The sequence below is a fragment of the Primulina tabacum genome, chromosome 6, assembly GCF_025594145.1.
Source record: "Primulina tabacum isolate GXHZ01 chromosome 6, ASM2559414v2, whole genome shotgun sequence".
Classification (NCBI taxonomy): domain Eukaryota; kingdom Viridiplantae; phylum Streptophyta; class Magnoliopsida; order Lamiales; family Gesneriaceae; genus Primulina; species Primulina tabacum.
In genome coordinates this window covers 37,926,675-37,991,034 of record NC_134555.1, presented here as the reverse complement: position 1 = coordinate 37,991,034, position 64,360 = coordinate 37,926,675, and the positions used below count along the sequence as shown (strand labels likewise).

General features: G+C 36.6%; 2 protein-coding genes across 2 annotated transcripts; one reads left to right on the top strand and one right to left on the bottom strand.

Moving 5' to 3' along the window:
- The first annotated feature begins 4,303 nt into the window (after positions 1-4,303).
- On the top strand, positions 4,304-7,719 carry LOC142549369 (protection of telomeres protein 1b). The gene is made up of 10 exons (XM_075658287.1): positions 4,304-4,512; positions 4,629-4,762; positions 4,856-5,048; positions 5,356-5,420; positions 5,541-5,629; positions 6,145-6,423; positions 6,516-6,592; positions 6,685-6,743; positions 7,071-7,223; positions 7,315-7,719. The coding sequence occupies exons 1-10, from the start codon at positions 4,377-4,379 to the stop codon at positions 7,531-7,533; spliced, it is 1,404 nt and encodes a 467-aa protein (XP_075514402.1). The 5' UTR covers positions 4,304-4,376; the 3' UTR covers positions 7,534-7,719.
- Positions 7,720-7,872: 153 nt separating this feature from the next.
- LOC142549368 (uncharacterized) lies at positions 7,873-49,661 on the bottom strand. Its single transcript, XM_075658286.1, has 42 exons — positions 49,443-49,661; positions 48,511-48,586; positions 42,831-42,911; positions 42,674-42,754; positions 41,407-41,480; positions 41,259-41,313; positions 41,123-41,171; positions 40,753-40,890; positions 39,395-39,476; positions 38,532-38,610; positions 38,402-38,448; positions 38,113-38,307; positions 37,841-37,916; positions 37,320-37,400; positions 37,010-37,090; positions 26,071-26,147; positions 25,944-25,998; positions 25,804-25,852; positions 25,534-25,671; positions 24,857-24,938; positions 24,589-24,667; positions 21,442-21,488; positions 21,064-21,275; positions 20,046-20,133; positions 19,799-19,918; positions 19,589-19,707; positions 19,446-19,518; positions 19,240-19,359; positions 17,566-17,634; positions 17,295-17,465; positions 17,168-17,215; positions 16,888-17,029; positions 16,698-16,795; positions 11,607-11,751; positions 11,434-11,519; positions 11,251-11,361; positions 10,101-10,175; positions 9,406-9,471; positions 9,088-9,276; positions 8,846-8,956; positions 8,410-8,490; positions 7,873-8,293 (listed from the first exon to the last, which is right to left on the bottom strand). Exons 1-42 carry the CDS (start codon positions 49,539-49,541, stop codon positions 8,111-8,113), a joined length of 4,128 nt encoding a protein of 1,375 aa, XP_075514401.1. The 5' UTR covers positions 49,542-49,661; the 3' UTR covers positions 7,873-8,110.
- Between the last annotated feature and the right edge of the window lie 14,699 nt (positions 49,662-64,360).

Sequence of the window (64,360 nt, the reverse complement as noted above, 5' to 3'; positions counted from 1 at the left end):
AGTTCGAGCTTTTCGCGAGCTTAATAATTTCAAGACAAATTGAGCTCGAGCCTGATGATAAAAGCTCGAGCCGAGCTCGAGCCTCTATTAATCTTGAATGAGTCTAGCTCAATCCTGATATTTTTTGACTTGATTTAGATCGTTTACATCCATGTACTTACATAAATAGTGCCTTTATCCGTTTTGCACATGATATATGTGTCATGGTCACTCATTCAACCATGATATGTGAATGAGTTATCATTATTCATTACTCAACACAAATTTCATGTGTTGAATGAATGATAATATTATTCATGTGTATCATCTACCAAACTTATATTTGGGGGCAAGATTATCTTGAAAGACAAGATTTGTCCTAGAAGTGATCAAAATTTTACCCCATCCCATATAGTGAAAAGACAATTATGACAAGAGAGGAGGAAAATATTGGCGTGTCAGATTCTCAATCCTCTTGTATCTTAAAAAAAAATCAAACATGTTTGGATTTCACGAATTGCTAAAAATATTTTGGCACTATTAAGGATAATTATTTCTTTCATTCATGTCCACAATATGACATCCATGATACATATTATTATTACATCAAAATATGAATTAAAGCAATTTGTGACAATATATTTCTCCAATTCAAATTATATGTGTTACATTTCTTTTTCATTTGTCACAAATATATAGCCATGCATCCGATTTAGCTATATTTCTTCAATTTTTTTTTTAATATGCTCTTATTTGATTCAGAGTTTTGATATTGAAAATATAACAAATAATTTATATAAAATCATCAAAAATATAATTATTTGGTTACATTTTTTTTATAAATCTATACTATTATATAAAAAAAGTAAATTTGTGAAAAATACATATGTCAATGTTTAAATTAAAATTTAGTATATAACCACATTTTTTTAAGAATCAATATCTGACAAAACTATTATTTTAGTTTTAACTTTCTACAAACCTAAATTTACATTTTTATTGTCCTTTTATTATTTGAATATATATATTATTTTATCCACAAAAATGACAAGTGGCTTCTCTATCTATAATTTTAAAAAAATATTGTTTCTCAATTATCATGGAATAAGAGTAAATATTTATTTTGACATACAAAGTACCTATTATGGAGTTTCAGATACTTGATTTCGCTCTTTGAATACTTCAAATGTATAAGAAAATGCTATATTTTCGAGTAATCACATTAAATTCAATCATTGCTGATCTTTTCATGAAAAATGTATTATGATGACTTATTCATGTCATTTTATTTAAAAAAAACACATAGTTTATCATTCATCATGAAATAAGATAAGTATTTATTTTGACCTACAAAATACCTATTTTGGAGTTCCAGATACTTGATTTTGGCTCTTTGAATACTCCAAACATGCAAGAAAATATTGTATCTGCTAGGGATCATCATAAATTCAGTAATTGTTGGTCTTTTCATTAAAATGCGTTAAGATGACATATTCACGTCATCTAATTTTTGAAAAAACACAGTTTCTCACTCATCATGAAATTAGAAAAAGTATTTATTTTGACCGATAAAGTACTTATTTTAGGGTTACAAATATTTGATTTGGCTATTTGAATACTTTAAATGTGTAAGAAAATATTTGAGTTTCAAGTAATATTAAATGATTTTTGATGTGTCATTTATGTAGTTAAAATGTGATACCTAAATTGGTACAAAGAATATCTAATTAGAATCTACAAATACATGATTTTACTCCCTAAATACTCGTATCCAATTATTTGGGGATGTCATAGTTTGAAATTAATATTGAGTGATACTGATGATGACATTCGTGAATTAAAAATGTTATACCTAAGTTAAAAAAAAAAGATATAATCCGAGTTCACAAATGCTTAATTTTACCTTCTAAATACTCAAATTTGATTATTCGAGGATGTCAAAATATATAATTTGAAATTAATATTGCATGACATTTGATGATGAGATTTTTGAATAAAAAATGTGAAACCTATATTGGTACAAATTGTACCTAATTCGGTCCCACATATACTTGATTTTATCCATTTAAAACTCAATTTTGATTATTTAGGGATATAAAAAATATAGTTTCAAATAATATTGAGTGACTTTTGATGTGTCATTTTTGAAGTTAAAATGTAATGCTTAAATTGGTACAGATAATATCAAATTCGAGTATACCAATACTTGATTTTACGTTAAATACTAAAATTCAATTAATTTTTTTAATGTCAAAATATATAATTTGAAGGTAATATTGAGTGACATTTGATGATGATATTCATGAAGTAAAAATATGATACCTAAATGAATAAAAATAATATCTAATTCGAGTCCATAAATACTTGATTTTATCTTTTAAAAACTCAAATTTGATTATTTGATGATGTCAAAAAATATAATTCAAAATTAATATTTTCTATGTTGTCATTCGTGAAGTAAAAAAAGTGATACATGAACTGGTACAAAGAAAACATAATTCAAATTACAAATAGTTGATTTTACCTCCTAAATACTCATATCTGATTATTTAGGGATGTCAAAATATATAGTTTGAAGTTGATATTGAGTGACATTTGATAATGATATTTGTGAAGTAAAAATGTGATACCTAATTTAATAATAATAGTAACTAATTCGACTCCATGTACATTATCAAGTGGCTTTTGGTAATGACACCAACAAAAGCTATTAACTTCAAACTATATTCTTTTTACATTCGTGAAGTAAAAAATGTGATACCTAAAAATGTGACATATTACTTATTTGATAATGACATCTATGAATTATAAATTTGATACCTAAAAATATGGCATTAAAATGTTTAATCTGACATCCCCAAATAACCGGATATCAGTATTTATGGGGTAAAATCAACTATTTGTAACTCGAATTAGGTATTACATTTTTATTCACGAATGTCATCATCAGTGTCATTCAATATTAACTTCAAATTATATATATTGGCATCCCCACATAATTGGATGAGTAGGTCTCTTGTGAGATGATATTATGAATCTTTATCTGTGAGACGGGTCAACTCTACCGATATTCACAATAAAAAGTAATACTCTTAGCATGAAAAATAATACTTTTTTCATGGATGACCCAAATAAGAGATCCGTCTCACAAAATACGACCCGTGGGACTGTCTCACACAAGTTTTTGCCTAATTGGATATCAGTATTTAGGGAGTAAAATCATGTATTTGTAGATTCTAAATATATACTATTTGTACCAATTTAGATATTAAATTTTAACTTCACAAATGACATCATCAAAAGACACTTAATATTACTTGAAACTTAAATATTTTCTTATACATTTGAAATATTCATATAAAGTCAAATCAAAGATCTGAAACCTCAAAATAGATACTTTATCTGTCAAAATAAATACTTTTTCTAATTCCATGATGAGTGAGAAAATATATTTTTTCAAAAATTAGATAACGTGAATAAGTCATTTTAACGCATTTTCAACGAAAAGACCAACAATTACTGAATTTATGGTTATCGCTCGAAGATATAGAATTTTTTCACATTTGGAGTATTCAAAGAGCCAAATCAAACATATGTAACTCTAAAATAGGTACTTTGTAGGTGAAAATAAATATTTAATCTTATTTTATGATGAATGATGAACAATGTTTTTTTTGTAAAAAAATAAAATGACGTGAATAAGTCATTATAATGTATTTTTCGTGAAAAGACAAACAATGACTGAATTCAATGTGATTACTCGAAAATATAGTATTTTTTTATACATTTGAAGTATTCAAATAGCGAAATCAAATTCTGAAATCCCATAATAGATACTTTGTATGACAAACTAAATATTTACTCTTATTCCATGATAATTGAGAAACACTATTTGTTTTAAATTAAATTTTCGATGGAGAAGACACTTATCATTTTGTGAATAAAATAATATATTTATTTAAATAATAAAACAACAAAAACGTAAATTTGGGTTTGTAGGGAGTTTAAACTAAAATAATAGCTTTGTCAGGTACTGATTCTTAAAAAAATATAGTTAAGTACTGAATTTTAATTCAAAGATTTACATAAAGATTTTTCACAAAAATGTGGCCATCATACTAACTATATTAGAAAATACCTTCTTATTTCATTAAATATATCCTCAAATCACTCTATATTTTATATAAAAAATATAAACAATTTTTTTTTTTAAATCAACAACTATTTTTACTTGAAAATAATTTAGTATTAATTATTTAATATTATTTAATTCAAATTACAAATATAATGCGTTTGTCTTTTACTAATTTTAAAATAACAGTATCCGACACTGCCTCTCTCTCAGCTGATTCTCTCAGTCGCCACCACCACTGCTAGGGTTTCCATTTCCCTGGAAAATGCCGCCCCGTAGAAGAGATGATGATGATTACAAGTACATGCAAATTATTGATGCATCGTCTTCTATTAACCAGCGAGTCAATCTCATCGGCATTGTCATCGAGACTACTCTCCCCAAGCGTACTAAAGGCACTGGTAAATCGAAATTCTCCATGTTTTCCCCTTTTCGATGGTAAAATATGGCAACCCATTTGAAAATATGTTTAAAAGTTGTTTTTTTTTGTTTCTTTGTTTTGGTGGGCGTGTTCAAGATTTATGTTGCTCAGTGAGGATTGTTGACGAAACGCAGCCGAAAACTCTTTCCATTATGTTTTATGCTGAAACTGTCGATAAGATTCCCCGGGTGGCGTCGAATGGTGATATAATCCTGGTTTCTCAAGTTACGGTAAATGGATTTCGCATCATCTTTTGCAAGTTTGGATTTTGTTTTTTCAGTTGCATTTGGAAATTATTTTGTGATTGTTTTATTTTTGTCCAGATTAGTACTCGGGGTTCTGAGGTTTATGCTATGTATAACAAGAAATTTTCTGCCTTTGCTTTATATGAAGGGAGAGATTTTGGTGAGAGAGAATTTGCGCCTTATCAATCTTCACGAAAATTTTCATTCAGAGAACAAGACAGGAGGCTTATCAAGGGGATGAGGAAATGGTCGATGCATAATAAAATTGAAGGTACTGTTATCTCTATATGATGCTTTCTACTGTTTGAATTATTTACTATTCTTTTTCAATGTTTTGTAAGTATATGATACAGTTTTACTATTTTTATGTTATTTTTTTTCCTTCACCTCGTGAAACATACATGTCTTGCCGTCGCCCATGAGTTTGAGTTGCTTTCTGATTGAGTGATCAAAGTGACTTTGTGTGTCTTGTACTAATAACCCCCAAAAATTATACTTCGTGAAACATTTGGAATTGGAATTTAACTTAACCTTATAGCCTTAGTTGGGTTTTAATGTTATATAAATGTGATTGCTAGGCTTGAATGATTTGATGTTGTTGAGGGAGATCAAGATAGGTGAGCGTGTCAATCTGCTTTGCAAGGTATTTTGGTATCACAAGCTACTATCTTATGCATCACTAATAAGGCTAACTTTTAGTAAATCTTTGCTTCTCGTGGAAAAAGTATTGATACCATGTTTCGTTTTTTTGCTCCTCTGCTAGATTATGCATGTCCACAAAGTCAAGAAGGATAAGTGGATGCTTTTTCTTTGGGATGGAACAGATGCACCACCTGCTTGTATTGAAACCAAGTTAGTGTTATGTTCTTATTTATCACCAATACTAGTATATATAAATTCAGAACAAAAGATGAACCGTGGTTTCTCATTACCAATTATTTACTCTCTTTTATATATTTGGACATTTGTTATTCGGTATGTGGAACTAGCAAACAACATCGTACTATTTCTCTAATCTAGGAGTAGTTGACTTTGAAATTCATAACTAGGTCACAGTTTGCCACATTGAGGATAAGTTGTTTATACCGTGACGTACTCATGAGCAGCAGTCCAGTACTGGTAGCAAACAAATAGAATTAGTCGAGCTTAGTTGAAGTCATCTAACATGTTCCAAATTTGTTTATTCTCCACTGGTATCAAATGGAAATCCAGAGCTATTCTGTTTCTTCCATTTTTCTAGTTGTATTTGATCTGTTTCCAAAGCAACCTAGCTACTAATAAAACAGTATTGGATAAAAATTTAGAGCAATTGTCCCAACAGGAACCCTTTTTTCGCCCAAAATCTTTATGGTGATTTGCTACTGCAGGCTAGAAGATGAGATGGAAAATCCACTTCCTCTACACTTGGAACCCTCTTCTTTATCTAGAGATATTTTATGTACATTTCCAACTGTCGGAACTGTCATGAGGATGATTATCGATCAAAGCTACAAGATCAGTATCGATTTCATTCACAAACACAGATGGGTGAAATTTGTCAATATAAAATGTGAAGTAGTTGCAGGATTGTGGCAAGCTGTACTAATGCCTCTTTCTGCGCTTCGCATTTTGTCTGATGATGATGATCGTGTATTAGATTGCCAAAGGTGATTTTTCCTCAAAGTTTATTAATTTAAGTTATTAATGTGGTATATGCATCTGAATCTCTGATAACTTGTCAATGATAATCATGATTCAGGACATATAACGAGCGTGTTCAATTGAAATGGGCATGTCTACCTTTTACAAGCTTTCCTTGGCCTTCTCACATAACAGGTTTTGTTTGGTTAGAGAAGGGTCCTCTCCTTTTAGATTTTTCATGAAAATTACATGGTTTATTTTGTCCTCTTTATCTCCTGCATATGCAGAGACCGATCATCCCGATGTGCCTTTTGTGACTTTGATGAATGTCCTTACACATACAGAGGTTAGTGGTTCTTACTTCTTACTTTGATCATACCTTAGCAAAATTGTGTAAAGCAGACTAATTACTGACTGGTGTCACCTTGCATGCTTCCAAGTTCCAAAAGAGGAGAACACAGATACATTTCGATCCACTAAATGATAAGAACTCTAAAGTTTCTAGCGGATATCAACTTTGCTTTGAGAAGTTAGTTTCTTGAAAATATGTTTGAATCTATTATCAGTGAAACACCAACTAGAGAAGTGGTCACACTTCACACTTCCAGATGTGTTTAATAGCTTAGATATATTTGATCCCTGTAGGTTCCAATTACGAGCCCCTTCATTGCAGGTGACGTATAAATTTAAATGTGTAGTTCGGGTGGTTGCAATATTCCCATGGAGGGCTGATGACTTCCGCTCCCCTTGTGGTGTTTATCGGATTAGGTTGACACTAGAGGACCCTACTGCAAGAATCCATGCTTTTCTTTATGCAGAGGATGGGGTAAGAATGTCCATTAATAATGGCTTGATTCACACCTGATCAATTAAGTATTTTCCTTTGGAACTTCTCCCATGTCATCTCTTATGTGCAGATTAAATTCTTTGGAAATGACTTCTCTGCCGATATATTGGCAAGGAAACGAAACATGTTGCTTGGAATTGGTGAAGGTGATGACTGCGAGCGTTCTCCAAAAAATGTCTCCAGAAATCCACCATGGGTGGAGTGTTGCTTGAAATCTTATTATCTTGACAAAAATGATGCCTGGGGAAGCAGGAATTATCGTATCTTTGGCACAACATTAGTTGGCTAAGCATCCCACCTCTTTCTTGTTGTTTCCATTGGATTTATGCAATGTTAGTTCGTAAGTAGATGTATTGTGCCCGACTATTTGAAAACGTAGCCTTTTGACATTGATTGTACTTTGTAAAGTGACATAATTCTCGTGTTTATGGCTTTAGGTTGACTTGTGAATTTATGTGAAATACCGTTATTTCTCTCGATTTCAAATAAAAAGACAAATCAAGCAGCCAAACAGCTGAGTCGACAACTACTCTCTCAATGTATAGAACTCGAATACGCCTCAAGTTTTTTACTCGATAAAAGGAACACGCTTTTGGATGCAGTCAATGCGGAAGAAAGCCCAAACATCTAGTCTCAAAGGTTTCTTTTGTCGTGTTAATATAATAATATCATGAACCATAAGATGATGCAACCTTTTTTGTGCCTGAGGATATTACAAGAGTACAATAAAATACAACAGAGAATCGGTTGAAGTTTAATCAAAGGAAATATTGCCAACCTTCCCAAAGTAATAAATATTGCTAAAATTGCTGAGGAAGATGAAGAAACCAACTTGGGAAGAGACGGTTTGCTCCGTACAGCATCATTTAACATGCTTTTCCAGCTGAGCCGAAGAGTTGCATTTTCTCGGCAATCACAACTTTCATGGCTTCCTTCGCTGCCGCCATGACGTTGATGAGGTCCTTCTTTGGGTCAGTTAACGAGTCCATGTAAGCCTTACGAACCTCAGTATTCACGTTGAATTTCCTCACCCCCCGCTTTATACATTCCTATTTTCACAACAGTCGAGCATTTCTCAACACGTTGGCACAGTTCAGTGTTCACATACATAAAAATTGAAAAATAACTCGGTTCTCCAGTTATACACTATATCAAACTTTATTACCTCAATTATATCTTTTGGCAAGCCAGAGGCTCCATGAAGAACAATGTGAACACCTTTTTTTGAACACAAATCATATAGATCCTGGGAAATAGCAAAATCCTATTACATCCTTGGATAAAATAATGACGAAAATAACAAAAGGTAAAAGCACAAGTCAGAGATATTTTACTAAGGATTTCAATTATGTGTGGCCACTCCTCAAAAATCAAGTTGTGAAAAGAATTTCACAACAGTGAAAGGCAAACAATGGCTTATAAAAAATGCAACGGTTAGCTTACCCATTAGCTGGCAGACTACAGAGCAGATAATGAGCAATTGGTTTTTGAGAAAAAAATTCAACATACACAATAAGTTGTTGTATCATATATGTCAGCCAGAAAAGAAACATAACTATTGCAAGTGTACTAGAAAATAATAGTCCAAACGTATACTTAACCTTTAACAAATCAAGTCTAAGTTTTGGGCCACTTGTAGGGTATTTTCCATGAACATTTCCAATGCAAACAGCCAAAGCATCTATACCCGTCGTATCAATGAATTCCATAGCCTGATATTCATAACAAGAACAACAGTTTTGTAAACATGGTACCATTAAACGCAATTTCACAGTCTATAGTTAGAAGCTCGTCCGTCCTTATAATTGTTTTTAATGAGCACGGAATGAGGAAGAGACAGAACCTGGTCAACATCAGTAAGTCTAGCTTCATAATCTTTTATTGTCAAATCATCTTCAGTTCCTGACAATCTTCCCAACTCTGCTTCCACCGTCAAATTTTTTTTGTGCGCTAAATCTGAAATATACTTGGTGTATGCAGTATTTTCCTTGAAGGAAAGGTGAGAGCCATCGACCATAACTGAGTCAATTTCCTGGTGTTATTGGATTTTCAGAAAACAAAAAGGACATTAATGACCACATGGTATGGGGATATAAAAACATTTGGCAAACTGGGAGAGGAGGGGGGGAATGATGCTAGGGAAGTTGAGAGGAAGCTTTACCAGTTCAAGAACTCCCAGCAATTCTTGCTTGGAACTTCCATGGTCAAAGTGAACTGTTATAGGAATCTGTAAATTGAAAATCACCAATTTGCTAATGGAATTCAAACTTAACATCAATAAAACTCCAAGTGTTGTTCCACATATTCCAGATAAATAACCCACCCTCAAAACACTTATTCAACAAGAGATGGATATCAATAATCGATCTATAGAAACAGATATTTACAGCATATTATGGCACAACTGGAAATATAAGGCTGCAGAATCCACAGAAAAATAGCTATAGTTCCCAAAACACGAACAATTTATTGATTTAGGAAATGAATAGTTAATTCAGATGCTTTGGAAGAAGTAAAAATTGACTGCAGCTGCATAACTGGTGATATAGTGGGCTGAGCTTTAGAACAAAAGAAGAAAAGGAAATAATCTGCAATAGTATTTTGGATTAACTATTAGGTAGAAGGGCCTCCCCAATCAACTGATTCATGAGCCATTTCCTTGCAAAAAACCTTCATGATTTTCTTACATTTAAATTCATTTAGAGGCGTATGTGTTGCTGAAGACCCTGTTAAAAAAATTTACAAATTTTTCATGCACGGTGGAGAGTAATAATGCCTAAAACACAACGCATTTTTCATCTTCCATCCACTGTTTTTTGACAGAATTGTGTTTTAAATACTAAAAATGACACTTACACTTGCTTGTTCGGCAGCAGCTATACAACAAGCAACCAATGGAGCTCCACCATGCTTCAAGGCACTTGGATGGATCTGAAAAATAACATATGAATCTAAGATATTTCGATCATACAAGAATTTTAATTTGTTGTACTTCTTCTCAGATGACAGCTATCTGCAAATATTTGAGCAGCTACTAGCTGTTGTACCTGTGTTTGTTTAATACACAAATTTACAGGCCAAAAGTCGTATTAATCTTCCTCCCACATCCCATCTAATGTAATTCGCAATTATTAATAGCCGATGATCAGATGAATCGCATGAATGTCATGAATTATTTCTTGTGTTCGCTCTATATTTGCTATATTTCTACAATTTACATTGAAGCGTGGTTTCATAGTTGTAATCTAAAAAAGAAATCCGGTTCCGGTTACAAATTCAGCCCCATGATTTCAATATCTACTTATAGATTTCTATTTGTCTAGCTTCTGTGGACACAAAAATGAAGTCTGCATATTATGAGATCTCTGCCTTTATCTTTTGTAACTTGTTTTGAATCAAATACGGTGTAAGAGCAGATTCAACTTGAGAGAAAGTATTAATGTTACCAAATAATATGTTTTGGGACAAGGTTTGATATCATTAAGATTCTAATATATATTTGTATCTAGTTGGTCAAGATTTCCTCTCATATTTATTTGAAGATATTTTAAACCATATAAAGAGGTACTATTGAATTCCAAACCAATAAGATCAATAAGAGTTTGGGCATTTCAGTCAATTATCTGATGGATCATGCCTGAACCAATTAAAATATATCTCACACTATATTTCTACGTTTTTGAAATCAACGGAGGCAAGTGTCGTGCTGTAAAAGATGGTTGGTAACTTCAAAGCATGTCATGTGTAGCTAAAGGCACTTATACTCTTCTATGCTCATGGTAAATGGAAAATTAGGATTTAAAATCTGAGTCCATAATAGTTAAAAACACAAGAATCTTTCAAGATCATTAAAGAAAAAAACTTTGGGAATCTGTGTTCAGCAAATCAAACAAACTTTTGGGCACAATAGTGATTGTATGAACGGAGATATAGCAAAAGTAAATAGAAACCGCAAAATTTTAAAAATTTGAAATCTTGAATTATAAAGGTTGTCGCCAATTCAAACCTGTAAAATAGCAGGACTTCGTTGTTCCTCTGCTGCAGCAACAACTGCCTCAACTCCCTCCATATTGTAGACATTAAAGGCTCCAACAGCATATCCACCCATTTCTGCATTCTTTATTACACACCAGCTAGTCGGCATCTGAATGAGAGCCAATTAGAACTACAATAGCTAAATGAATCTTACAAGAAGAAGTTCCTTAGTTGAGAGTCTTCCCGGATGCGTCCAACGACTTACTACTTCAGCTACAGCTTTACTGTCGCCAACATTTCCTAGAAAATGCAATTATTATAGGATAACAATATAAAATTCAATGTCCAATATGAACTGATGATGAGATGTCTAATTTCCCACATTACCTGGGAAAACAATGTATGGAACGCCTGGATGTCTGCTTTCAGGACCTAGCTGCCATAAGGGTACACCTGCCAGAGCTTGACCAACTATTTTGGCTCGTTTTGCTCCTAGAGCTTTTGTCGCGAGGTCTGAAGAAGTAATTCCACCCTATGATATGAATGCTTTTAATTAACAACATTCATGGCTAACATTCTGGTGTTTCAATCTATCTATATATCTTAAAGAAGAACACTAAGAGTAGAGCGAAAACAAGGTTTGCACAAACTTGAGGGTATAGAAAATTAATGGCAATATACGAGTATATTCCCAAAAAGTTGAAAGTGGATCAGAACCGGTAAAGAGGACCACTAAAATGAGGGTATTGGTCTGTATAAAATAAATTTGCAAAAAACTAAATACCTGACATATGCTGTCAAAATTCAAATAATATGAGAAGGAATCAACATAGAACAACTAAAACTTGTTACAAACAAATATAAACAAGTACCCCGAATTATAATATGTTGAATCTCATGAAAAGCCGGATAAATGGGAGTTTGACCAATATTGAAGCCTTGACACTCAAACACGGTTTTAAGTATTCAGGCTCGGAGCTAGGAACATACATGCATGCCATACATGAAACATGCATAGCCTGTTTCAAAAAAGAAAAGAAAAACATGCAGAGCCACACTTTTCAGGTCCTTTATTACTTTGTTTACCCATTATAGAATGAAGAGGACAAAAAGAAATGGCAGAGGCAAAGCCCAAAGATTGGGTTGACCATGATAGGGATGCTTGAGGCAATGCTCCTCAGGAGAAGAATGAGTTTGTCTGGATCTAAAGCTATAATCAGTTGTTTATTCAGTTCCTGCCATTTGTCGTTTGTTTTTTCTGAGACTAGGTTCCCTATTAGCCTCTCTTAGAAGATTCTTCAAATCATCTGTTGTTTGCATGCTTCCTCACATACAAACAAGAAGTATGATTCTTCAGTATTACATATGGAACTCGTGTCAATGGGACCCATATTTAATGTGCTGAATATGTAACATGTTTCAACATGGTCTACAGACTACAGATGCGTCTGGAACACAATTTCATTGTCATGTATAGAAGATAACTTTTGAACAGAGGAGCATTAGATTATTAAATTGCAGATCGTATCTGCATAAATCATACGAAGGAAAATTAAGTCTATAAATATGAAAAGAAGAAAGTTTAACTATTTGATAGCATGATGTCAACTGTAGTTCTCGAGTAAAACATTTACATGAAAACCAAGGCCCAGGGGTGTAAAAAAAGTCATTACATGGCTAATAAATAGTGAAGCACGATAATTTGAAACCTTACAGCAAAAATGTTGTCGAGTAGCTAGGATTCGACAGGGTTTATTTTATACTAGGATCCTATATCATTGATATGATATGATATTTCTCAGATTGTTGGGATTTGATTTTATTTTTTGATTTATAGAAAGTGTACCAATCCATGACTTTAATGTATTCGAAATTAAGAGAATATTTTCTCCTTCAATGTATGCCATATTTTTCAGCATTGTATCAGAGCCGCTAGGGATCAACCATGAATTTTAAAGTAGCCATGGTCGGCACGGGTTCCGGTAGTGACAATGGTGGAACCCAGTCACATGTCACTCCCTCATATTCTTCCCTTCAAATAATGATTCACAAATTGAATGTGAAGAATTACAAGGAGTGGGCACAATCAGTCTGACTTGTTATTGATGGGAAAGGCAAACTAGGGTTTGTAAACAACGAAGTGAAAGCCCCGAGTTCGATTGACCAGAAATATAAGCAGCGGCGTTTCGAGAATTCGTTGGTCACTGCATGGTTAATCAATTATATGGAGCCGGCAATCGGAAAACCATACATCTTTTTACCCACGACCCGTGAGGTTTGGGAGGCGGTCCGAGAAAATTACTCCGATTCTGAAAATTACTCCCAACTGTATGAGCTAAATAGTCGTTTATGGCAGATGCAATAAGACAACAAAGATGTCGCAACTTATTACAACGAGTTCATAGTTCTATGGCAGGAATTGGACCTCCTCGATGTAGATGAGTGGGAGAGTATCAAGGACTGTACGCGATACAAGGCAAAATTGGACCTACACAAGATGTTTGTCTTCTTTGCAGGATTAAATAAGGATCTAGATGAGGTACGAGGCCGTGTACTTGGGCGAAAACCTGCCCAACCTTCGGGAAGTGTTTTCTGAGGTCCGCCGTAAGGAAAGAAACTGTCGTTATTTCCCCTTATTTGACTCTGACAAATGTGTTTCACGTTCCCCTATTATCCTAAAAATCTTTTGTCAATCAGAAAACTCACTTTTGATCTTAAGTGTCGAGTCATATTTATGTCTTCTCATCGTAAATTTCAGGATTCGTCCTCGGGACTGGCAATGCTAGACAAGATGACAGCCTTTACTCCCTTGCTGCCGAATCCTTGCTTGGAAGACGTGATCTGGACAAGTGTCTCAACTCAGTCTCCTACTCGAGTGTCAATGATATTTTATTATGGCAGACGGTTAGGTCATTCGGACATTATTTATTTGAAAAGATTGTTTCCCAATTTGTTTATCAATAAAAATATTTTTACTTTGCATTGCGAATATTGTGAGTTAACCAAACATCATCGGTCAAATTTTTCGTCTCAACTTTATAAAAGTTCACATCATTTACTTATTCACAGTGACGTTTGGGGACCATGCAAAATAAAAACAATTACTGATAAACGGTGGTTTGTGTTTTTCATTGATGATCATTCACGTCTGACTTGAGTTTTCCTTTTGAAAGATAAGTCCGATGCAGGAGTTACATTTAAAAAAAATAATCAAATGATTCAGACTCAATTTCACACTATGATAAAAAAATTTCGAAGTAATAATGGGAGGGAATACTTTAACAACATGCTAGAACAAAGGATCATTCACTAAAGCTCTTGTTCCCATACACCTCAACAAAATGGTGTGGCTGAACGGAAAAACATACATATCCTTGAAGTTGCTCGATTAGTTTTGAAACTAAAGTGACGGAGTATCTTTGGGGGGGTGTTTTGACAACCACTTATTTGATGATTGACTACCATCCAGAATATTGAATTTTCAATCCTCCGTGAATATTTTTCAAAAGAGCTTCCTCAATACGCGTCTTCTGACTAAAATCCCTCTGAAAATATTTGGTAGTCTAGCATTTGTTCATAACTTTGATCCTAGTATTTCGAAATAGGAGCCAAAGGCACAAGATTGTATCTTTGTTGGTTATCATGTAAACCAACAGGGGTACAAGTGCTTTGACCCTATTACACAATATTTTAATCTCCATGGATGTAACATTCGTTGAAGGCAAGTCTATTTACACCCCTCATCTTCAGGAGGAGTCCAGAGATAATGAAGATGAGCACCTAACCGAGTTTGATTTTAATATAGAATTGGGAAACTATGAAATGCCAAATTTTAGTCAATCCAACACAACAATGGAGACAGGTGAGAAACATTTCAAAAGGTTGGTTTTTACAAGGAAGAAGGATTCAAAAAAAAGGGGAGACCATATCATTCAACAATGCCATGAGTCAACTCGTGGGCTTGATCATGAAACTCAGAATGATGTCTCCGACTACTCTTGAAAACAACATTGATCTTCTCATTGCCTGGAGAAAAGATACTCAGTCATGCACAAAATACCCAATCTCAAACTTGGTATCTTATAAAAATTGTTATCCTTCTGTTGTTCTTTTGTCCTCAGTTAAATGCCATTAGTATTTCTAATAATGTACAAGAAGCTTAAGAGATCCCCGAATGGAGATAGGCGATTTATGAGGAGATGAGAGCTTTGGAAAAAAACTCTACATGGGATAAGGCTGATCTACCGAGTGGGAAATCTGTTGTAGGGTGTAAGTGGGTATTTTCCCCAAAATACAACTCTGATGGATTTCTGAAACGGTATAAAGCACGGTTGGTTGCCAAAAGCTTCACCCAAACATATGGAGTTGACTATACATAAACTCTCTCCAGTGACCAAACTCAATACACTTCGAGTTATTCTCTTTGCTGCTCCTAATCTACATTGGCCATTAAATCAATTAGATGTGAAGAACGTCTTTCTAAATGGTGATCTAGAAGAGGAAATGTACATGTAACCACCACCTGGATTACAGATTGGTTTAGACCAAAGGTGTGTAGGCTAAAGAAATCACTCTATGGACTGAAACGGTCTCCCAGAGCATGGTTTGAAAGGTTCACAAAGTCTATGAGAAGCCAAGGCTACTATCAAAGACAATTCATACTCTCTTCAAAAAGGTCCAATAATGGAAAGATTTCAATATTAATTGTCTATGTTGATGATATAATACTGACAGTGATGATATAGAAGAGACAAACAAGTTAAAGAAGAGCTTGGCAAGAGAGTGAGAGAAGAAGGACTAGGGGCAGTTGAAATATTTCCTTGGAAAGAAGGTAGCAAGGTTCAAAATAAGAATCACGGTGTCCCAAAGAAAATATATTCTGGATCTCTTGAAGGACACATCGATGAGTGGATGCAAAACCATTAGATACTCCTACAGAATCCAATGTGAAGCTAGGAGAAAGCAACAATGGAGCTGTAGTGGATACATGAAGATTTGGTTGGAAGATTTATTTATATGTCTCACACACGTCCTGACATTGCCTTCACATTAAGTATGATGAGCCAATTTATGCACTCACCGAGTGCAATACACTTTGAAGCTGTATATCGAATTCTGAGATATCTAAAGAGAACTCTAGGGAAGGGACTGCTCTTGAAAAAAAATAAGAAACGAGAAGTTTAAGTGTATACAGATGCTGATTGGGCAGGATCAGTCACGGATCGAAGATCAACCTCTGGTTATTGTACATTTGTGTGGGGCAACTTGGTAACATGGAGAAGCAAAAAACAAGGACTATTTGCAAGAAGCAGTGGGGAGACAGAATTCAGGTCCATGGCACAAGAAGTGTGCGAAGTATTGGGGATTAAACAAGTTATGGAAGATCTAAAAATGACTGACTTTTCCCATCAAGCTGTACTGCGACAATAAGGCAACCATTAGCATTGTTCACAATCCAGATCTTCATGAGAGAAGTACCTTTGCAAGGATGAAACGAGGTCTTGTAGTTATCTGCCGCACTATTTCCACTAGGGCGGAGCTGACTTTAGAATTGATCTCTAAACTTTCGGAAGCAGCTGCAGGCACAATGAGGTTTGATAAATTCACTATATGGCATATGGAATATAGGAATTTGACGTGGTGATATGATAAAATAGAACTAACTCACTTTTTCCGACAAGAAGCTGCCGGCTAGTCATTACAAGAGTATCTTTGCCACTTCTAAGGTAAACATCAGCAACCTCAGCTGTGCGATTGATCTCTTCCTCCCTTTCATTTGAAGATTTCACGGCAACTTTTTCAACAGAAACCTTTTGGCAATTAACAATACAAGGAAAAATTCAGGAGTAAATGTTGGACTTCCTCTCCTTTCATTCACTTTATTATTTGAAACTTCTCTTTCTCAACAAGCATCAAAAATAGTTTTCAATTGATGAACATCTAAAAACCTCGATCTGTTTCAAGGTATGAAGCCTTTGCAATAGCAGCTCTTCGACCTGAGGATTAGGGAATTTTGCTTATGTTGGAAACTCGAGGTTAATAATCAAACTAACAGGCTAACATAGCAACATTAACCTGTTTTGTCGTTTTGGGAACGTAGGAGCCAACAATGATAAGTCCACCAGTCCTCTGTGAGGATATTCCAAGATCACCGGGCAATAATGGATCTTTTGGAATGATTCCAACACGAGCAGAAACGAAACTAGCAGCAGTCCGGCATAAGAAGCTCTTACCCAGTAGTTCAGCCTATAAACGGGACGCAGGTTCGTGAAAAAACGCCTTTCATGTTTGTTGTGACTACAGCTGCACGTGAAAGAGCTAACAGTTCACATAGAAAAATATCAACCTGAATCATTCCTGCTGCAAATACAGCCATGTCTCTATCACTAGCAGCATTTACTATGCAAGTAGATCCCTGTTTCATCCAAAATACAACTCAAGGCTTCAGAATACAAATCTGAAGAAATCAGGAGAGAGAATTCACAAAAATAGATTGGACTAATGTTTCTTGACCAACTAAACATCAGATACATTAATAGTAAAAATATCAACAATAAGAATAATGTTGCACAAAGCACTAAAAATATGCCTTGCTAGACAATAAACAGGTTTTTGGACCTTTAAGCTCAGTGGAATCCAGGAGACAAAAAGCTGAACATTTTACTATGTCATAGCCTGAAGGGAACTTTCTCGAATAAGGTACGGTGAAAAGAGATTGTAGAATCTAGCAACTACCTTTGTACCAAAAAATACAGTTGGTGGCGATGATACAAGTCAAATATTTTAAACTGTTTGTGTGAGACAAACCTATCATCCAATTAGTGCATAAAGTTACGAGTCCTAGAATCAAATATGTCACATTGATGTTAATACCAAGAATAAGACCGAAAGCTAAGACTACAAGAAGTTTTGACACACCTGTCGGCCAGCAGGGAATGAATCATACCATGATCATTCCTTATTTGGTTTGAACCATAATGTACCATCTCTTCGGTTAACTCGAAATGTGATTCTGCTAGATACAAAGTTTCATTTTCTTCTGTGTTCAAGATAAAACAGTTTTCGCTCTTTGTCCTAATTCTAATCATTTACAAGAGATTGTTGAGGAATCAAATGGCACTGAAAACAATCTCAAGTACATTGATACAATCAGATCTCTACTCTTCCATGGAAAACGTTCGGGAATTCATTTTAAAAGGTGCAAAAAACTTCTAATAGAGAAGTAAAACTCCCATAAACTTGTGGTTGATTTTTTACGATGATATTTTATAGGGAAAAGGATATAAAATTAAAATTGCTTGCATTATTTAGAAAATAAAATCCTCATCCGTTCTTAGCCAAAATTACATGGTTTGATTTGTTTGACTTCATCCAGCCTCCGGACATTATTTGTTGGAGAAGAAAGTAGAGGGATGACTAAAAACTAGATAAGACATCACCACATCAACCTTCCTTACTCCCTCTCATACACAGGCCCATGCACTCTTGTTTGATCATGGTTGCTAATGTTTGCACTTATATCTGCATCCATAAAAATTATATTGGAACAAAACATCTCCATAACTTTATCTCTTTTTTTTTTATCAGAAACTATCATTTTATTATAATAATCTTAATTTAGGTTACATAACAAAGTGGATGAGCGATCCACGACCCAACTCAAGAAATAAAATCAAGAAACTCTTCAAAAGCGAATAAAACACCAATCCCTAACTTTATCTCTTGATCCCCCAGTTTATGGCACAATAAATATTTTCTAAAAATTTCATTGCTCATGTGTTCAACTTTATAGCGGTTCCAGGTATCTACTGAAACCTAACCTAGCCAAACTCAAGACATTAAATGTATTCAACTTTATAGCGGTTCCCATTATCTACTGAGACCCAAACCCACCAAAACTCAAGACACTAGCTTGAGCTTGACATAGATGATTTGAAAGATTCAATTAGTAGAAAACAAGAAAAGAATTAATAATAGTACTTTGTCTACAGATCTTATCAATATGCCTCACAATTTGTACCTTCTTTAAACTGCAGATATATTCACAAACAGCTTCAGGCCCTCCTTTTCTCAATAATTGGATAGAAATGGATGCAACACTGTCTGCTGGTATGCGACCCCCTGTTTTCTCCTCCACCCACTGGAATACCCAACTAATATGTACTTAAACCGTGCTTCATGTAATGTATTGTGGTATTTTGAGTCAGGGACGTTAAAAAATCACACCTCTCGTAGATTTGAAGATTTGTAGCCAAATGAGGCATCTTTAGCAAACTCTGTTTCACCTGCAGGGATGAGCCTGTAGACACTATGCTTCTTAACTCATTCTAATAAGTGGAATTTATGTGCTCAAAGAGACAGAATAATACCTGTCACAGTCTGCAACATAGTGTATGTCCCCGATAGTATAACGGCCTCCTTGAAGAAAGAAGGGACAAATTATCCACGCATCCATCTCACCAATTACAGAAACAGCCGCATCTGCTTCCTATACATATGGAAGGAGTTCATCAAGCTGCGAGCATGTCAAGATTTAAATGTTCAACAGTAAAGGCAATTCGTATGGTCTATGTCCTTGCCTGCGGGAAATGTCCTCTTAATGTAGAATCCCCTCTCAGAACGACAGTGTAGTCAGTTTTGTCCACCATCTTTGCAGCAGTAGACAGATTGCTACAGATCTCCACTATTAGCGTACTGGCCTATATCAAGAAGAGCTCTATTATAACTACATAAGTCACAGAGAAAAACTAGCTTCTGGAGTATAACCAACCTCTTTTTTTAAGTTGGAAAAGGAAATCATCAATGAAAATAGTGCCGTTATTTTACCTTCTCAGGGCTCAATGACCGTGAATTTGTCAAAATGAAAAAACACTTAGGCTTCTTATCGAACTGTTCGACAAGTGACTCAATACTCCTGAAAATAAAGCAAAATGTCAATAGCACATTACTGGATGAAGAATTATAGATGAAGTATCAAGCACCAGATCTAAGTACCATTAGGTAAATCATTCAGTTACCTCAAGATCTGATTAGCATGTTTAAGATGATAGAAAAGGGATTTGACAAACTTAAATTTATATGTTTAATTTAATGAAAAACAAATTAAATATACAGACCTTTTATGATTATGCGCTTATATTATTCAAAACTAAGTTTTATTTTCTGTTTTCTTCTTTTATCGGCGGTTCACTGAATCATACTTTGGCATGATGATTGCTATCCGTGGAGATAATAGATCTAAAATGTATGTAGGGATACATCATTGTAGCGTATGAGCACAACGGTTGCGACACTAACTAGAACAACAAAAACATGGCCAAAAAAATTAGTTTTCTGCCTCAGAGATGCAAATCATTGAGCTATCAAACAAAAAACTTCTCTTCATTTCTAATTATTTTTATGCCTCCTTTTTTTGCCTCGTCATATATATTTTACTGTGAGTGAGTCATTCAAAAAACAAGATATACGCATGTTCTATGTCATAAACAGGTGCATCATCTGAAGTTTTCAATTCCCGTAAAGTGGGGATATCATGACAAATCATTAACTCAATTTTATTTAAATTCATTTGGACGAGCACTTCAAATTATGTAGGCAATATCATCAAGGAAAAAGCCTTGCTTCCTAATAGATCCCATAAAAGAGCCAATTCTTTGTGTTCAAGTCCATTCTCCTTAAAAGTAATTGTAAAAGACTTCTTTCTCCTCCATCGAAGTCCACCTCATATTCCAATATGAGTAAATAACCATTTTCAACATCAATAACTTGTTCAACCAAGAATTTAACTGGGCCTTCATCATTATTTTGGAGAAAGAAAACATGCTTAATTGATTTACTGACTTACCATTCTGTCAATACCTCAATGTCATGAACGGTTTGAGTTCCAGTTGGATCGTCATCCAAAACAACCAATGTTTTCAGATTTTTCTGGGCAAGGTTAAGTATATTCTCAACAGGATCAGTGGGCCATTCGGATGGTAGGGCTCGAAGGACATGTTCTTTACTTAGAACATGAGGCTTTCCTTCAACTTTGACTCCCGAAATCATCTCATAAACCTACTAAATTTAACAGTTTACAAAAAGGAAACAAAAATTCCATTGATATTGCTGTATGTATTCCTGTAACCACAAGATATTCATATATTTTAACATCTAACTCATCTCTGTATTTGGCAACAATCAACAAAGTAACATTTGAAGAAGAGACAGCAGAAGCATGAACCTTCACTACGCCTGCATCATCAATTCGGCCCCATCCAGCAGCAGAACCTGCACCAGGAAACATTCCGGGTCACCTTGAATTAGAAACTTTGAGGTCAGACAATAAACTTTTACCACCGGGAACTATCCATTTCATCATACAAAAATTCACAAGGAAAGACAGCTTTTGAAAGTTAGTTCCCAGTCGTAGTTGCGTGATCCACCTTCATTGAACGCAAAATTCACTTGGTCAAATTTGCGGGCCTTATTCATGGGAGGATAGGTGGAAATATACCCATCTTATAGACAACAGTTCTACCACGAATTATTTCGAATCACTATCAATTATTTTGGATACTGAAAAGTATAAATGGGGGCCCCTCCTTATAGATTTGAGAATGTGTGGCTGAAGCACAAGAGTTTCAAACCATTATTTTTGTCATGGTGGAATAATGCAGATTTTCAGGGATGGGAGGTGTACAAATTTATGAGAAACTCAAAGCTATTAAATGTGATATTCGAAGATGGAATGAGGAGGTTTTCAGGGTAGTTGAGGTGAGGGAGGCTGGAATGAGAGAAAAAATTAGAAGGTTGGATGAGTCGGAGAGTGAGGAGTGGGGATCTGAGGAGATGGCGACCGAAAGGAAGGAAGCAAAATGGGTGTTAGAAGAAATGGTGTATCGAATGAATCAGATGAGCAATCAAAAAGCGAAGGTCAAATGGGTTAAGGAATGGGATCAAAATACAAAGTTCTTTCATTCTCTATTAAATCAATGGAAGAGTAAGGCTTCCATCAATAAATTTGAAAGGGATGACGAGTCGGTTATCGTTGATGAGGTCAAATAGTATCAATCATAGTTAAAATTTTCGACGAGTTGTACAGTAAAACAGAAACTAGAGAATGGGGTATTGAGGAATAAAGTGGTGCCCCATTGATAGTGAGCTCAGTCTAGAGCTTGAGGAACCCTTCTTAGAAGATGAGGTCAAGAAGGCAGTGTTTGATGATGGTTGTAAGGCTCCGGGACCGGATAGATTTACCTAGGCGTTTTTTCAGGATTGTTGGGATATTGTTAAAGAGATATAATGAAGATCTTCAGTGAGTTCTTCGAAGGGAGTAATATAAATGGAATTATCAATGCGACATACATCTGTTCGAAGGGAGATTATTCCTTTCGGGATCTTTATCCGTGTTTATTCCAGTTTTCTTCGGTTCATAATATGTCTATATCTCATTTGCGTTATTTGATAATTCGTCCTCTTCTTCTTCTTGGGACTTGTATTTTCGGAGGGTTTTGCAGGATAAGGAGTTGCGTTTGAGTGCGTTATTAGGAGAGTTAGATAAAATCATGTTGATTGAAGGGGTAGATGATGTTCATGTGTGGGGTGGGGATGCGTCAGGTCTTTTAGTCAAATCTTTCTTTGAGTTTTTCTTTTCGAGTAGTATCTTTCCCGCTTTTCCATTTTACAAAGTTATATGGAAAGCTCCAGTTCCAACAAATATTCAAGTATTCTTGCGGACAACAGTTCTGGGTAAGTTGCCGACTTCGGAGATGATGCAAAAGAGATTGCCCACGTGTACTCTGTGCCCAAATTGGCGTGTGTTGTATCGAAATGATAGAGAGACGTATAATCATATGTTGATTCATTGTACATTCACGAGTGAGTTGTGGGCGAGAGCTTTAGAAGAATTGAGATTGGTTTGGGTGTTGCCTAAATCATTAGAAGATTTATTCGATGTAGATCTTACACAATTTCGGCAAGAGAGACAAATTTTTTTTGGAAAGTGCTGATTCATTGCATATGTTGGTCCGTACAGATAGAGAGAAATAGAAGAATTTTGACAACATTGAAGATATGAGGGAAGAGTGCTGGGAAAAGATCAAAATCAAAATATCTGATTGGATTGGATCTCATGTAGACTTCCAGAATGTCTCAATTTCAGATTTATTGAGATTGGGCTCTTGTGTATTAACGATAGGACTAGGGTCTTGCCTAAATTTTTGTCGTAAGTGGATTACTAATCCGTTTATTGTAAATAAAAGCTATTAAGTATTTAATAAAATACCGTTTCTTATAAAAAAAGATATTTCATAGTAATTTATGACTGTAAATTGATGATTTCTAGGTTGAAAATAAACCATTGACTTGTCGGAAAACTTATATATTTGACTTTTCACTATATCCGTTGTTGCATTTGCTGCAGGAGTTGAAGCCAATTTATGCATAAGCCAATTTATGCATAAGCCTAAGATTGGCTTGTTAAATATAAAAACTCTCCTAGAAAAGGCTTATTTCATAGAGAAAAAGACATTTAAATGTGAAAGTATATTAGTCTCTGATTATGTAGATGATTGTCGATAGAAAATCTATATCAAATTATTGTGATTATGTTGGAGGAAATATGGTGATTCGGTGTAGTAAGAAGCAAAAGTGGTTTAAATGTCTACCTCAAAAGCAGGGTATAGAGCCATGGCTAATGCAACATGTGAATTGATGCGGATGAAAATTTTGCTTACTAAAGCGAGTATAGATTGTTCAATTCCAATATCCTATCAATGTGACAATTAAGCAGCTAATCTCTATTCCATTAGAGGACCAAACATATTGAGATGTATTATCATTTTCTTAATGATGTTGTAATTGACAAGATAATCAGCGGTACCCTTGCACTTTTTCAGAACAGATTGTAAATATCTTTGTAATTGGCAGCTCGCTTATTTTCAACATTTTGTTCTAAGATGAGAAGTATTGATTCATATTCTTAAGCTTCATAGCGAGCGTCAGAAATTTTTTTTGTTCTGTTAGAAAATATGTTTATCTTCAATTGTGGGTTGTGAACTTTAGGTATTGGATATTGGCAGTCCCATTAATTTGCAGAACATCTCCTCTATATTAGAGAAATAACATGAACATTTTTAATTATTCAGTCAGTCATTTTCTTTTAAACCTATAAAAATGCATTACTCAAGTTTGATTAGAATCTTAGATATATTTAAATCTATGTACTTATCTTCAGAAAATTCTAATTTATATTTGTTTCAACGGATATTCAAGCCTATATTTTTCACTATCTAACACTTAAAATATTTTCTTTTCAACAATCCCCTACTTTTCACAATATACTAATTAAAAAAATATGAAATTACATAATAAGCTCATGCATGCTAACCAGATATAAACAATTGATGAGCAGCATTTGCCACTGGAAGTGGAACCTTGTGAAACGAGCTTTCACGAGTAACGATTCCCTGTAAAAGAAAGTACATATTTCAAACACTGCCACCACACATGTTCGAAATCTTTTGTTATGCTTGCTACATTCTCTAATAAACTGACATAATGCATATTTCCTGTATAGGACGTGTAGATAACATTCATGTAAGAGCAGGTATAGCAAGAGATTTTTTGTTTCTTTGTTTGGTAGATTTCAGACTTACTAGATCCTTCACAAATATATCGAGTGCAGATAGTGGAGTATAATCATTCTCCAACATGTGCGGACCACGATTCTCAAACATCCTGCCAATAGACAAGGATTTGAATTCAAACATTAAATGAAGTCAGTATCATTTTCTAAGTACACCTTTGATCAGTCATATGTTGTTCATAAGTGACAAAATATAACTATTCATATTTTTATAATATAAAATTTTATAATTTTTTTGTGATTTATAACAATCCATGACATTGATTATAAAAAACAAATTGTTAGGCTGAAATGAATGCAAGAGACATCACCCTTGTCCTTGTCATATTTTAATAGTTGCAATAGGCTACACATCAGATGAAAAAAGGCATCAAGCATTTGATATTGCTTTAGAAGAATGAGAAAATAGGGGGAAAACACACACACACACACAGAGAGAGAGAGAGAGAGAGAGAGAGAGAGAGAGAGAGGAATAACACCTTACCTTTATAATTTCATTAAAATTCTGATCTATCTTATTTTATAAGCTAAGTCAAAAAAATGAAATAAACTGTTAACAAAGCATTATGCCCCACCTACTTCGTGGGATATTACAAACCAGGAAAAAAAATTATTATTGGGCAGGCAACGGATTGACAATTCTAGAAATGACAACAAGCATTGCTTTTTTGAAAATGCATTACATACCATGATGTTCCTGCACTAGCTGAGATGATATCAAACAACAACCTTGTGTCAAGACCCAATCGAGCACCAAATGCCATTGCCTCTGCTGTTGCTGTAATATGAACCCCAGCAAGCAGTTGATTGATCATTTTCACAACACTGCATATATTATGAGGACCAATTATAATAAATTATCATGATTTGACCCAAGATTATGAGGTTTCAAATGTGTCTTGAGATCATTATCTGAAATGAGTGAAGAGTGAGAGGCACTTAGAATCTAAGATGTACCTTCCAGCGCCACAACCCCCTTCAATAATGTAAAGCTTCTCACTTAACGCTGTACCAGGAAAAAAAAGCATAAAATGATGTTCCAAACTTTATAGCGTACAGTAAAACTTAGCTAACTTCATAGGCCAAATTTTTTCCACCTGAAAGAACTGAACCAGCATGCTCCAAAGCTTCCTCTGCCCCTGATGCCATTATCTGAGACAAATAATAATGCTTTTCATATGCTATTCAGATCAAGATATAAATGGAATCATTATAAATTCTTACAGTAAGTGTTCCATTGGAAGCTCTCTTTACGCCACCAGACACAGGAGCATCCACCAACTTCAGATTTTTATTTTCATCTATAAAAGGTGGAGAGGCACATAAGATGATAATAGAGAGAAGCTGAAATGGCAAGCTTGTGCCATTAGTTAATGACAATGGATACGATTTATTATTCGAAGATGAAAAGATCCAGAAAATTCTTGTCTTTGGTTTGTTTTAAGTTAATGGACCTAAAAAATGAAAAATAATTTTCTGATCTGATTTTTGTCCTTTTATTTGTGTGCCCATTCTGTTCTCATAATCTCTGCGGAGGTAACAGTTAACCCTCACCGGAACAAATAGTCATCTTTAAGAACAAGCACAAAGCTCTGATCAACTGACATCTAAGCCCCTTTTCAATTTTGACGATCAATGGTCGTGGCAATTGAATTAACTTCCATGTTGTGAGAACTAGACGAAAAAGAAAGGTAATAACACGAAAGCAGATATAATAATTAAGCATTTGTTGCAACGAAATTTTCAACTCATCAAGCCATATTGGTATCGACAACAACAAAATATTTCTAATATTACCACCTTAACTTGTGCGAGTACCAACCACACACCATTAGCACAATAATGTCAGCACCTCCAGCAACACAATACACTAATATGATACTAAGTTTTTATGAAGACAAAGAATCAGAGATCAGTCCTGGACATACATCAGTTCCAAGCCACAATATCAAACCAGCCAGAACCGATGTGGGATGCGGATTTAGCAAGAAATGTGACATTCAGATGCCCATGGAAGTTTATTTCCCGATCTTACCCGACTTTTCAACAATTAATGACGATAAAGGTTAGAGGAGGTAACAATGCTAGGTTTTGGGAAGACATTTGGTGGGGGGATTCTTTATTTAAAGATCTTTATCCGCCTTTATTTCAGCTATCCGCGGTTCATAATATGCCTATATCATACTTTGTTCACTTTGACAATTCGTCGTCTTCCCAATCATGAGATTTGCATTTTCGAAGGGTTGTGAGAGATGAGGAGTTATTAGAGTTGACTGAGTTATTAGGTGTGTTAGATATGATTAGGTTGATTGAAGGGGTAGATGATAGCTGAGCGTGGAGTGAGATTCTTCTGGTCTTTTCTCAGTCAAGTCCTTCTTTGCATCATTTTTTCCCTAAAGTCGCTTTCCTGTTTTCCATATTATTATGTTACATGAAAGGTTCCAGTTCCAACAACGATCCAAGCATTCTTGTGGACAACGATTTTGGGTAAGTCGCCGACCTCAGAGATGATGCAAAAGAAGTGGCCCTCAATTTCTATGTACCTCAATTGGTGTGTGTTGTGTAGGAATGATATGGAAATACATGATCATATGCTCATTCATTGTTCATTCACGAGCGGCTCGTGGGCTAGAGCTTTGAAAGAATTGTACTTGTTTTGGGTGATGCCGAAGTCAACAAATGATTTATTCGCAATGGATCTAGGACAACTAATTGGCAGGAGGAGAAGAATTTTTTGGTAAGTCGTGGTTCACGGCATATGTTGGTCAGTGTGGCTAGAGAGAAATCAAAGAATTTTTTAGAATACGGAAGACAACAGTGACGAGTGCTGAGATAAAATCAAGATCAAAGTTGCTATATTGATTGGTACTCAAGAAGAATTTAAGAACGTGTCGATCTCAGATATATTGAGAGATTGGGCTTATGTGTATCATTGATAGAGCATCGATGTTTTGTAGCTTCTGTTGAAAGTGGACCACACTAGTCCACTGATTGTAATTAACACTTATTAAATTAATAAAATATCGTTTCTTATAAAATAATAATAATAATATAGTCGTTGACTCAAAGAACAAAAGCATTTAATCCTGCTACAATAAAGGACAAAGTACATTAGTTTTTTCCAAACAACAATACAGATGCATCGAGAAGATTAAATATGACTTTTGAAAGAAACTAATAAAAAAAAGGAAGAATTCCCAAAGATCAATTGAGTGATCGAGAACACGGAAATCACCTATCAGCATTATTCAAGAATGCACCACAGTTTTCAGAACATCATGGATATTCAATCTCTCAAGCAGAGAAGTATTCATATCTTTGCTCACACTTCACCGCCATATCAGCTCAATTAAGAAACACCCTCGAGCATCAGAGCATGACTTCAATGTATACATCAAATCATCAAAGATCAATATGCAAGTTACTGCACATCCACTCAACCTCCACGTGGTTGTAGAAGTTAGAGTTGGTCTTCAGGCTAGTCCTCTGGCTGGTCGATCGTTATTAAGTTGGGTCTTGTTGTATCGACTGATTGAGTATGCCAAAAGTCTCAGTTGAGAGCGTGACATCAGTTGATATGGGTTTGCACAAATGACTTGTATAAATAAAAGTCTTCTAGTGGAATCCTTCTAGCTAGGGGTGTTCAATTACGTTTTGGTTCGGTTTTATATCAAAATTCCAATCAAACCATCATTTATCGGTTTTACAAAATTTCAAACCAAGCATTTAATTTTTTCATGACCAAATCATGAATTTCGATTTGGTTCGTTTTGGTCTGGATGAGTATTTTTAAGTTTTGAATTTCATATTGAATTAGTACATGAGATACTATAATTTGAAAAGATAGCAATTGACACTTGATAAAAGTTGAGTTAACATTTATTTGATTGTCGATTAGAATAATTATAAGTGAAATACCATAAATTAAAATACTTATTTAGATTTCATAGTTTTGTAACTTATAAAAAAAACAAAACTTTAAGTGTGGACTAAAATCTGCAATAAATAAATTTTCGGTCTCTGATAATATAATATAAACAAAAATCAAATAAAATATTTTTACATCACACAAAAATCACACTAAATTAACAGAATTTATTATATAATTTTTATATTAATATAATCAGTTGGATTGGTTTGGTTCAATTTATTTTTATCCAAAACTTGAACCAAATCAATTTTTTTGGTTTGGTTCTTTGAAACCAATCCAAATCGTGAATGACTAAAAACCGATCCAAACCATGCAGTTTCATTTGGTTTTTAAGTTTGGCTAAGTTTCCGTACACCCCTACTTCCGACAATGGAAGAAGGGTAGACGTAGAGGAATTTGGTCATCAAACTTCGAGAAACAAGCTTGTGTATTCATTTATTTACTTTTACACAATAAGTTCTGGCACACGCATCTTAATATATTTTCATGTTTTGTTTATTAGTTTGACCAAAATATTCGTTGCATCAGTTCGAGTAATTTCCGCATTTTCACATAAAATTACTCGACTGATCAGTTTAAATCAAGAATAGCTCTATCTATCCTAACACACATTTTATATGATTACCGTCGCTACATTATGGAAACCAAAGAGATACCGAATGAACCTTAATCTGTAAATTCCACAACCAAATCGGATGCCATTTCTCCAAAGTAGACTACTTAGTGGGATCAAGTCCCTCACCTTTTTATTAACAACCAAATGTATCTATAGTGGCAATTGTAACATTTGAACTGAAGCGTAAAAAAATTCCACCAATTTTGATGATGAATGATCGTACTCATTATTTTCACATTCTCTACCAAACTACGATAATCTATGAAAATTACGTATATATAACAGTTTTAGTCTTTTCTATCATTCTAGAAACATTGGTTGCTACTTATCTTAGGCATGATCAAAATTCTAAGGGTGTAAACGAACCGAATACCAGCAATGTCTTCAAGTTCAAGCTTGAACCAAGTTGAGCTATCTAGAGCAGTATTTGAAATATTGAGCTCAAGCAAGACTGGAGCCCAAGTGAATGAGCTTTGACTGGTGTTCAATGTGGCAAAAATTATTTTTCATCTTCAAAATCATAAAAATATTGAAATATTTAAATGCAACTAAGCTTAAATCCAAAAAACAACAAATCAATTTATTGATCATAAAAAAACTACTTTGAAAAACAAAATGAATCAGATTAAAAAACTACACATATAAGGAGAAATATATGCAGTTAACTACAAATTCTGGAAACTACAAAAGAAAAAACCAAGATGATCAAGAGGTAAAAGAGATAACAGGACCTATAAAATTCATATATCTTTCAAATGCTTGCAACTGCTGTTGCACAAAACAGGAAGCTAGAGAAGTGTCTTATGTTTCTAGGAGAAGAACAAGAATTTGAAAGAGCTTGCCTCAAATCCCAAAGAATTCTTCGAAAAAGTCAAAATGATGTTTGTAAGTTTGGAATAAATATTTTCTGGTAATAATTAAATAAAAGCTCCAGAGATCATAGTAAAATCATTAAATTTCAAGTTCAGCTTGAAAAATATCCATACATGCTAGAATTTGACTCAAGTTTGAAAATTTGGAGTGTGAATTGAACATCATCTAACCGACTAAAAAAAGTTCCAAATCGGTCTAATGTATTTAGGTGCTTATTCAAAACCACATTGATTTCGCAGAAAAAAAAACGAAGAATAAGAAGTAACTGTATAATCTAAGAGACAAAATTGCATGGTTACATCAGCAAAAACATGATTCGTGTTGCAACCACGATTTATAAATAATAATCTAAATTGTGGCCCGTTCGTTCACTTCTATGCTATTACCCTAGAGAGAGAATTTTTCAAAATGCTCTCTCGTCCGTCTTCCAATATATCGGCTTTCTTTCATCTTCGCTCTCAGCTTCTTCAGCTAACAACCACCGTCGACCGCACCATTCCTTTGCCTTCGGCGCCGACCACCGGCCGGCCGTAACCCGCTCATCGCCTCATTTTACCATTTTGTTTCATTTTCTTCATCTGTTTTAATCGCCCCACCATTTCTTTTCTGCTGCCTTCTGCTCACTTGCGTTCGGGTCGTTTGTTGGTACTATTTTCCATCGGCGTCTTCCAGTGTTCTCTTTAATTATCAGCTTCCTGTCTCCAGCGTTCTCTTTTCTTCTAGTCAATGGCGTTTTCTGACCAGTAGCTGCATTGTGACGCTTCGTTGCTATCTCTTGACTCTGGGTAGCCGTTTTTCTTATCTATTTCGAGGAAATGCACGCTTGGTTCAGTGGGTTATCGCCGCATATCTTTAAGCCAGCAGATAGGGATGAAATTGTTAAGATTGAGTTTAAAGTGTATTCATTGAGGGTGGTTAATGGGGGCTCCTCGATACGATGGTCTGAAAGAACCAGGAATGCGAGCTACTTGTTGGACCTATCGAGACGAGGCTCGCTGGATCAGTTTAAAATTCAAGAACTTCATCAACACTCCCTCTTTGTGCTTGGACTTTTATCGTTGTAGGGGCAGAAATGCGATCTTTGCACTACAGAGAATTGCAAACAAGAGAGGCAGGTTCCTAAGAGATATCCAAATTCAATTCGTTGGGCAGAAAGCAGATTATCAATGTGCCTAGTGTTTTCAACTTAGGAGGGTGGAAAAGCATATCCAACATATTCATCAAGCTATTGTCAGGGAATCCTCAGAGGAAGGATGAACCTATCCTTGATCATGGAAAAGCCCCAGTTAGAGCTGATTTCATTCACAGTTAGATAATAACAATGAGAGGGATTATCGCTGAGGGAAGATGAAGGACATGGAGGACAGTGGTAGGAACAGGAAGGATAGGAGCTGGCATGAAGCACTTATCGTCACCAAAGGAAGGGTCAACATTTCGTGGGAGCAGATTGAAGTTGTCCTTGGTAATTCTGTAAAGAGGAGGGTCGAATTATTTCCATTCCAAGCTAATAAAACTGTATGGTGGCCTTCAAATCCGGCTGAATGTTCATATTGTCTAAATTTGAAAAGAGAATTCTTTGACAGAGGGGTGTCTTTAGTTTTTGAGGAATGGAGGCCAAATATCAACTCGTCGGACACGGTGTACAATTGCTGCAACAGTTGGGTTAGGATCTTTGGATTAACCTGGAACTTATGGTCGCCTGATATCTTCAAAGTTATTGGGGATCATTGTGGGGGTTTGGAGGATGTTAGCGCTAATACTTTATTCTTCAGAGACCTAGGGGCAGCCAAGATCAAGGTGAAAGGAATAGAAGGAGGATTTATTCAAAGTATAATGAAAATCCCGTTAAACGGATTGACTACGGAGATTAGAATTTGGGTTGATTCTTTCGACTTACCAGCATATGAGATTTATGAACAGCAATCTTACGCCCAAGTCGTGGTTAATGGTAAGCGGACTTTGGCGGGGTGGGGCAATTCAAATATTCGCAGGAAAATTGAGGGTAACTGTCCCATTGATGGGACAAAAGAATTGGGGGTAATATCAGAGCAAGTTGCAACCACGAAAGATAGGAGGAAGGGCTTCAATCCGGACAGTAGAGGGGAAAGGATGGAAGAAGTGCAGGGTCCTGAGCCTACGAAGAAACTACAAGAACGACTAGCAGAGAAGGGCGTGAATGCGGCTCCCCCAGTGAGAGGAAAGGTGACAAAGATATTATGAAGAATTGCACCAAAAAAAGTAGCAGATTTCAGAAGCTCACCCATCCAATCCGTGACCACCAGAGAAGCCGAGAAGCAGGACAACAGATTGAGTGAAGTTGGGTCAAAGACACTACTGCCTTCTTATGGAAAAATCTATAGCAGAAGATCAAATCAGAGTACCAAAGAGGATGCGGCAGTTCATGAAGTTGAGATGGAGTCTGCTCCGGGGGTTGGAGGGACATTTTTCCCAAGTTCAGACAGACGGTGCTTCCCAGAATTACATCGGATCATTACCGCTTATGTTTGATACCAATAAGTTGAGATGAGGTCTGCTCCGTTCAGATTTGAGAATGCTTGGTTGTCTCACCATAAGTTTAAAGAACCAGTTTTGGCATGGTGGAATAATGAGATTAGTCAGGGGTGGGAATGATATAAGTTTATGAAGAAACTCAAAGGAATCAAAATTGAGGTGTCCAAATGGAATACAGAAGTCTTTGGAGATGTGAATGTCAGACACACGGAGTTGTTAAACAAAATCAAACAGTTGGACGAGCGAGAGGCTGGGGGAACTTGGTCGGATATTCTTCATGAGGATAGAAGGGCGGCAAGGTGTGAGCTGGAAGTTCTGTCAATTATAAGGTTCCATATGGAAAGTCAAAAAGCAAATGTTAGATGGTTGAGAGACGGGGACCAAAATTCGAAATTTTTCCATGTTTTACTTAATAATCGAAGGAATAGATCAATGATAGACAAGGTAGAGCTGGAGGACGGGTCTACGATTTCAGGGGAGAAAAATACCGAAGAGGCCATTATCAGTTTCTACAGGAATCTCTATGGGAAATCGGATGGGGGAGGGGGTGGGTTTCGACGATTTGGAGTAGAGTCCATTAGATAGGCTTGAAGCTGAGGAGTTGGAGACGACGTTTTCGGAGGAAGAGATTAAAAAAGCAGTGTTCGAAAGCGATGGATTCAAAGCTCCAGGGCCGGACGGTTTTACATTGGCTTTCTATCAAAATAGTTGGGATACGGTCAAATCGGACTGAATGAAAGTGTTTGCTGAATTTTTTGATGGGGGCATTGTTAATGGCATCACAAATGAAACTTACATCTGCCTTATCCCAAAGAAACAAGAAGAGACCAAAGTTAAAGACTGTAGACCAATCAGTCTGATAACGAGTTTGTACAAGATTTTGGTAAAAGTCTTGACAAACAGGTTGAAGAAAGTCTTGAGAAAGACAATAGCAGAAAACCAGTGTGCAGTTATCAAAGGAAGACAAATTGTAGATTGTTGCCTCATCGCCAAAGAATTTAGTAGAGGAGTATAGACGGAAAAAGAAAAAAGAACGGGTGCTTAAAGTTGACTTGGGAAAACTATATGACAATGTCGACTGGCGATTTCTGGATTTCGTGCTACAAAAGAAAGGGTTTGGGGATAAATGGATGAAGTGGACCTAAGAGGTGTGTATCTAATGTCTCTTTCTCGATCTTTATCAATGGAAGGCCATGAGAGAAATATAAAAGGGAGAGAAGCCTCAGACAAGGCGACCCATTATCCTCTTTCCTGTTTAATCTAGTGATTGATAGTTTGGGGTGGTTGGTAGATAAGGCTAAGACAGAGAATGTAGTGAGAGGACTTGAAGTTGGGAGAGATAAAATAAAAATCTCACTCATACAATTCGCGGACGACACCTTGTTTTTCGTTCAATACGATAGGCATATGATGGCTTTGGTGGAAATAATAAAATCATTTGGCATCAAATCGGGCTTGAAAATTAATTTGGAAAAAAGCGTTGTGTTGGGATTAAATTTTTCAGATGCGGAGGTCGATGGTTTGGCGTTAGCGATTGGGTGTAAAAAAGAGCAGTGGCCGATTAAGTATCTCGGGGCACCGTTGGGAGGCAACCCGATAAATTGAGTTTTGGGAACCCGTGGTTTACAAAATGTCCAAAAAACTTGCAAGTTGGAAAAAGGCATTTCTCTCAAGAGGCGGTCCTTACACTGATAAAGTCGGTGTTAAGCGCCATGCCAACATATTTTATGTCTCCTTTTAAAGTCCCAATCCAGGAGGCAAAACAAATGGAAAAACTGATGGGAAATTTTCTGTGGGACGGAGCCAATGGGGAGGCACATTGCCACGTCGTTGCTTGGGAACAGGTTTGCAAACCTAAGGGCAGGGGAGGTCTGGGTTTGGGGAATATTCGTCTGAGGAATAAGGCGCTTCTAGGGAAATGGTGGTGGAGATGCTCAGTGGAAAGGTATTCTTTGTGGAAAAAAGTTTTAGGGTTTAGGGTTTTGTCGTTCAAAGAGCGTTTTCCATATCTTTTTCTTATGTCCTCTAATATTAATAAACTGATCATCAATTTCTTCTCTGTCGTCCATATTCAGGTTAATTCAACCATTCAATGGGATATGCGTTTTAGAAGAGCGTTAAACGACGTCGAATTGGGTGAGTTCAGCATTCTTTTAGTGGTCTTAGATTCACTTAGGTTGTCTTTGGGCACGGAGGATTTTCGGGTTTGGTTGGGGGAGTCATCTGGTATTTTTTCTGTTAGTTCTCTTTACTCCTCTTTCTTTCCGGTTACAAACTTCCCTCTATTCAATTACTACTCTAACATCTGGAAAGTACATATCCCGCATAAGGTTCAAGTTTTCTCGTGGATCGTGGCTTTGGAGAAATTGCAGACTTGTGATGCTTTGCAAAAACATTGGCCCGGCTACGCCTTATGTCCACAATGGTGTAGTTTATGCAGGGAACAAGAGGAAAATCAAGACCATTTATTGTTGCATTGTTCCTTCACGAGAAGTATTTGGATCAGAGCTATGCAAAAGTTGGGTTTTGAATGGGCTTTTCCAAGCAGGTCACGAGACATGTTTCTTATGGAGCCAGGATTTCTTACCAGGGGAAGAATTTGGAGCTTTTGGTACTTCGTAGTTCATTGTATTTTTTGGTCAATTTGGTTGGAGAGCAACAATAGAATATTCACAGATATATCGGAGTCGATGGAAGACGTTTGGGAGAAGATTAAATTCAGAGTTGCGACTTGGACGACTAAGATGCCGCAGTTTAATCACCTGTTTATATCATATTTAGTTAGAGATTGGAAATTTATTTGCTAATAACGATAGTGTAGCGTCGAGTTCATTCCCTAACTTGTGAGGTGTTTTGTGGATTGCTCATCCGCTATCTTTATATAATTCTCTATTATTATAATAAAATCATAGTTTTCGATCAAAAAAATAATAATAATAACTGATCAAGAAAATGAATACAGTACAGAATTATACTTAAATAAACCCAGAGATAATATTTGTCCAAGTGGAACTCTCCCCTAGCCTAAGCAAGTATTTTTCCCTCACAACAAAATAACTGAATACCCAATCTATTATCTTCATTCACATTTTTATATCCACCTTCCACCCATTTCCAGATTTGTGGGCTTGATTACCCTATGCACAATATATTCGGGTTCACAACAATTCATAAGCTCAAAATCCTTTCTACAGTTGAGAAGACAATATTTTTCAGGGCATCCACAATAACCCAAAAGTTTCTCCTAAACATTCAAATATCTAACTCCTCAAATAACCCATATTTCACAATCAAATATCACGCCAACCCAACATTATAGGCCCCACTGTCACTTTATTAATATTCACTTATACTTTCATTTAAATAAAAACGATGTGTAATTTTTATTTTTATCTTAATTTAATTAATTTTAATTATAATTTTTTCATTATTATTTTTTATTTAATATAGAATAATGTATTTTTTTGACAATTATCTAGTACAAATAATTTAATATTAAAATTTTATTTAAAAAGAACTAGTACAAACCCGAAAGTACGTAACATAAAAACAGAAAATACAAACCCGAAAGTACATTATGAGCATATGGTGGTAGGTGTGGTACAGGTTGATAATTTGTTGGGGATGGTGGGATAAATGAAAATTGAGAATGTTGTGGATTAGGATTAGAACGAACTCGAGAATTTCCACCACTTGTATTTTCGACGGTATTCGGAGAATTCCTAAAACACTCACTGAAATTTTGAGCCATTTCGAAAAAAATTGGTGGAGTGTTTTTTGTTTTTTTTTTTTGTTTTGGTAGAAAGATTGGTGTAGAGGTTGAAATGAATGTTATTTAGGTTGTAGAAAAATTGTATATTTATAGGAATATTTTTTTAAAAAAAAAAGTCGTGCACACAAAAATTGAAGCAATCTGACAACGGTCATTTACTAAATTTATCAAATTTCATTCGGTCAAACAAATTTTAATTTTAAAAAAATTAATGTTTTTTAAAGAAAACAAAAGGCTGAAGCATACAGCATGGGTGGGCTGCAGCGTGCAGCTCACACTGCATCTTCCATTTAAAAAATAATAATAATATTTTTTAAAATGGAACGCCCGGACACATTTGTATTCGGACATTCCACGTGGGAGGACACAAGGGAGAACATTTCTTCCTTTCCCCAAATATCCTCCATTGTGTATGCCCTCATTCATCGAAAGAACACAACCAGAAAAATAATAAACTTACTATGCAATCGCGGCTCCAGCTGTCTGATAAATGCTGGAGAAACAGTTGATGAGATGATAACGGATGCTCCACATGGAAGAGCTACATACATTAAGAAGCAATTAGGTCAATTCATTGTAGGAATAATTTAAAAAATGAAGTCGGTCAAACTTTTAAAAAATGACCTCTGTCTACAAAAAAATTACATTGTCTGCCCGGTTGCATCATGTGTTTTTAGTCGATGAAGGTTGTAAATAAAAAAAAAGTTTGAGCAAGGTAATTTTTCAAATTAAAACTTTGTTGTATACACAAGAGGTACTAAAACTCATACCTGTCACAGCACCATGGTCCCCAAATAGAACACTTTCAGCTTGATATTCATTTGTAACCATTATAACCAGCACATCCACATCTGAGAAAATGACAGACCAGCAATGATCAAAGAAACTAAATTTTACCAATTCACAAACTTCAAACGCTGGGTGTCTTCACACCAAATGCGACTCTCGAATCCAAAGAAGAATATAATGAACTTTTTATTGTTTAAAGACAATGATGTTGGTTGAATCAACCGAACCCTGAGCAATTATGAATTTTTCTATGTCAAGCAGGAAATAAAAAATTCTTAGTGGACAAACTAAGCAGGTACTTCAGATTACACTCTCATCAGAACTGAGAATATAGAAGCTACACCTTCCTAGGTACGTACCACAAAATCTTGCTTATCACGCAGACTCAAATATGCAGAACCCCATATCATGCTGCACAGACAAAGTGACGACACATGTTGTTTCCTTTAAAATCAACACTTTCACTTACCTAGAGTTTCTACTCCTCAAGTTACAGAATTACCTTTTGATACTTCTGCAGGGCTGCTCCCTGCTATGCCACCTTCATTTGCAAATCGAGATAATGTAGGTTGATACACCTACTCAAGAGATTCTAATTGTCGTTAACTGTGAATATTTCCCTTCAGTTAACTAATAGTAAATATTAATGTGTATAACATGATGAAATTTTAAAAAAAAAATATCATTACGCCCTAAACTTATGGCTATATGCCTGAAATCATGGACAAAAGCTTGTTTACTTTGTAAGGACATATATTTGAGATGAAGACTTACATCGTATCCCACGACACAGAAATTGGATTCCAATAAATGCTTTGCCATGCCAAATCCCATAGCTCCTAGTCCTATAAATCCAATTCGCTTAACATGTTTTGATTTGGCAGATAATGTACCAGCCAGTTCCTCTGGGTTGTTGTATTTTGCCTTTACTGCATCTATTATGTTCACTCCAGTTACCTTTTCCCAGACCTGTTAAAACCCAGTTACAGTCAGATAAATGATTAAAACAGTTTCGGAGATAAGAACATAAAATAATATCTGCATGGTTTAATTCAATATTTACTTTGAGCAATGTGGCGTCTTCACCGATCTTTTCGCTATGCGAAAATCCTGTTATAGATTAGAGTGAAAATTTGCCTGACTATGAATCTAAAGTCTCCAGGCAAAAGTATAATATAACTTGCATGTTATACCTGCTAGCAATGGTTGATGGGCAGCAGTTAAAAGGGGAAGTGGGAATATTAGCGATTTTTCCATCTCCAACACCATTCCCTTGAGCACAAATACAAATTGATGAGAAAAATATAACTCTCGGGGTGGCAGCACAAAACATTAAGTGACAGGTTTGACAGTTCAGGTTTTAGATAGATTGTTTTGAAGTAAATAAACCCTTTATTTTCTTAAGAATTGGCCACAACATCCGGAATTGATTTTCCAGACCTTAAATCCATGTAGTCCCAGCTTAAAATGAATAAAAATAATCTAAACTTTTTCTTCAGATGTCCATCTGATATACTGTTCAGCAAACCCGAGTTAAGCCCTATAACTCTTCTTCTCCATCCTATTAAAACCCAAATCTTTAGTTCTTTACCCAGCTTCTATTTATGATCCATATTAAATTGTATTAATCTGAAGATTTTTCAGCCACAAAGATTTCCAAAAATAGATCCCAAGTTTCAGGCTTCGGTGCAGTGAAATGTCGATCACTAACTTCCAAAAAAGTGTTATTTTCCTGAGGGAAGGACGGTTATCCAACAGAAATTTTCCTCCCTTTCATGCATGTGTACATGAGTGGAATAAAAAGCATCACAACATAAATCACTTAACATTGAAAAAAAAACATTACTTCCGCTGGATAGGTTTCGAAGACATATCCAAACAGGAACTTTACATCTATTCATTGAATGTATTAAAAAACAAGAATTATCAATGTGGAACACGAGATGAATCACCAGTCACCACATCTACTGATATTCATTTTTTGTTATAGCCAACAATGTGGCATTGCGTTACAAAAGGCAAAATCCACTACCTTGAGTAAGTTGCAACATCTTACCAGGTTTTGAACAAAAGCGTTGAGCATATTATGCTTTGACCGGTTACCCTTTAACAAATGAGGGATGTAATTTTTGAAAACCCTACAAACATCAAACAAGGATAAAAGTTTAGATGACCAAAACAAATATGTGAGCATGTAATGAAGTAGAGACATGAATCTAAATCAAAAACTTGTCACATCAACATAAAGCACATTAGTTCTTGTAGCTTTGTACCCAATTTGTTAGCATAAACAAAATTACTTGCCCCAAATCCGACATCTAGCATATAAAATTTCATATTGTACCTGCAAGTCAGAATTCACGGAAATAGCTTCTACTTTTAGCGCCATGCCTACTGCAACAATTTGCAATAGTCTTGACTCTTCTTGATTTTAGCAGATACAAAAGTGTAAAGCAAATTGTATGAAGTTGTTTGTGTAAAATCTATGAATTTAGTGTTTGCTGGGGAAGAGAATCTTATTTAAATAGCAAACCCAAGTAAAAATCCCATTTAATATTTGCTTCACTCTTCAAGCATCTCTGCCTCGTTTAAAAGGCTGGGATGTATTTGATTGAATCAACATGCTACTTGAAGATAGCATTGTGTTTTCAAGATAAAACAGGTGAAATCCTAAGCACAGTCACTAAACAAAAGGATGCTATAAAATGGACTTGAACCCAGTTTTTTGTTACAGCATGAAATTGTAACCTTGAAAGTAAGAAAAAGCTTGCACAAAATTATGAGCTTATTTGCATTTCCATTGATCAGATTCTCTTCCAACAATTTATTGGGCACTACCTGCGGAAGCATTTCCCATAAGAGAACACAAAATTTACTCTAATTCACTCTACTTTGACTATTTATCTTTGGTTTCCTCACTCTGTAGTGCTCCATTATTAAGGATCAATCACCAGAAAATCATAGCCTACCGCTCAAGTTTAGTTGCAACCCTTTAATTCAAGTAAACACAAAACGAGAATTCTCTAAACCGGACTCCGTATTAAGACCAGATGAGCATGAAATTCTTTCTTAGCTTGTTCCCAACCCAGATGAATATAACATTATTTCTTAGTTTGTTCCAGAATAATTCCACTTAGTACAAACTGCCACAAAAAAATATTGCCTAAAAGTAAAATGCTGTTTTTGGTTCAGATGCAACTCAGAAAGGAACCACAAGTAATTATCAAAGAAACAGACGGAAGGTGCCAATGACAATTTTTGGCTTGATGTCCTATCTGGATAAAAGCAGACAGGCACGAAATTATGAATTTGCAAGTGTAAGTTGCTGAAAAAGACCTTTTTCAACTTCTAAGCAAAAGGAAAAAAAATAACTGCAAGTAAAATAAAATTAAAAAGTTATAACAATTAAGTCACCATGAATTTCCAGCAGCATTAGATATGATATCATATAATATCATTGGATGAATTCCAGCTTGAGTACCAAGAGACAAGGCCTCCAGTGATGCTACAAAGTGAATGCCTTCGAGAAGCTCGATTACCATTTTACTTTTGCTGCAATGAAAATATAAAGAATATATGAGAGAAAGTTGAGTATTATATACAGTATAATAAATAAACTGTTAACTTTTGATTGATATGCAAAATGATAATTAAACTTTTTGCCCTACAGCAATATTTAATGCATGCACTTTAATAGAGTAACTACTGCATTGCCTAACATGATGAGACACAATTTTTTGTTTTTAGAGGATACAAAGACCAAGAAGCCACGAAGAGAGCACACCTGCCAGCACCAACTTCACCTTCAAAAAAGAAAAGTTTTTCGCCCATGGCTGCACAAAAAATTATTATTATTATCAGTAATCTTTGCCGCAAATTGCTAAAAAAACAACCAAATAACAGCAAGGGGTGAATTGAACCAGAAAGAATGGGATGTGCCCTAGAGATGGAATCGGATCTTCCCGAGGATGTAATCTGTTGATTATTGATAAAAAAAAAAAAGAATTAAGCGCATCCAGCCAGAACTTGATTTTTCAAAACACCTTAAACAATAGCTAACAAATTTACCATGACTTTCCCATTCAAAACTTCAGACACGGCCCTTGAGACATACATATCAACAAATACCATTTGATAATCCTCTGAGACAAAATAAAAGTATTATGGAAAGGACAGAATATAATCAAATAGAAAATTAATTTCATGTCCATAGATCTAGGCATAAAGGTGATAGTACAACTGTACAACAATTGTAGCTCTCACAATTATGGGTTAGTGGCTTAACAAAGACTCAACAATCTTGTGTGTAATCTATCATTTCCAAAATGGGAACTGATAAAATAACTATTTTATCAACTTGAAATGAAATGTTGAAAGAAATTTAGTGTTAGAACTTTTGGAATATTAAAAGCTACGGAAAGGAGACTTGTTTTATCAGAAAATGTTGAAGATCTTAGATAAGAAAATTACGTTATTTGTTTTAAGTTTAAACTTTAAACTTAGAGTATATAAATTGGATTTTGTAGGAATATGCAGTTAGGCTTTTCTTTATACGTATTTAATATTATTTCATGTACGTTCAAGTTAATAATGAAGGAGAATTCTCTTCCTTCTACAGATTTGACACCAAACTACACAAAAAATTACAATCAAGTTAGTAAGACTTATGTTTTTACAAGTATAATTGTAGGCAAGAATATTGTAACAGTTTCACAAAGATAGGTGCTTTGGTGGTAAGCACAATTTGTTTCTCCAGTATATACACCCCTCACTGAAAAATGAAAATAATCAATTTTCTATCTAGATCATACCACACAGCATTTGCATGACGTCGGATGCTGCTCTATTAGCAACATAAAAAGGATATGTTCAATTTAAAGATAAATGGGACGGTTGACGCTTCGGGTTCAGAAACAATACATTATACATCTTATACTGATATACTCCATTTAGATTCATAGAGCATCATAATTGTGGTTTATTAGGCTGAATTTCTAAGAAACTTAGAAATTTGGTTGTAAGTAAATAAAATTATATTAAAAAAATAATGATTCGGGAAAAAGTTTTGAAATGGCAAAATAAACAAAAAGAGGAAACATTAGTACGCTGTATGCCAATCTACTGCAAGTTAATACCAGAACATAATTCTGGAAAATCATTTGTATGATGGAGGTATACAAGGCAAATTAATTTAAGTTAGATTTACAAAGAAGACAAAGAAAGTTGAATAAACATATACATTCAGTAGACTTAAATCTTCACCACTTTTTTTATCAGTACATCTTTATCTCTTTATGTAGCATAAAAGGTGATAAGCATACAAAATAAAAGCTACCTTTAACACTTTTCTCCAGCTTCTGGATATGTGCAGGGAGTATAACAGAATGGAGAATGATGATTACGTCTTTTTGCAATCCTGTAAAGTCAGAAAATAATGTTAGTGCATCTCATAGAAAAATAATAAAGAATCTTCATACAAATTTGAAAGGTACCTTTTAGAACACCTTCATCACTATAAAAGATATCATTTATTTGATCAACGTGAGATATAAGTATGACCAAAGCATGGACACCTGAGTGAAAAGAAAAAAATTGTAAGCTTGAATAAAGACCAGGATCATTTATAGAATATTTACCCATAGAATAGCACAACTAAAGTCAGTATAATTGACCATTTGGAATACTAGTGTCTTAATCTCTTAGTAATTTATTTTTCTTGTTGCGGCATTGTGACACTTATTGTGAGGCCCAGGGCCGAAGATGGCAGGGGTGATCGCCGGTACCATGAGGTTGCACGAACAAAGAGAGGCTCCTGACAGGCTTCTAGGCGAATGGAACATGAATGAACCGATCCACGCCGGAATGAGAGGGATTCCAAAAACTGTTCAGGTATGGGACTGTCCAGTTAAGGAAGGCTTAAAAGATTTGATATGTACTACTCATATCAAGAAGGTGCATCTTCTTTTCGGTAGCTCATCACATAAGAACTTCAAAGTTAAAGTTAAGCGTGCTTAACTTTGGGCAATTTTGGGATGGGTGACCCCCTGGGAAATTTCCTAGGGTACGTGTGAGTGAGGACATACGCACGCTGGAAAGACCCATCTTGATATAGTGAGGACAATCGTCGAATCTGGGGCATTACAGTGCCACCGCCAGCTTCTGCAGCTCAGTCTTCAAGCCTCAAGTCTGTAAGTTTTTATGTTTTAAATGTTTTAAGTAGTTTAGTGCTATCACCTGTATGATTGCATGATACATGTTTTATAGTTATTTACAATACATGTTTAGCTGTTTTCATGATTTAAGAATGGAAATGTTTTGAAAACTAAATTAAATTGCATGATGGGTTACGTTTAGAATTTGGACTATATTCAGATGTCATGCCTCCCAGGCACACCCCTAGCACAGACCGACAGGATGATACTCCAGGAGACGGTAGAGGCCTTCCACCTCCGCTACCATTGGATGCAGCTACTCGAGTTCTCGAGGGCATGGCTAGACTTCTGGAGCAGGCGCAGCAGGCTCCCAGACTCAGACAGACACATATGAGCAGTTTAGACGGCTCAACCCGAAGGAGTTCGCGGGCACCACCGATCCATTCTAGGCAGAGGGTTGGATTCGATCCTTTGAGTTACATTTTCAGTACCTGGATATGAGGGATGGCCACCGGGTCGGGTGCGCCACGTATATGCTGAGAGATGACGCATTCCTTTGGTGGGAGGGAGCTGCGCATGGGGTGGACTTGACTACCCTTACTTGGGATCGGTTCAAAGAGATTTTCTATAACAACTACTTTCCAGCAGATGTCAGGGGTCGCCTGACGAGGGAGTTCATAAGTCTCCGACAAGGGGAATCATCTGTAGCAGAGTTCATCCGAAAGTTTGACAGGGGCTGTCATTTTGTGCCCCTTATTGCTAGAGATGCCGCCCAAAAGTTGAGGCATTTTATAGATGCTCTAAGACCCACTTTGCGCCGGGATGTGATGCTTATGAGACCGGCGAGCTATGACTAGGCCACCAGTTGTGCCTTCCAGGCGGAGCAGGCCCTCCGAGAAATCTCAGGCCCAGCCTAGCTCACAGACACAGAAAAAGCGGTTTACAGGGCCGCCGAGGCAGCAGAAGCCCCAGGATCAGGTTAGCAGGCCCCAGCAGCAGAGACCACCGCAGGTGCCAGGGCGGCCTAAGCCAGAGGCAAGGCAGCCTTGCAAACAATACAACATGTTCCACTTCGGCAAGTGCATGTGGGGGACCTTCAAGTGTTTCATTTGCGAGCATGAGGGTCACAAGGCGGCAGACTGCCCTAGGAACAAGGGCCCCACTACTGGCAGAGCATATGTGATGCACGTCAAGGAGGCTGAGGCGGAGCCAGATTCTACGTTGGTCACCGGGAACCCTAATGTTTAAGATTTTAATTTATCGTTTTAGTACATGGGTTATAAGGTTGTTATGAGAACTAACTTATGAGATTGAGAACATAGAAGAAATTAGGATGCATGCTCTACCTACTTGGAATTAAGGATTGAATTGAGAATTCTAAGGACCTTAGCGTAATAACCTATAATATGAGGACCGAATTGCAAAACTCGAAATTTTACGGGACTATTATCAAATTTTCTGAATTGATGGGATTTAATACTTAGTTTTCGGGAATTTTACGATTTTATAGAGCTAAAAATTGAAATTTAATGGGGCCAAGTTGCAAATTTCGAAAATTGTAGGGCCAAAAGTGTAAGTTTCGAAACTTTAAGGACCAAATTGCAATTACCGAATTTTTGAGGATTAAATTTTAAACTTTTGAAGAATACTTGGGTTAAATTAGTAATTTTTCGAGGATTTTGGGATAATTGCTGGTAAAAAATTTTCTTAAGTTTCAACGCGATCAGATTTGATGGTATGTTTTGTTGCATGAAGGATATATATTTCAGGTGTAGCCACGTATGCATTGCTAGATTCCGGAGCTACACGTTCATTTATATCCGAATCTTTCGTCAAGCGACTAGGAATCATACCGGGGGCCATGGATTTGGGATTCAGAGTCGATTCCATCCAGGGATCATATGTTTACCTCCCAAATAGTGAAAAAATTGGTGCTTCGATTACAGAAAAATACGGTGCAAACAAACTTGATTGTGCTACCATTGCCGGAGTTTGATATTATTCTGGGTATGGACTGGCTTTCTTCTAACGGAACTGTCATAGATTTTCGACAGAGGTCGGTATCTGTCCGACCGCCCAGCGGTAAGACGTTTATATTTGAGGCAGCCAGACATCAGCAGATGCCGCACATCATTGCTTGCATCTATGCAAGGAAGCTCATGAGGAGAGCCTGCCAGGCATTTTTGGTCAGCATTGTGACAATGTCAGAGCTAGCCAGTCAGAGGCTAGAGGAGGTCGAAGTAGCCAGAGACTTTCCCAGTGTTTTCCCTGACGACATTTCAGGCATTCCACCGGACAGGGAAGTGGATTTTTCTATCGAGCTCATGCCAAGTACCGTACCTATATCTAAGGCACCGTATCGTCTAGCACCTGCAGAGATGAAAGAGCTGAAGGATCAAATTCAGGACTTGCTAGATAAGGGTTTCATTCGCCCTAGCTTTTCTCCATAGGGCGCACTGGTACTATTTGTTAAGAAGAAGGATGGCAGCCTGCGGCTTTGAATTGACTACACGGAGCTGAACCGTGTCACAGTCAAGAACAAGTATCCACTGCCCAGAATCGAGGATTTATTTGATCGGCTTCAGGGAGTTTCAGTATTCTCGAAGATAGATCTCCGATCCGTATACCATCAGCTGAAAGTAAGAGAGTCTGACGTGCAAAAAACAGCATTCAGGACGCGTTATGGGCATTACGAGTTCTTGGTGATACTCTTTGGTCTGACTAACGCGTCAGCGATCTTCATGGATCTCATGAATCGCGTGTTTCAGCCATATTTGGATCAGTTCGTCATAGTTTTCATCGACGACATCCTGATCTATTCGAAGAGCAGAGAGGAGCAGTCAACATCTGAGGACCGTACTGCAGACTTTATAGTACAGACGGCTGTATGCCAAGTTCAGTAAGTGCGAGTTCTGGCTAGACAGAGTGGCATTCTTGGGCCACATTATATCTCGGGATGGTATAGAGGTCGACCCCAGTAAAATTGAAGCAGTCAGAGATTGGTCAGTGCCTAAGAGTGTGACAGAAATCCGTAACTTCTTGGGATTGGCTGGATATTACATGAAATTTATTCAGGGCTTCTCTTCTATTGTGGTGCCTATGACCGCCTTGACGAAGAAGAATGCCAAGTTTATTTGGGGACCAGAGTGCCAGAAGAGTTTTGACAGGTTGAAGCAGACGCTGACCATGGCACCAGTTCTAGCTATGCCATCAGGGCAAGGAGAGTTTGTGGTATATACAGATGCTTCGAAGCTCGGTGTGGGTGCAGTGTTGATGCAGCATGACAGAGTCATAGCTTATGTGTCCCGACAGCTGAAGGTCCATGAGCAAAATTATCCGACTCACGACCTCGAGCTAGCGGCAGTGGTATTCGCCTTGAAGATATGGAGACATTATATGTATGGGGAGAAGCACAGGATTTTCACTAACCACAAGAGCCTGAAATACTTCTTCACACAGAAAGAGCTGAACATGAGACAGCGGAGGTGGCTAGAGCTAGTGAAGGATTATGACTGCGACATTAGCTACCATCCGGGTAAGGCTAATGTAGTTGCAGATGCCTTGAGCAGGAAGACTGCAATGATTACTCAGTTGTCGGTACAGAGACCGTTGCAGGCAGAGATCCAGCGGTTTGAGCTTGCATTTTATGCCAGGGGCAGTGCCCCTAGCCTTTCTACCCTGACAGTGCAGTCGACACTGAGAGACAGAATTCGGGCAGAACATACTTCCGACGAGCAGTTACAGAAGTGGAGAGGCTAAGGGCCGGAGGTTGTATACAGTCGTGGATGGCATAGTCAGTTATAGGGACCGAGTATGGGTTCCTAGCACTGATTCCCTAATAGTAGATATCTTGAGCGAGGCCCACAGCACCCCGTACTCCATCCATCCAGGGAGTACAAAGATGTATAAGGATCTTCAGTCTCTTTATTGGTGGCCGGGCATGAAGCGGGATATTCTGCGTTTCGTCTCCGAGTGTTTGACATGTCAGCAGGTTAAGGCCGAGCATCAGAGACCTGCAGGGTAGCTGAGACCAGTCCCTATTCCCGAGTGGAAATGGGAAAATATTACCATGGACTTTGTGACGGGTAATGCTGTCGCTGATGTCCCCGCCGCCGGGTATCGCGGTTATATTAGATGGATCCATCGAATAGAACTGACACGATAGAGCATATACGAAAGTCACAACTACTGAATTCAATTAAAAAGAAATGTATACATATATGATGATATGATGAGTCATGTTTAACACGTTACGCTACTATACGACATGTTTACGCTTATGTTTTTAAGTTCATGAAATGTATATTGCTTACAGTATTTTTCACTATTGCATGTTATGTATATGTATTCGATATAACGTTAAAAGTGTGTTGAGTCTTTAGACTCATTAGATGTGAATGATGCAGGTGAGCATGTTGATGAGGAGGCTGTAGGTGCCGAAGTCTGAGTCGGCAGGGCTGTATGTGCGCACATGAACCCGATGACCATATTTTTCCGCACATCATGTTTTTGAGTTAGGAGTAAACATGATCATTTTTATACGCTTTGTTTTGACATGTTGATGATTACCAGGATTTTTACTTGTTTTATTTTTTTCCTACATCTAGGATGAACGAGTTGGCGATAATTTTTAAACTGCAGTATTTTATCTGTTATATGATTCCGATTATTTTAAAAGGTGTATTTTCAGCAGTATTGCATGCATGCAAAATTTAAGGGTTTCGAAAATGAGCTTGTCAAAAAAATAGCATTTTTAAGTAGTAGATGTTTCACTTATTCATTCTAAACTAACATTAACAGCAATTTAGCAGTAGATCAAATCATCCTGGATCACTACAGAGACTTAGGCATCTAATATCAGAAAAATGCGTTCTGGAGTGGATATAGGGCAAAAAAAATTCGAAAATTACTAATTCAAAATATTTCAGTGTAACTACAACTACTGCTTATAGCTGTTTTACTCTAAAGGTGGGAAATAAGCCACATTGAAACCTGCAAAAGGCAGAACTATTTCATTTACCTTTCCCTGTATCCACCAGATTGGAACACTTTTTACCCCCTAGTTTTGAGAAGTCATCCATCAAAGAACTGGATATCTGAAATGTAAAATTTAAACAAGTATAGTAAATTAGAGGTAAGAAATATTAATCTGTACCAGATTATTGAATGTTTTTATCAGTAAAATCGACAAATGAAAATTGGTTGCGTCTTGACATTGGGTCTCATTTAACATTCCAAATCATTGTTAAAAAACACGATTTCTCATCAAATTTCTTTCGTAGAAGAGGAATGCTGAAAATGACAATCATATCTTAGAATAGTTTCCGGTCTGTAAGTTAAAGCACTTTCAAATGGTGAACATCAAGATCTAGCTTGCTGTATCTCACATGTTTACAATTGTGCTCTTTAGCTTTATGACTACAGTGAGTAATTATTTATTTATAAAATCATTCTGGGTTCATAAGATTACCGGATTTCGCCTTTCTCTAATCCTGGATATGGATATTTCAGGATTGAAACTGACGACCAATCGTAATACCAGTATACTCTAATATTCCTCACATGTACCAACATGTAAAGATTAATCTGGCATTGCACAACTAATCAAATGTATGTACACAAGATCAGCGATTTCCAAAGTCATGACCTCCAGTCCCATACCAAGTTAACGATGACCACAACAAAAGTTTTTGAGTTGATGGATCCTGGGCTTTAAATAGTATTCGCATTCAATTCTTTGAACAGCCAAATCAACCACATTTATCCCAAATGGTGGCAAATAGAACATGAAACCGAATCAATAACACCCAAAAAGAGCAAAAGAAACAAGATTATTACTGGACAGCCTTGTCAACATCATCATCTTGATCTGTTACCATACATGTCGATCATACGAAAACCAAACAGCCCAAAAAATAAAAAAATTACAATGAAAGGAAATTTGGGAAAAACCTCAAATGCCTGAACTTCATAGCCAGAATGCAGAAGAGAAGCAGCCAGTTCCAAGGAGATATCATCCAACCCAATGAAACCCACTACACTTCGACTCATTTCTAGCACAAATGAGGACTAAAAAAGACAAAAATTTGCGAGTATATGCGATCAGAATTTTTATCCCACGCCTCCGATCGGCAGCAAATTTAGTCAAAGCCCAAAGCAAAGATGCAAATATGACTGGAGATGTAGGAATATATAATTTGGGGAGGTGGGCCAACCTAATTACGTGCCAAATCTATCTAAAATGTTCCGTATAAGCAGATATTAAATAAATTAAAATTTTAAATAAATGTTTTATAAATAATTGGAATAAATGAAAAAAAATTCCAATTGACATAAAAATTTAGTTTAAACTCATAAATTTTGATGAAGTGATAAAAATATCTTTGATTCTATATGTTATTTAATACGAGGTAAAATTATTTCAAACATACAATTTTATTAATATTGTGTAATAAAATGTTTGAAGATGAGATTTTTCTCAAAAATTATAGATCTGAGTATTTGTTCGAGATTAATTATTTACGTGACTTATTCTAATAATTTTAAATATTACATGAAGATCTGACCAATGTTAGACATCAAGAGCAAATAGGAAAATACCAGAATTATAAGGTAAACTTATAATTCAGATTAATAGATTACCAGAAACAGTCCATGATTCTTCTAAAGTCTCCGAGAATCTTAAAGAGATCCAAAAGACGATACAAAACTATATCAATCAGTTATAATATGTACTACGTAAAATTGAGAAAATACTCGAGAAACAAAAAAAACTCTTAAATGATATTCAAACAAGAATTCAAACTCTAGAACAACAATCAAGTTCTAGTAAAAGGATCTCGGAAGGAATATATCACCATCATTTGGTATTGAATCCTTACTACACCAAAATAGGTGCGGCCAAGGTAATGCTAAAACCTTTAACCGGAGAAGACAAAATTATCAATCTTAATTAAAAACGTCACAAAAAAGAAATTAAGTTGATGACAATGTTTGGAGAATTTCGAGGTCGTGGAACTGAAGATGAACATAACAGATGATGAACATCCCTCGAGTACTTGGTCATATTCCCATAAACCACCAAGGAAAATTGTGAGATCTTATAATACGAATATGAAAGGACCTCAAATAGATTTCCAAGTAGGTAGAGAACCACACTCAAGGGGAACAAGGTCAAGGGAAAATCAAATTCTCTTGTACCAACACTCTATGAGAAGTCTATTTTAGAACAAATACATCTTTATGTGGTTATGCTTGACCTTGATGTAGTGGACTTAAAAAAACAGAGAAAATCTCATACATGATTGGAAATCGGCAATGAGAATCGCAGCAGGAATGCTTGATCTCAACAAAGAAGAATTCATTAAACTTTTAGAAATGAGTTTGATGGGATCAGTCAAAATCGTCTAAGACATGACTTCGACAAAAGCCAAAAAACCAGTTCTAGCCGGAAAATCTCTTACTGAGATAGATAGAAGAATGACTAGCCTATTTTATGCACAATTTATAGAGGGTAGATTATTTTAAAAGTTAAGATACAGAGAAGAAAAAAAAACTACTCAAGCTCTGTGTAGTCTTGAACTACCTTATATCTATTCAATGGATGAATATATTAAGTTATTCATTAAATAGAGATATAATTCAGGGGTGGAAGAAAATATAGTAATGCAACTTTTCTTCAACAAAATACCAAGTCCCTAGAGAGTACTGCTAATTAAGGAATATATCATTAACAATCTAGATAATTTGTCATGGAGGGCCTCTTTTCTCAAAGGAAAATTGACAAAATTGTGTCATATGATAGTATTACAAAAGAATTACAAAAAATTAAGGAGTATTAATAAACGTACTCTTTTTTGTTGTAAATAAAATAATCTTCCAATAATAATTGGAAGCAAGCTACAAAGGCAGAAAAAAGAAGAGTTTTAGATCTAATCTTTTTACCAGAAGTGGAAGTAATTCATAGAAACCTAGAACAGTATGGTCTGGAAAAAAAAACAAAATCTTACAAATCTGGGGAAAGAAACGGACCATCAAGAAGTTGTATGTCATCCCAAGCATCGAAATCATCTCGAAGCATGGGATGAACACTAACAAATAAAACTTTCAGAAGAGCTCAAACCCAAGCTAGTGAAATTTTAAAATATTTTAATTGTTGGACATGTAGGCAAGAGGCCATATTTTGAACAACTGTCCAGATAATGATAGAAAATGAATTAAATGCTTCGAACCAACTCCAGATATTATAAGAAGTGGTTTATTACCAAGATCTAATTCAAGTATACTGTAAGGATTATTTTGTCCGACAAATGCTCAAAATAATAAAAGTATCAGTATACGATGTAAAATAGAAAATTTGTGTTTTGTCAGAATTAGGTGTTGTTCCAGATGTTACAACATCTCGAACAACATGCAGCGGAATATTATATTTTGTAACACAAATTGACTCTAAATAAATAGATGGTCAAGATTAAATTTGCACAAGTATAGATGGTCAAGATTAAATTTGCACAAGTATAAATACTTGTGCGGTGCCTTATGGCAAAAATTAATCACTAGAAAAATCCATCGTTCACAAAAACCTAACACTAGTGATTATGACAAAAATCAATTTCCTCAACAAGTTGAGAAAACAAATGCTTTCTAAAAACAAACAACCAGAATAAAACTAAAACAAGAAAGCAAAAACGTGTTGCCAAACAGTAGATCCAAGAGAAGCAATCTTCGGCCAACTTCTTCCCAGATGTTGTCTGGAGATGTTCCCAACATTCACGGCAACACGTGATCACCACCCTTCAACCAGTGTCGGCTTCGCGAATTTTATTGCTCTGAAAATCTCCACTTCAAGTATATGTGTATGTTCAATATTGAAGCCGCCTTTTCTCATATGCTTGACCTCTTGTTTATAGATGAAGAATCCTATCTCCATAAGGAAACCTAGTATCATAAGGAAAGTAAGAGTTTTATTAGAAGTAAACTCTATTTAAACATTGATATCATATCTCTTTAAATCATTCCAATAAATATCATATCTAGACTACTTTTGAATGATTATATCATTATCTAAGAAAGGCAAAATCACATAAAATATTATACTCAAATAAATCAATAAGGAAAAGATATTGTTGGGGAAATAATTTAAAATCCAATGACTTATATCAATTTAATTCCGAAATAATATTTCCCTTCAATCTCCCCCTTTTTGCCTTTCTTGGACAAAAATGAGATCAAACTCAATTGTCAATGTTTAGTTCACATCAACTCCCCCTGAGTTAATCAACTCCCCCTGAGTTAAAGTATTTTTCTCCCCCTAAACAAACTACACACATTAAAGATGTCGTTAGAAATGTTGGCAACACTGGAGAAAACATCTGCATCATTTCATTAGTAGTTGCAAGATAAACAAAGAGGCAAAATCAATCAACACATAGACAGAACCATTAGTAAAACAAAAACAAAACTCTTAACCAAAACACTTAATTCCCCTCATCTCCTTCATCCTTGGTCTTCATCCTTGGTCCCGAAAGGTCCAGCTTTGGTTTGATCATCTCCATCTCCCCCTTTTTGTCTAGGAAAGACTGCTACATCCAAAAGCAACCGAAAGTGTCTAGCCAATGCTTCATAGTATGCAATATCCGCCGTGGCTTGTTCAACAGTTTTCTTAGCATGAACAACAGCAGCCCTGGCTTGCTCAATCTTTGCCTCAGCATGAGCAATGTGAGCATGTGCGTCTGGGACAGAGATCATGATATGTTCAGTGGACTGGGATGGAGCAGGAGGACTTGGCGGTGGCTCCGCAACATGTGGTGCTTTAGGAGATTAACACCATGGAAGATCAATTCGGCGATTGCCCTTGAAGAGTGCAGGAGCAATCTTGAATGGTTCACCAAGGTCAGATAAGCGTTCTCGGACATTCCTAACAAAACCTTGGGAGACAAGAAGCCCATAGATCAGACTGGGAAATGGGAGTTTCGACGATCGCAGACCACCCGCAGCATATTGAAGCACTGTGTTGAACACCAGTTGTCCAAAATCAAACATTCCATCTTGCCTGATGGAATACAAAACTAGAGTTTGATACCTGGTGACGGTGGTGGTGTTTGTAGAAGGAGTCCCATTTCGGATGACCAGCTTGTGAAGAACGGAATAAAATGAAGTCAGATTTGCAGCTGAAAGCTTCTATGGATGGACCAGAAAGTGAGTAATAACACCTCCAGTGAGGGTTGAGGTAGCCAGATCAATGTCAGGGGCAAGACCATCAATGTCCAATGGTGGGGTCTGGTAGAATTGATTGATGACAGTAGGGGTGAATTCATAGATCCTGTTTCTTACAAATACTTTCCCATACTTGGCAGAGCGTTCATCACCAACGCTCAGGGACAGGTTGGCATAGAATTCTAACACAGACAGTCGGGAAAACGGTGTTACCGCTGATACAGTGGGAAGAAGATGGCAGTGCTTCAGAAAGGCGAGCAAATTTTGTCTTTCGAAGACAGCCTCATCAATATTTTTTTCCTCCAAAAATAAGCGGTGCGCATACATATTCCACTGATCAGAGGCTTGCACAGAGTAGAATTTGTTTGAGAAAGCAGTAGTGAGATCATACTCAGAACCATCTGTATATTCCACACTGTTGGCAACATCTTCTGCAACATCTTCATCAGCAGAGGATTTTGCAGAGACATCAGGGGCAGATGAGGCAGCCTCATCAAGTGAATCATCAGTATGGTGAGAGGGGCCACCACATTCAGTACTAGTAGAGAGGCTTGCCGAGGCGTCTTTGATCTCGTCATTACTGGAAGCAGGTGGAGGAGTGCCAGGCGTGGGCCGAGCATATTTCTTGTTTTTCTTCAGTGTGGCCATAAATTGAGCCAGGGAGACCTCATCTTCATCTGCTTTAGGTGCAGCATGTGTTTCCTGTGGAGTGATGGGTACATTAGCATAAGAAGAAACTGTGGTCTTACCAATAGTAGCAGTAACTACAGGGACAGGCCGTTTGCGAGGAACCAGCTCAAAATCAGCATCGTCGGAGTCATCCCCCGAGGTGCTATTAGTATCAATCAGAGACGGACGAGTGGATGGCTGGCCCTTGTAACGGAAACGCTTCCCAGATGTCAGATCAGGATTATATCCTGCCTGTCTTTTGGATCGTCTTCGAGGAAGAGAGGGTGGATCAAAAACCCTGATGATTGGTGGGTTATCGAAATCCAGTGCATTTCCAGGCTCACCGGGGACAATGACTTCCAGAGGCTCGGACATTAGCACAGTAGGAATAATCTGCAAATTTTGAATAGGGAGTGTTGTTGCAGATGTTGCGGGAGGCGAGGGAACATCCTCTGTATGTCCCATTTCACTTCGGATATCATGGGGATCAAAACCCTTTCCTGCCATTTCAGAGAGTGAATTACGTGAATTTTAGAGAGAGTAGCTCGATCAAAAAAAATCGGATAAAAATTTCAGAGAACAGATTATGCGGTGAACATTGCTAGGGTTTTCAAGGAGTTTAAATGAAATACCGATGATCGGAATTGTGAGATAAATGAGTATAAAATAAACAGTAATAAAGCACAATCCTCACAACGGTAAAAAAATTTGTAACCATCCTAATCTAACGGTTAGAAAATTAAACGCTGAAATTGAACCGTTAACCCATCCAGATAATTACTGGGATGATTTGTGTACAACATATTTTCAAAATTTCCATAAATAACTCTACATCAAATTTTAGGGCCACTAGACATCAACGATCACATGAATTCGAAATACTGCAAAAATTGGATTTTTATTGAATTTTTCTTTGTTTACATACGAATATCCTTATGACACGACAAAATTCACACTGTAATGTTTATGCATGACTTATGGATGCCTAATAACAGAGTGTAACATAAATAAAAACATGTGAGTAAATATGAGATATGTGTACGAATGAAGTGTTGTCACACATGTTGGCAACATCTTCTGACAACACGCACAATTCCAAAAACAATTTCCAATTTTTCTTCACACACAATGATTCAACAATTTTCTAAACATAGGAGTGGTAGCTCTCACACTAGAAGAACAGTCTTCATTGGACTCCCCTAGGTAGCTTTTTCCATTTTCTCCTATTTCTGTGTTAATATTTAGAAGGGGTAGCTCCCACACTTAAAGTCCAGCCTTCATTGGGCTACTTTAGGTAGCTTTTTCCATCTTTCCTTCTAAACACAGACCCATTATTAATTATTGTATTTCAATGTCTCGGGTAATTTGTCACCTTGTTTAGAGTCAAGTGATCATACTTCGAATCTTTTGTGACCAGGTTTACATGAATATGTGTGAAGTTTCGTAGAATATAGCAAGGAATTGTACATGCATCAGAAAATTATGCTACACAGTTTCAACACACCATATCCCAGTATGAATGCAATGCAGTATGTCTGCGTCCTAAAGATGCATATGCAAATGAGATGTTGTCCGAGATGTTGTAACATCTGAGACAACATCCAAGAATGATTAGGCAGAACAAATGCTGAGAGATTTCCTAAGGTTGGAAAACCTCTCAAAATCCAATGCTTTGGTGAATATGTCGGCCAGTTGGTTATTGGTATCAACAAACTCCATTCGAACCAATCTTTTCTCTACAAGATCTCGAATAAAATGATGTCTTATGTCAATGTGCTTTGTTCGAGAGTGTTGTACTGGATTTTTTGAAATGTTAATAGCACTTGAATTATCACAGTACATAACTAAGGGTTCACTTTTAAGCCCATAATCTTCTATCATTTGATTCATCCACAAAAGTTGAGTGCAACCACTTCCAGCTGCCACATATTCAGATTCACCAGTTGAAAGTGATACACAGTTCTGTTTTCTACTATGCCATGATATCAAATTATTTCCAAGATAGAAACAACCACCAGAGGTACTTTTTATATCATCCAAGTCCCCAGCCCAATCAGCATCTGAGAACCCTACTAGATTTGTGTTGGTTTCGTGTGTATACCATAATCATAAGTCAATGGTTCCGGCTATGTATCGTAAGATACGTTTTACGGCTTTTAAGTGAGAAATCTTAGGATTAGATTGGTATCTAGCACACAACCAAACGCTAAACATTAAGTCAGGGCGGCTAGCAGTTAAGTATAAGAGACTTCCTATGATGCTGCGATATAAGGTGTTGTCAATATTTTCGGCAGCATCGTCTTTAGATAATTTTTCATTTGAGCCCATAGGTGTCTTCATGTGTTTAGAGTTCTCATTAGCAAATTTCTTTATCAGATTTTTGGCATACTTACTTTGGCACAAAAAGATGCCATCATGCATTTGTTTGATCTGTAGGCCAAGAAAGAAATGTAATTCACCAACCATGCTCATTTCAAAAGTAGTAGACATGCATTCAACAAAATTATTAGCATGCTTTTGGAATGAAGAGCCGAAAATGATGTTATCAACATAGATTTGACAAATAAGGATCTCACCTTTGAATTTTTGAATAAAGAGAGTTTTATCTACCTCACCTCGTTTGAATCCAATTTCGAGTAGGTATTCAGTCAGTCTGTCATACCAAGCACGGGGTGCTTGCTTCAAACCATAGAGAGCCTTTTTCAACTTGTATACATGATCAAGGTTATGTGGATCTTCAAATCCTTTAGGCTGTCTAACATATACTTCTTCACACAAAATCCCATTCAAAAATGCACTTTTAACATCCATTTGAAACAATTTGATTTTCATAAAGCATGCAATAGCTAGCAAAAGTCGGATAGACTCAATGCGGGCAACATGTGCAAAGGTCTCATCAAAATCAACCCCTTCAACCTGTGTGTACCCTTGAGCAACCAACATTGCTTTGTTTCGAATGATGTTCCCTGACTCATCAGTTTTATTTTTAAAAATCCACTTTGTTCCAATTATATTGCCATGATCAGGGGATGGAACTAAAGTCCAAACATCATTTCGAACAAACTCCTCAAGTTCATCATGCATAGCATTTATCCAAAACTCATCTTTTAAAGCTTTGTTGACATTTTTTGGTTCAAATTGAGATACAAAGCACAAAAATCTTACCTATGAGTACATGGTACTCATGCACACTAGTCCAACCATTCTTCTATAATCGACTTTCTCTTTCTTTCTGGTTTGTACGTCTTCACGTCTTCCTCCAATGATTTGAGATGATGGATGGTTCTTTTGGATTTTGCTTGGAATACACGGTCCATCATCTGCTGCCTCATTATCGCTGTGATCATCTTCTTGTGGGTCGGTGTCTTCAATATCACGTGTTGTGCCAGATGTTGCAACATCTGGGACAACATCTGTATTTTCCAGTGAGGTTTGAGTTTACAGAAGGTCTTCAACGTCATCTTCAGCAGTTTTCTTCTTGAGATCTGCACAATCATCAAAAACAACATTAATAGATTCCATAATAGTCCTGGTTCTTAAGTTAAACATTCGATAAGCACGACTATTAGTGGCATATCCCAAGAACAAACACTTATCACTTTTTGAATCGAACTTAGCAAGTTGATCCATGTCATTCAAAGTGTAACACACACAGCCAAAAACATGAAAATATTTAAGGTTGGGCTTCTTTCCCATGATAATTTCATAAGAAGTCATGGTTGATCCACTTCTTAAATACACCCTATTTGAAATGTGACACGCCGTGTTAAGTGCCTCCGCCCAAAAACGCTTTGCTATGTTTTTTGAAGCTAGCATTACTCTTGTCATTTCTTGCAAAGTCATGTTCTTGCGTTCGGCAATGCCATTTTGTTGTGGAGTTTTTGGTGCTGAAAATTCGTGTGAGATACCTTTCCTGTCACAGAAGGATGAGAAAGAAACGTTTTCAAATTCTTTACCGTGATCAGTTCTGATCCTTCTTACCTTCAGGGCATGGAAGTTGGTGATTCTTGTAATCAAATTTTTGAATACATCGAAAGTATCTGATTTCTCTCTAATAAAGCTGACCCATGAAAAACGTGAGAAATCATCAACACACACAAAAGAATATTTCTTACCTCCGAGGCTTTCTACTTCCATAGGACCCATAAGGTCCATGTGAAGTAACTCCAGACAGCGTGTTGTCTCAGATGTTGGCAACACTGGATGCGACACGCGAGTCTGTTTACCTTTTTGACAATCTCCGCACACATATGGTACACCAGAAGAGAGATTAGGCATACCTCTAACTGCATCGTACTTACTCAGGTTCTTTAAGGTTTTGAAGTTTGCATGGCCAAGTTTTTGATGCCAAAGGTCAAGTTCGGTGCTTTGCACATGTTTGCATGAAAGTTCTTCACCTATTTGGTAGCAATTGTCTGATGACCTTGTACCTGTCATAATGCACATGTTAGCTTCATCAAAAACTTCACAATTATGTTTATCAAACTTAACAAGCAAATTATCATCACTCAATTGGCTAATGCTTATAAGATTTGAATTTAATCCTTCAACATGAAGCACATTGTGGAGCTTTGGCAGTCCTTCCACATTCAAAGTACCCTTTCCAACAATTTTCCTTTAGCTCCCCCTCCATATGTCACTCTACCACATTTTTGCTCAACATAATCGGTGAGATATTCTCATGATCCCGTCATGTGGCATGAGCTTCCACTATCAAAGTACCAATGACCTGCAGTGTTAGTTTTCAACGAAGTATAGACAACATTACAGTGAGTTTTTACCTTTGGTATCCAAATTTATCTTACTGTAGGTCGATGGTGGGAGGTGTTGCGGGAAGTGTAGGGCAACATTCGGGGCAACATCCGACTTGACTTTTGATTCATGCGATCATCCATGAGTTTAAAACATTAGGGCCTGATATGAACAGGCTTAAAGCAGTAATGACATACGTACCTTCGTTTTATTTTCCTAGGAATAGGTGCAGCAGGTTGTTTTTTCGGTGGAGAGCTTTTGGTTGAAGATGTAGTTTGTGATGGTGTACATGTTTCAGTTTTTTCTTTCACAAATACCGTAGATTTTGAAGATTCACCAATCTAAAACACGCTGTCTTTGAAACCTAAGCCCTTTTTGTCATCTCTTCCCATCAAAAGTATGGAATCAAGCTTGGATGTGCTTGAATTAAACTTGGACAAGGTTTCAGTTGCCTTTTGAAGTTCTTCTCTGGTCTTACCAAGTTCCAAATCTTTTTTACTCAAAATTACCTCAAGCTTGGCAACTACGGCTTTTAGATCAATGTTCTCCTTCATAAGACTTGAGTTTAGCTTGTTTCTTTTGGTCCAATCTTCAAATAGCTCTTCATAAAGTTTTTGAACACTCTCAAGAGTGATCTCTTCATCATCTTCTAATTCATCATCTACACTTGAATTTCCAGAATCTGTATATTTCAGACAGATAGATTTTTCGCAGATGTTGCGGCCATGTGTGGCAACACCTAGGGCAACACATAATGGATTCACCTGCAGGCAGTGTCTTTCTGTCAACAGTGCATTCAAAGAGGTGTGGTTATCTTCATCATTGGATTTCTCCTCCTCATCAGATTCTTCATCGCTTAAGGAAACATTGTAGCCTTTGTTCTTGCGTAATCTGTTGGCACATTCATTGGCATAGTGACCAAAACCTTGGCACTCTCTACACTGCACCGACTCGTACTTCCTTGCGTTAGATTGTCCCTTGCCATCATTCCTTGGTTGAAATTATTGCTTGGCAGGAAGCCTTTGTGGCCTTTCAAGGAGTGGAAGACTTTCGATGGTTTTTCATCCTTCTTCTTGTCTCGGATTCTTTTCAAGTAATCATCGAATTTCTTTGTGATAAAGGAGATAGAGTCTTCGCAAATATCAGAATCATTGACTTCTTGGAAAATTTGAAGGAGTTCATTGTATGAGTCATTCGAGGCTTGTAATGCAATTGCCTTCCCCTTGTCCTTCTTTTGCATGTCCATGTTCAATTCGAAGGTACGAAGTGAACTAATAAGATCTTCCAAAGGCATTTGAGAAGTGTCCTTAGCCTCATCTATTGCGCAGATTTTTATGTTGAATCTTTCGGGCAGGGAGCGAAGAACCTTGCTAACCAAACGTTCATTGGAGATAGGGTCTCCAAGGCTGAACGCCTCATTAGCAATTTCCTGTAGGCGACGATCATAGTCTAGTATATTTTCAGATTCTTCTATCCTCATCATCTCGAATTTGGAAGTGAGCATCCTCAATCTGGTTCGTCGCACACTTTCAGAACCTTCACAGTGTCTTTGGAGGATATCTCATGCACTTTTAGCAGAGGTACAATTTGTGATCAAACTGAACATATTCACGTCAACAGACGTAAAGATAGCATTCAAAACCTTTGAATTGTAGTTCGAACTTTGCACTTCATCAGTAGTCCATTCAGTTTCAGGTTTTGGCAAGCTGTCACCATCACGGTCTGTCATACTTGGTGAAGTCCATCCATTGATGATGCGCTGCCATGCCCGTTCATCTATGGATTTTATGTAATATCTGATTTTGACCTTCCATAGGCTGTAATTGGTACCATCTAGGACTGGTGGTCGAAGTGCTGCGCTTGCAAGTGATGTGTCCATTTGATTTATTTTCTGTCAAACAAAACAAAAACCAGAATCAGCACTTAGTATATCAAGAGTAGGCTCTGATACCACTTGTAAGAATTATTTTGTCCGACAGATGCTCAAAATAATAAAAGTATCAATATACGATGTAAAATAGAAAATTTGTGTTTTGTCAGAATTAGGAGTTGTTCCAGATGTTACAACATCTCGGACAACATGCAGCGGAATATTATTAATCGAACAAAACTTGCACTGTGAAATCCTTAATAAAAATATGATTTATATGCTCAAAATTAATCGCAAGTGCACGATGTCAAGTAACAGTATAATGTAAGCGAGTACGAGTATCGTTCCACTGAGGACTGTATTTAACAATTATTCTTTTCAGTTATGAGATCTTTAGCCACGAAAATTTGATTGAGTAATTAATACTACTATGCTCAAAAAAAGATGTAAATAAAATGCTTTAATAAGTAATGAATGAGAATTAATATCTAAAATGTTGAGTAAAATTCAATGAGAAATGAATTTGTTAGAAATTTTGGTTCACCTACCCCTCGTTAATTAATTAATTCGTTCGATAGTGATTATATGCTTCCGACAGAATTTCCTTTACAATTGAACACACTCTCTCGAGCTATGCCAAACTAATTCGACTCAATGAAGTAATTAAATGTCTTTAATTATTTATCAAGAGTGAATCGCATGTCGATTTATGAAATCCCCTAGTTTTCGACCCTAAGGACTATGACTATCGGCGCGTATCCAATTTCATATGTCTATGTAAATTGTAGATCCACGGATTATACTAATCGTTCCTATCACAAGTTATTCTCTCGAACTCACTCGCAATATAAAGACGCTGTTAAAGTTAGCTACGCTCTAACAACACGATAAAACAATAGTATAATCAAGAATAAATCAGAAATCGAAGTGTAAATTAATTATATCAAAGTTTTGGGTAAGATCCCCTTAAGTCCCAACAAATAATAAAAGTTAGCTACTAGAATTCATATTGAAAATAAACACAACAATGTTTAAAAGATGAAAACTCAATTAGAAATACGAGAATTGACGAAAAACGCGAAGAACGGTGCCCGAAAATCCTCGAATCTTCAATTCAAGCGCAAAAGTCTCTCCAAAGCTTGTGGCGGCTCTGAAATCTCGTCTGAATGCCCTCCAAAACGTCCAACCTACCTTTTTATATCATCCCCATTCAGCACATAAGGTAAGGAATCGGCTATGAATTTTTTCCAAAAATAAACGGCGCTCGGGCGGTAGAATATTACCGCTCGAGCGCCACATCTACTGTAATCTGCTTGGGACTTGTGGCATCTCGCGCTCGGGCGGTAGAAAGTTACCGCCCGAGCGCCGAACTCTCTGTACTTTGCCTCTTTGGAAGATCAATCTCGCGCCCGGGCGGTAGAAATCTACCGCCCGAGCGCCATACCTTCTGGACATCATCAACTTTGCTTGGCACTTGGCTCCGATTTTAGTTTTTCGGCCATTTTTCCTGCAAATTCGTCATGCACAAGTGAGAAATGATCAAATGCATATGCTTTACTCTAAAATGAACCAAATGTAAACGAAATGTACGCATGCACAATGCAAACACACACAACCTAATGCAATAAAACACGTAAAAACCACACGTATCAACCCCCTCATACTAACCTTTTGCTTGGCCTCAAACAAAATAGGTTACAGACTACAATTAAAACATGAAACGAACACAAAAGGGAGAGTATTGAAATAACTAAACTGATGGTGAAGTAGCGAACTGGTATCTCCTGCCTCAGCGGGTGTTTGAACCACATCCACTTAGTCAAATCACAATATACATTACTACCCCTTTTAAGAACATCGCAACACAATTGTATTTTTCCAAAAGGTGTGATTGTGTGTGCTATGAATCTTTCTAGCTTGTGTTTCAGACAGTTTTATTCGCAAATCATGCGGGTTGCCGAATCAACCAGACAACGCAAGTTTCTCTTTTCTGAGTTCTGTTTCTATTTGGGACCAACCTGTTAACACCAACAGTGGGAGAGTTTCATAGTCAAACAACAAAATGTAGGGAGTCAAAGGCCAACGTGCTCAAGTGGTTTGGAAAGATGGGGAGTACGTAGATCATTTTCACTATGCACCTGTCAGAAATTTTCTCTGACATTCCTCAACGCCTTACATCTCCATCTTTTTAGCCTTGGGATAAGATTTCATCCCTTTTTGGCTCCCCCTCACCTTACATCCCCTTTATTATTCCAAAATTGTTTTTTTGGTGCATAGTTTTCTCATGCGTACTCCCTAGGCTTTGGATATATGGGAATTTTTTTTTTTTTCGTTTCTCTGGCCTAGGAATGGATTTATAGGTCCTATGCACGATTGGGCTGAAGGATATTTGAGGAATACGTTTGCGTTTCTACTTGAGTTTATGCTACTGGTTAGTCACTCATTTCAACAGGTATTCATCCAAGTTCCACTCGCATCTAATGTTTTGCCAGTTCCCCTCACAAATTATTTTGAACTTAACTATCATCGACACCACTATTAAAATCCACTATGTGCTATTAAAATCCAATATGCGTGCATAGACAAAATTCAATACATCGGGGGGTTCATAACGAGTGATAAGACTACGCAACATGCAGTTCATTTAGCCCAAAATCATCACTGGCTACCAATTTACTAATTTGACCATCAACTGACACTCATGCAGGACAAATACGAAAGACACCAAATACGACACACGACCCCCTCATACTAAAGGTGTGCAATGTCCCCATTGCACAAAGGACGAAGAACACAAATGCCAACATGAATGCAACACAACAATAAATGCAAAAGAAATAACCGAACGAACAATAATCCGAAAATAAAACAAAAAAAATTCATTGGACAAAAGAAAAGAAAAGAAAGGGGAAACAGTAAACTCCCCTGATCACAGCTCATCCTAATCGTGTTCCGGCGGTGGCATGCCCGCTGCATCCCCCTGCTGAAGATAGTCATACTGAAACTGGAAGGGGGGAATGGTCGGCAGGGGTGGCGGTATGGTGTTTGGGTCTACGCCCCCGTGGATTAGCATAGTGCGCATCATGGAATCGAGTTGGTCAAGACGCGCCGTGACATTGGTGTTGATCTGCTCCTGGTGAGCCATGAAGGCCAGACTCTCATCCATTTTTTCATTCTGGGTTCACCGGCGGGGCTGTGGGCGCCGAGGGGCGGCGGTGCTTGACCCTCCTACTTCCTCCTCCTGATTGGGGAAGTCTATCTGTCTTTTCGCCTTCTTCCGCCACCAGTCTTCCACACAAATAGGCTTCATGGGTTGTAGCCACTCCTCATCGTCCCGGAAAATAACTCCCGCCTGGGCACACAA

What these genes read in the sequence shown, in the direction of transcription:
- LOC142549369 (XM_075658287.1), top strand. Translation starts at nt 4,377, where the DNA reads ATGCCGCCCCGTAGAAGAGATGATGATGATTACAAGTACATGCAAATT. An exon ending in GTGTCAATCTGCTTTGCAAG is followed by an intron (nt 5,421 to 5,540) that starts GTATTTTGGTAT and finishes CTCCTCTGCTAG; the next exon opens with ATTATGCATGTCCACAAAGT. An exon ending in CGTGTATTAGATTGCCAAAG is followed by an intron (nt 6,424 to 6,515) that starts GTGATTTTTCCT and finishes ATCATGATTCAG; the next exon opens with GACATATAACGAGCGTGTTC.
- LOC142549368 (XM_075658286.1), bottom strand. Translation starts at nt 49,541, where the DNA reads ATGAGTCGAAGTGTAGTGGGTTTCATTGGGTTGGATGATATCTCCTTG. An exon ending in TCATCAATTGTTTATATCTG is followed by an intron (nt 21,489 to 24,588) that starts GTTAGCATGCAT and finishes TTCCTGGTGCAG; the next exon opens with GTTCTGCTGCTGGATGGGGC. An exon ending in TAAGAGGACATTTCCCGCAG is followed by an intron (nt 19,708 to 19,798) that starts GCAAGGACATAG and finishes CCATATGTATAG; the next exon opens with GAAGCAGATGCGGCTGTTTC.